Below are 72089 nucleotides of genomic sequence, written 5' to 3'. Positions count from 1 at the left end.
CAGCTCTCTCTGGTACAGAGAGCAGTTCAGCTCCATATAGCCTGGTCCCAGATCTGTTTGTGCTGTTTTTCCAACTCTTAGTGATATGGGACTAGGGTCCATATTCAGGTCTAAGATATGTTTTGGTATTTAGATCATGATGAATAAGATTACATGGACAGGGGGGGGGATCTGATCCTAGATGATGACTCCTACTCGAAGACACTTTGTGAATATGGGTTCAGAGAGCTGAACTGCTAAAGAGCAATGTCTGTATAGGAGAGAGATGTGAAGATATATGGTCTTCATCCCAAATGGCACCCTATTCCCTACATAGTGCACTACTTTTGACTAGGGCCTATAGAGTAGCACTATATAGAAAATTATACAGGGAATATGGTGCCATTTGGGATGCAGCCAGGGTCTGTTCTTTGAAGTTATTATTATGGTCTGTACTCTGTAGGCTACTGTCTGGGGGAGTTTCTTCATATACATTTCATGAACCTTCACCTCAGCTGTTGGTGGGAAGAAAGTCCACTTTATCAGCAGGTTTGCGTTGGCAGAGGTTGCAAACTCTGCAAGTTTATAGCGATTTTAAAAATCACCGCTTGGCAAGAACCTAGTTGAGATAAGTAGTCTTTGTACCAATTGGACAGTGTGTGTGAGAGAGTGCGTGCGTGCATGTGTGCGTGCGTGTATCTGTGCCAGAGAAAACTCTCTCTATCCAAACACTTGATGTCACTCACTATCCGAGCGGGAGCATCTTGTGTTACCAGCTACTCACAAAGCAAATAACGGCCTCACTGTTGTCGGCCCTGTCCATACCTCAACTGGCCCTCGGAGAGACAGAATGGCCCATCGTACAGGATCCCTGCAGCTCTTTTCAAAGCCATTCTGCCCCCCCTCTCCCTCTCTCATTCTCTCCCTCTCTCTCTCTGGCTGTATAGGGTCCCTGTAAAAGCATGTAACTCTAGACTCTGATAAAAGCACTGTGTTATTGGGTTATCGAATGGGGAGGACGGAGAAGTAGGGGAGTCGTTTCAGCTGTCCACCGTGGACGAACTGGGTGCTGCTGGGATTTTGAAAACGAAGGGGATTGGTAGGGGTTGGGGGGGTCATGGGTTGTTTTTGTGTCGATGTGTAATTTGACTCCCTATTCACATTAAAGAAGTCTCCCTCTGTCTGAGCCTCTCTCCATTCCCCCTCCCTCTGGAAGACAGCTTTGAGAATTGGATTACAGAGACTGAATGGGATTTGTTCCCCCTTCGATGTGTTTTTGTTCAGACCCCCCCTCCTGTGTGTGTTTGTGTGTCTGCCTCTCTTCCAGGCAGCCATGCTTTCATTAACAGGGTAAATATATTCATGTTGTCTCCATTGTCTGGGACTGAACATCCCTCTTAGAGGAATAATGACAACACTTGTTGTGTTGTGATCATAGTCAATGAACCCTTGTTCTGCCCTGTTGACCGAATCTGAAAGTGGCCCTATTCTCTACAGGCCCTTCTAGACCATAATGCATATTATTATATAGACCTAATCCTTGAACAGCAGTCAAGAAGGAGGCCTTGTTCTTTTATTTATTTTCTTTAACCTTTATTTAACTAGACAAGTCAGTTAAGAACAAATTCTTATTTACAGTGATGGCCTACCCCGGTCAAACCCTAACCCGGACCACGCTGGGACCGAATCTGGAAGTGGCACGATTCTGTACTGCAGGGCCTGTATTCATAAAGCTTCTCAGGATAGTTGTCCTGATCTAGGATCAGTTTTGCTTTTTAAATCATAATGAATATTATTATATGGACCTGATCGTAGATTGGCAGGATTAGCCGAGAAGGACGGAAATCTGAAAGTGGCTGATTCTCTACTGTGGGTCTGGAGGAAACAAAATCCAGTGATTCGCTCACAGGGCCAACAGAACAGACAGGATTTGACAGCTGAACCCAAAGCAAGCTCTGCGTCCCAAATGGCAACCTATCCATAGGGCTCTGGTCAACAGAAGTGCACTAGGGAATAGGGTGCCATTTGGGACACAATGGAGAATTCAGTAAAGAACCACATTGTACCAGTATATTGTATCATTGTACCAGTTTTGTTCTAAATCCCCACCAAGAATCCTCACTGGAAAAGAAAGTTAATTGAATAAGAATGTTCTATTATTGACAGTATCTACGATGATATCTGTACTATCTGTTGTACCGTCTGTCTCACTCCTATGAGAAAGTGTGTGGTTAATTTGATTAGCATGACTCTTTTCCCTGACAGACTTCCACTGCTCTCTCTCTCTCGTTCACTCTCCCTTTCTCGCTCTCTCTGTCCCTCTCGGTGTGGGTAGGGTGAAATGGATGGAGGAGGGATTATACAGCTGTAACTATCGTGCAAATTTGCGATTGCTTTTTAAATAATATTGCATTACTGTTGTTGAGGCTGTGTTTTATCCAAGCCTACTCTGACAGATTAATTTGGTAGCGGCACAGGGATTACCCCAACATGACTTGTCACAATCATGTTTTTGGTTATATTTCCCATCAGTCGCTTGCCTGACTGGCTGACACACACACACATACACACACATGCACGCACACACACTCTTGCCTGACAGTGTGATGATGTCTCACTTTCAGATCTCCCTCTATCTCATCCAATCATGCTCTTTTACTATCTGTACTGTGTTTTCTCTCTCCCTCCATCTCATCAGATCCCTCCATCTCTCTCTCTCCATCTCATCAGATCCCTTCATCTCTCTCTCTCTCCATCTCTCTCACCCTCCATCTCATCAGATCCCTCCATCTCTCTCTCTCTCTCTCCATCAGATCCCTCATTCTCTCAGATCCCTCCATCTCTCTCTCCCTCTTCATCAGAGGAGTCTTAAAGGTCTAAAAAAATTGGGGGAGAAACCTATTATGAACGTGTGTGGTGTTTAAGTGTGTTTATTATTTGAGGTGGCACAGTGAGATGACTAATGCTGAGTAATACAGACTGTTAATGTGGTTGGAAAGTCTTAAGCAGCCCTTTGGCACATAAGAGATGGGAAAAAGTAATTGAAACATTTATGCACACAGACATGCACACGCGCACCTTGGCCGTGTCCAAAATATGTCTATTACTTACTAAAACAACATGCTGTGTAATAATCCTACTACATACTATTTAGAATGTTCTATTTAGTTCAAACTAATGCAGTAAGCTAAAAATATCAACATACTAGGCTCACCTCACAGTAGGCTGCTGAACAGCTTATAATAACATCCAAGATGACTGGATGTTACATTTCAAGAACCCTCCCCCCACACGCCTGTATAAGGGGTGCAGTGTTTTTTCCTTGTCTCCACTCATAAACATTTTTTTATTTAACTAGGCAAGTCAGTTAAGAACAAATTCTTATTTTACAATGACGGCCTACCCCGGCCAACCCCTCCTCTAACCCAGACGATGCTGTGACAATTGTGCACCTCCCTATGGGACTCCTGATCACGGCCTGTTGTGATACAGTGCCTTAGACCGCTGCGCCACTCGGGAGCCATGGCTGCTCTTTGCTAATGTTACCACCTAAAATATCGAGAAGATTAACCATTATTTTGTTTTTGTAAAGACCCCAAAATACAGAGGAAGTGGGAGAACCTATTTAGTTAAGTAAATACATTTTTTCTATGTAAATAAAACAATGTAGCTAACTACAGTAGGCCACTTTGTAGGCTAACTCAACTGAGCTGCTAGCTAGCCAATTTTAGGCACTGTTTAGCTAAGTGAATTAAATATCAGCTAGCTAACTTCCTATTAGCTAGCTATCTTGGTGTAATCATTGTAAATTAAAGTCAGTCTCCAAATGCATTTGTAGATAACAGCCATGGAAGAGAGTGAAATTGCAGCTCCAACTGTCAGTAAAGGGAGAGTGTAGACTACTGGATAGGGCAGGTCACTTTGTGTGAGGACATTGTGAATAGATTCTCCAGTTCCAGTCCATAGAGGGTTAAACTTTGAGGACAGAGAGATAATAGCAACATAATATTCAGTGCTGTCAAATTGAGGATAATGAAGCCAGTTTCTTTATGTTATTGATAACAGTAGACAATGTATGCTGCAAACATATCAGATTTTGTACATGCCTTTTAAGTGTTGACATCAAATTGTTTAATTCAAATCCACAGTATGAAAGGTACAGTATGAAAATAAGGATATGACAATTAGGCTACGGGTTATGAGCATTACAGGTAACATTTTACGAGGTTTAATTTAATACATTTTCATTTTAGCAATATTGCTTTCAAAATATTTGAAGTTGTTCCCATAAATATAAAGCATGTTTGCTATATGTATCATTGACGCTGGATAAGCTAGCGACTGGGCTAACACAGCTAACCTTTTAGGTCAATAATATGCTGTTTTTATGAAAATTTTGTTGGCTTTATAAATCGTGAGAGAAATGGAACTCGTAGGTTAGTTATACCTATTACCTAGGTAGCTCTGTCTCCCGAGTGACGCAGCTCACTACAAACACGGGTTTGAACCCGGGCTGTATCACAACCACCATGATCGGGAGTTCCATAGGGCGCGCACAATTGGACCAGCATCGTCCGGGTTTGGCCAGGGGGGGCTTTACAAGTAAGCCATCATTGTAAATACGAATTTGTTCTTAACTGACTTGCCTAGATTAAATAACAAATTGAAAGGTTTGCTGATTTTTCTCAACAACAAAAAATAATTGTGGCCGAGCTACTTAATGTTCCTCATGCTAGACTTTACAGTCACATATCAGAAGAGAAACGTCCAAATTAAAAATATCTATATGGCCATTATTGTAGACCATTTCTCCCCCCTTGATGCAGATTTAGCTCATCTCGAAATAACAGAGAAATACTGTGAAAACCAGCGTGCTGCAAACGCTAACAAAAATGTTTTGCACTCACGCACTAATCTGCTGAGCAGGTTTAGAGCTCCGCCCCAAACAGGGCACTTGATTGGGTTGACGTATTGCGAGGCGTCACTGATTTCTGCCGGGATCAAAACAAAAGTCATGACGTCAGTGATTTTCAGGTCGGAAAGTGGGATCTCTAGAAAGAGGCCGGAGTTGGAATTCTAAATTGGATGACCGTTAAAACGATTTTACCCAGTAGGAGCTCGTGGTTTTGAACGCTCGGAAGTCGGATATTTCCGAGTTCCCAGTTGTTTTCAACGCGGCACTACACCGGGTTCCGATCCTCTTCAGCTGATTTCTACCATGGGACTTCCCCAGGCTTCCCGTTATAGGAAAGCCTGGTTCACGACGAGGATCAATGCGCAATTGCGTTGTTTCCTGCCATTAGTTAAACTAGCGCAATCCCCCTATCTAATTATCAACTGTTGTCAAACATGCCGTGCTATATTGATTCCTTGAGACTTCCAACCCTAATGCAGCGTTCAAAACACTGGGAACTCGGAAATCAATTCAAAGGGCTTTATTGGCATGTGAAACATATTGTAATGACCTGGCTAGATTATAAATTAACACGTCCAGACAGATGATTGCGTTTATACATTTACGGTTTATTAACCAAACTCAACACAGGCTACTGTTTGCCGTAGCCCACGCCAAATAAACCAAGGAAAACGGTATCAAACAACAGTGACCCATCTCTTGTTAAGACAAGATGTAAAGAGAGAGAACAATGGCTAAGCATGGTCTTACATTTGCGGTGCTCCCCCCGCTGCTCCACCAACCACAAGGATGTCCGCCACCGGAACACTCCAGGCATTCCCGTGGTTGGCAGATAGCAGGTTGACCGGCATGTCGGAACCCGCAAACACTGGGTACTGGTAAATACAACACAACAAACGAACAGCATAACTCATAACACACAGCTGTCTGTGCGGGTCTCTACAATATGTTTACATTGCCAAAGCAAGTGAAAAAGATAATAAACAAAAGTGAAATAAACAATACAAAAATAACAGTAAATATTACACTCACAAAAGTTCCAAAAGAATAAAGACATTTCAAACGGCATATTATGTACAGTGTTGTAATGATGTGCAAATAGTTAAAGTACAAAAAGGAAAATAAATAAACAAATATAGGTTGTATTTACAATGATGTTTGTTCTTCACTGGTTGCCCTTTTCTTGTGGCAACGGGTCACAAATCTTGCAGCTGACCAATAAACATTACACTCACAAAAGTGTAGGAATAGAGACATTTCAAATTTGAAATCTCTGACTTCAGTGCTTTAAAGACAACTGGGAACTCGGAAAGAATACTAGCTCCGACTGGAATTTCAGCCTGTTCAGGTAGGATGGAGTTTTTGGCCCACAGCGTGAAATCACAATCTGATCTGATTATTCTGACCAATGATCTTTTATATGCCAAATGTATCTTCCTACTTTGAAGGGGTAGGCTCTAGAGCAGGGGTGTCAAACTCATTCCATGGAGGGCCTACTAGTGTGTCTGGTTTCTGGTTTTTCCTTTCAGTTAAGACCTAGACAACCAGGTGAGGAGAGTCCCTTACTAATTAGTGAATTTAATCAATCCAGTACAAAGGAAAACCGAAAACCCGCAGACACTCGGGCCATCCGTGGAACGAGTCTGACATGTGCTCTGGAGTAGAGACGATCCTATCGTTCAATCAGGACTGCGTATGTAAATATATTTACATTTGCATCAACACGCCGCCACACGATCAGACTGAGCATTTCAATGGTAAAAGGAGCCTCAGGGAAATAAATTATTTTAAAAATACATGGAGTTATTTTCATGAATTTAGCACACTGATATATTAGACATACGGTGATTTAAAAATTAAATGTAAAAGACTGCATGGGGGCTTTCAAGCACACCCCAAAGATACCCCAAATACCTACTATTTAGAGCGCAAGTACGGGTATTCCCACACAGCTACACACACATCCATCCCCACGCCTTTGCCTTCGATCACTCTCAAACACTGTAATACATTGTTTACTATAATCTTCTCCAGTCCACCATTATTTGAGCATTAGCTCTCCGAATCGTTATCATGAATGCCACCCTATCCCCCATGGAATGCACTACATAGGGAATAGGGTGCCATTCAGGACGCTCCGAATAGCCAGAACAGCTGCAGTAGCACATCCTCATCCCCCCCCAACCCTTGTATTGAATTTGATGTGAGCCATGTTCATGTCCTTGCTATCAGTCAGTGAGAGACTTCTACCCCAGCGTTCAGACTGAATAACATCCCTTTCCTTTTATTTCATACTTCACACTTGCGACGTGCGTGTGCTCGGGGCTCTCTGTCAGCTCCAGCTGACTAATTAATAACCGGCTAGATGGGTTTGGTTTCCCAGCCGCTGTCTGTGTGTGTGTTTGTTTGTGCGTGCCAAGCACGAAGCATCAAGCTGGTTATTTTTCCACTCAGTGGATATGGAGCCCAGAGTGATCTACTGGCAGTGAAGGGGAAGAGAACGTGTGAGTCCCAACTGCCACCCTATTCCCTAAATAGTGCACTACTTTTGACCGGTGTCCATTTGAGACGCAACAGGGTCTGGTTCTGTCTTGTCATGACACACACCCGGGGAAAGTTCACTGTTGGACACATAACATTGTTATTAACATCTGAGTCTGACTGGAGGTTACTTGGTGGATGAAGAAAAACTTTGATTGTTCTAAAATAAAAAGAGACTGTATACAACGTCATACTTTGTTCCATTCAAATGTCATATCTTATCCATATGCTGTTACATTTTCCCATGGCATCCTTATTGGCTAAGAAAAACATATTCAATACTAATAACTAACTTACAGGTAAAGGTAAGAAATCATTAGGCTGTTGAATGTACATACAGTTGAAGTCGGAAGTTTACATACACCTTAGCCAAATACATTTAAACTCAGTTTTTCACAATTCCTGACATTTAATCCGAGCAAAAATTCCCTGTCTTAGGTCAGTTAGGATCACCACTTCATTTTAAGAATGTGAAATGTCAGAATAATAGTAGAGAGAATTATTTATTCCAGTTTTTATTCTTTCATCACATTCCCAGTAGGTCAGATGTTTACATACACTCAATTAGTATTTGGTAGCATTGCCTTTTAAATTGTTTAACTTGGGTCAAACGTTTCAGGTAGTGTTCCACAAGCTTCCCACAATAAGTTGGGTGAATTTAGTTCTGCCCACAAATTTTCTATGGGATTTCAGTCAGGACTTTGTGATGGCCACTCCAATACCTTGACTTTGTTGTCCTTAAGCCATTTTGCTACAACTTTGGAAGTATGCTTGGAGTCATCGTCCATTTGGAAGACCCATTTGCGACCAAGCTTTAACTTCCTGACTGATGTCTTGAGATGTTGCTTCAATATATCCACATAATTTTCCTCCCTCATGATGCCATCTATTTTGTGAAGTGCACCAGTCCCTCCTGCAGCAAAGCACCCCCACAACATGATGCTGCCACCCCCATGCTTCACGGTTGGGATGGTGTTCTTCAGCTTGCAAGCCTCCCCCTTTTTCCTCCAAACATAACGATGGTCATTATGGCCAAACAGTTCTATTTCATCAGACCAGAGGACATTTCTCCAAAAAGTACAATATTTGTCCCCATGTGCAGTTGCAAACCGTAGTCTGGCATTTTTATGCCGGTTTTGGAGCAGTGGCTTCTTCCTCGCTGAGCGGCCTTTCAGGTTATGTCGCTATAGGACTCATTTTGCTGTGGATGTAGATACTTTTGTACCTGTTTCCTCCAGCATCTTCACAAGGTCCTTTGCTGTTGTTCTGGGATTGATTTGCACTTTTCTCACCAAAGTACGTTCATCTCTAGGAGACAGAAGGCGTCTCCTTCCTCAGCGGTATGACGGCTGCATGGTCCCATGGTATTTATACTTGCGTACTATTGTTTGTACTGATGAACGTGGTACCTTCAGGTGCTTGGAAATTACTCCCAGGGATGAACCAGACTTGTGGAGGTCTACAATTTTTTTCTGAGGTCTTGGCTGATTTCTTTTGATTTTCCCATGATGTCAAGCAAAGAGGCACTGAGTTTGAAGGTAGGCCTTGAAATACATCCACAGGTACCCTTCCGATTGACTCAAATTATGTCAATTAGTCTATCAGAAGCTTCTAAAGCCATGATTTTCTGGAATTTTCCAAGCTGTTTAAAGGCACAGTCAACTTAGTGTATGTAAACGTCTGACCCACTGGAATTGTGATACAGTGAATTATAAGTCAAATAATCTATCTGTAAACAATTGTTGGAAGAATTACTTGTGTCATGCACAAAGTAGATTTCCTAACCGACTTGCCAAAACTAGACATTTGTGGAGTGGTTGAAAAACGAGTTTTAATGACTCCAACCTAAACTTCCGACTTCAACTGTATACTTTACATTTTCTAGCTATAACAATAACATTTATACCATACGTGTCTTAAATGTGGTATATTGCGACCTCCAGCGGATGAATGAGGGATTACAAGGTGTAATCTACCCATTGCGCACCTATCTATGTCTCCAAAATCTCAATGTGCGCCGCGCTGCATCCCTTCTTAGGACACGACCTTTCCCAATCCCCTGCAGTACTACGCATAATCAACTTCAGATGTGTGTACACATTTTTAAAGACATATATGCGTCCAGAAATGAAAACAAACGCATGCATTATTCCAATTTGGATGTCCACCCATCCTTATGTTACCCCACCCTTTCCGAATTAACAACTAGACAACAACTACATATATTTAAAATTAGTAGAGGAAAATACTAATCATCTTTATCTTTATTGAAGTCATCATTATACAAATTGGATGCAAAAGCCGACCACCTACATTTAAAACGAGTACAGGCACATTCTCTAGGTATAGGACACTAAAGACTTGGCTGATATTTTACTAGAGTTCTATAGAATGTGAACGAGGAGGGGAGAGAGAGAGAGAGAGTGGTTTGAGCGGACCTTTGGGGAAACAGTCCGTCCGTGGGGGGATTGGAACACAATCACTACAGAACTCCTCACGCTATGATTCAACGGCGCATTCCTGAAAAGACCATTCACAGCATGGCACTGAAAGAGAGACTTTCGCCAAAGGGCAAATGTTGCGGTTACCTGTATCCCAAAATCCCATGGATTTTTAACTGAACAAGAAAAAACACCCAACGAACATCAAGTTAAGCATCTTAAGAAGAATATAAAAATAAGATAGCAAAGGTAAGTCATTAAATGTAAGTATGTGGGGGCACCTTTGAATTGCTCTTTCGAAATCACCTGAAGAGCGAGCGGAGTGCCATGAAGTGTCAGACCTATCATTAAGAAAGAGAAGTTACGGGGAATTGGTAATTACTCGAACTTACTCAGTCGGAACTGCCACGCGCATCATCATGGGGGTGTAATTATATTGTTCATTCATTTTCTTCCTCGCTCTCAAGAACCGTTCCTTTCCCTATCTTCATGCCAGGAGAGTTAAAGTCGCGTTGGCGGTAATTGTTTTGGTGTAAACAGCGTTTCCGGACACTAGGCTACCTCTCGGCTATTTGCAGTAATTTATGCACACTTTGTGTATAACTTTATCTATTCCAGGCCACCATAATCAACTATGAGTCATGTACAATAATTGTTGGTTGTTTTTTGCTATTATTGTTGTCACATTACGAAAATAGCTGTCTGATGACACACACAGGTATGTAGCTTCAGACCTGTATCCTTGTCTATTTGATAATAAACTATATATACAAAAGTATGTGGACACCCCTTCAAATTAGTGGATTTGGCTATTTCAGCCACACCGTTGCTGACAGGTGTATAAAATCGAGCACACAGCCATGCAATCTCCATAGACAAACATTGGCAGTAGAATGGCCTTACTGAAGAGCCCAGTGACTTTCAACATGTCACCGTCAAAGGATGCCACCTTTCCAACAAGTCAGTTCGTCAAATTTCTGCCCTGCTAGAGCTGCCCCGGTCGACTGTAAGTGCTGTTATTGTGAAGTGGAAATGTCTAGGAACAACAATGGCTCAGCCGCGAAGTGGTCGTCCACACAAGCTCACAGAACGGGACCGCCGAGTGCTGAAGCGCATAGCGTGTAAAAATGGTCTGTCCTCGGTTGCAGCACTCACTACTGAGTTCCAAACTGCCTCTGAAAGCAATGTTAGCACAATAACTGTTGGTTGGGAGCTACATGAAACGGGTTTCCATGGTCGAGCAGCTGCTCACAAGCCTAAGATCACCATGCGGAATGCCAAACGTCGGCTGGAGTGGTGTAAAGCTCGCCACCATTGGACTCTGGAGCAATGGAAACTCGTTCTCTGGAGTGATGAATCATGCTTCACCATTTTGCTGTTCGACTGACAAATCTGGGTTTCCCTGATGCCAGGAAAACGCTACCTGCCCGAATGCATAGTGCCAACTGTAAAGTTTTGGTGGAGGAATAATGGTCTGGGGCTGTTTTTCATGGTTCAGGCTCCTTAGTTCCAGTGAAGGGAAATCTTAACAGTACAGCATACAATGATATTCTAGATGATTCTGTGCTTCCAACTTTGTGGCAACAGTTTGGGGAAGGCACTTTCCTGTTTCAGCATGACAAAGCCCCGGTGCACAAAGCGAGATCCATAGAGAAATGGTTTGTTGAGATTGGTGTGGAAGAACTTGACAGGTCTGCACAGAGCCCTGACCTCAACCCCTTCCCTTCGAACACCTTTGGGATGAATTGGAACGCCGGCTGCGAGCCAGGCCTAATCGCCTCAACATCCATGTCCAAACTCACTAATGCTCTTGGCTTGATGGAAGCAAGTCCCCGCAGCAAGTTCCAACATCTAGTGGAAAGCCTTCCCAGAAGAGTGGAGGCTGTTATAGCAGCAAAGGGGGAGCCAACTCCATATTAATGCCCATGTTTCTGGAATGAGATGTTTGACGAGCAGGTGTCCACATACTTTTGGTCATGTAGAAGTATAAGGAAATGGCCAAATTTAAGCAATCTGTTTTGGATTGGTAACCAAATAAAAGACAGAAAAACAGGACTGTTATGGTATCACTCATCAAAATAGAGGTGTGTTACATTGAAAACAAACAACCAACAGTGATATTTTGGACGTCCGCTGTTCAGGGACAGTCAGCTAGTCTGGCTATTGTCTGCGTCCTTATTGACACCCTAAAGTGCACAACATTGTCTAGGGAATAACTAGCTGCTCTTAGTAATGCAAGTGTATTTGCATACACTTACGTTGCTTTCAATTGTATTTGGTTGCACAAAAACAGTCAGCCGGAAACCAGAAGTTAAATACAATTCCATTTAAACTTACTGTGCCGGTTGGCAGGAAGGTAGATGATTATGACGGGGGGGATTTGAGACAAAATATTAAAAACGATCGTATTATTGAACAGACTTTCCAAACGTGGGTCCTCTGGTTACCTCATGTCAAAATAAGTCCCCCACAAGTTATCCCTTTTTTTCTCCACATATGGTGCACGTGCAGGACTTTTATTTTGACACGAGTTAAACAGAGAGGAAATCGCCGACCTTCCTGCCCATCGGCACAGTAAGTTGAAATTGAATTGTATTTAACTTCTGTCTTCCTGTGGACTGATTTTGTGCAACCCAATACAATTGAAAGCAACATTAGTATATGTAAATACACCCGCGTTGCTAAAAACAGCTCGGGAATAGCGTGTCCATCCCAAATGCCTCTACTTTTGACCAGGACCTATAGGGCTGGTGCTATAGGTGCCTCTACTTTTGACCAGGACCTATGGGTCTGGTGCTATAGGTCCTCTACTTTTGACCAGGACCTATAGGGCTGGTGCTATAGGTCCTCTACTTTTGACCAGGACCTATAGGGCTGGTGCCATAGGTCCTCTACTTTTGACCAGGACCTATAGGGCTGGTGCCATAGGTCCTCTACTTTTGACCAGGACCTATGGGTCTGGTGCTATAGGTGCCTCTACTTTTGACCAGGACCTATGGGTCTGGTGCTATAGGTCCTCTACTTTTGACCTGGACCTATAGGGCTGGTGCTATGGGTGCATCTACTTTTGACCAGGACCATAAGGGCTGGTGCTATAGGTGCCTCTACTTTTGACCAGGACTTATGGGTCTGGTGCTATAGGTCCTCTACTTTTGACCTGGACCTATAGGGCTGGTGCTATGGGTGCCTCTACTTTTGACCAGGACCTATAGGGCTGGTGCTATAGGTGCCTCTACTTTTGACCAGGACCTATGGGTCTGGTGCTATAGGTCCTCTACTTTTGACCAGGACCTATAGGGCTGGTGCTATAGGTGCCTCTACTTTTGACCAGGACCTATGGGTCTGGTGCTATAGGTCCTCTACTTTTGACCAGGACCTATAGGGCTAGTGCTATAGGTGCCTCTACTTTTGACCAGGACCTATAGGGCTGGTGCTATGGGTGCTTCTACTTTTGACCAGGACCTATAGGGCTGGTGCTATAGGTGCCTCTACTTTTGACCAGGACCTATGGGTCTGGTGCTATAGGTCCTCTACTTTTGAACTGGACCTATAGGGCTGGTGCTATAGGTGCCTCTACTTTTGACCAGGACCTATAGGGCTGGTGCTATGGGTGCCTCTACTTTTGACCAGGACCTATAGGGCTGGTGCTATAGGTCCTCTACTTTTGACCAGGACCTATAGGGCTGGTGCTATGGGTGACGTTAAAATGTCTTAAAATGTATGCCAAACAAAGCCATTGTTATGCACAAGGATTACTTTTAACAATTTACACTGAACATTTTACAAAAACACATTTACTGGAAGAACTGTGCATATGCAAAGTTTGGTAACAGAATTTTTTTAAATTTCCCTCCGTTTTTTATGAGTCCACCTTTTCCAAAAACTCTGTTAAATATCTGCTCCGAGTGAAGATTCAACAATGTCTGCAGATAGAATGATATGACGTGACACATTGACTTGAGCATTGAGCCTTTTGTTATTGAACGACAGTAAGTGAAGGGGATATACATCCAGTAATGGAATTGCGGTAACAGAATTTCATCATGGGTCACTGATCTGTACTACACAGAAACACATATTTATGGATATGAATATTATTCTCTTCTGTATCCTAAATATGTACACACAGGTGTAAATATGCAATATCCTCCTTTGCATATTTGAGTATTATTCTACTCACTGGCTATTATTTTAATTAGCTCTGCCCCCAAACAAGACCAAATTTGGTTGGTCCAAATCTGAACCAATCATAGATGTCTATGTTTCACAAGTTTGGACAAAGTACAGCTCAGTAGAGTACAGCACAGAACAGTAGAGTAGAGTTCAGTAAAGTAGAGTATAGTACAGCAGAGTACAGTACATTAGTGTCCTCAACTCTAGTGTGCTCTACTGTGTACTGAACTGTACTGTACAGAACTATACTCTACTTTTCTTTACTGCACTGAACTGTGCTGTACTGAACTATACTCTACTTTTCTTAACAGTGCTGTACTGTCCAAACTTGTAAAGCCATCTGTAGTTTGTGACTACAATGATTTTCCATTGTAGACCATTCAATTGCAGAAATTCAGTTCGATTTTTCCAGTTTTAATCACTTAATAATTCATAAACAAAATTGATATCAGTAAAAACACGAACTAACTGATAGGTCTACCTTTACTTTCATTATCGTTAGAAAAGATCATAAAGATATGTGGGTTTTTGGGAACGGAATTTCAAGGTACAACACAATGTATCTTAAACTTACAGAAGGCAGAACATTTCTCCAAAACTAAATAATAAGTATTGATATTAGTTGGAAGGGGTCTTCAATATTATTTGGTTTTGATGTATTTCTAATGTGTTTTAAGACTTTTTTTGTAAGATGTTTTGTAAGATCCCTTTTCCATCCGTTTGACCAGAAATCAAAGCATTTGCTTTATTTTTATTTATTTTTAAATTGGAAAGTGGTTGAAAAATGTATATGCCTTAATTTCTCAAATATAGACTCTTGCTTTCATTTGACACCCAATTTGATATGCTCCTATAAACTTCACATTGGTGCTCACGGGCCTATTTACATGAAAATGACCAGATATCATGTAGTATGTCCCTATTCTGACGAGCAGTTTCACTTTTCCTTCTCCGTAGTCAACGGATGACTTCGCCATGATCATCCCGCAGACATTAGAAAGCCTGCATTGCTATTCAGAACGTATTCTCGGTCATCATAAATGAACAGTATTCCAGAATCTACTGTTTACACTCCAAATGTCAGAGTTCCAGAATAATACAACAACAACGTACTTCTACCAGGTGCTATCCACTCTATTCCAATAGACTGTAAATAATACTCAAGTGTCTCCCTCATCTTCTTCCTAACTGCCAACTGTATTCTCCATGCCTGACATTCACTGCCAGGTTTTCTTATTCTCTCTTCCTCTTCTCAGCCCCCTCATTTCCTTTTCTCTCTCTCTCTCTCTCTCCTCCGTCGCTGTCACTGCTGCCTGCTGCTCACTTTCTCACTGTGGTGCTGTAGACAGACATGCATCTCTTCTCTGTCTCTCCCGGTCTCCTTTTCACTCTATCGCTCCACTTTTTACATTCCCTTGCTTCCCCAGGGGTCTATGCTATGGGTGCCTCTACTTTTGACCAGGACCTATAGGGCTGGTGCTATAGGTCCTCTACTTTTGACCAGGACCTATAGGGCTGGTGCTATGGGTGCCTCTACTTTTGACCAGGACCTATAGGGCTGGTGCTATAGGTGCCATTCCATTCAGACTGGCTATTGTCTCTGTTCACCGGGTACCTCAGATTGTAATTTCACACGATTGGATTGTTATATAAGTTTAGCAGAGTGCCATCCTCCTCTCATCCATCCTGCCTGTCTGCGTAGGAGTGCCTCTACTGTTCCACCTCTCCTGACTATCGTTGCTGTAAAAATTCATGTACATTTGATGTGCTTGAAAATGTTTTACTCTGCTCTGCATCATGGTGTGAAACATCACTCTGACCAAAAAGTCCTTTTGAAATCAAGTTGATACACTATAATTGATCAATATTGAGCATCTGTCACAACGTATTTTTGTCGTATGGAGAGTGAATGTGCGGGTTGATGTTATGTTAATATATGGAGAGGTATGTCAACCCCTAGAGTCCCAGTGTGTGTGTGTGTGTGTGTGTACTGGGGGAGGATGGGGCTTCATCCCAGCCTGTTTTGTGGGGGTGGAGTGTGAGTGTGATAGCAGTGTGAAAAGGCATAATGCTGATCTCTCTCTCTCTCTCATACACACACACACTAATGTGCAGTCTGCTGTTCTACAAGTGGTGCCTCCATGAACACTCTAGTGTACTGTACTCTAATGTACTCTGACTAACAAACAGTATGTACTCTGACTAACACACAATCATAGCCATGGCTGGTGTCACACCTACCACTGTAGTTGAAGAGCCAATGACTGACAAAACATTTTAAAGGCCCAGTGCAGATGTAGCGTGGTTCGTTCTGCGTTGTGTACTTTTAATTAGGACGCTGCCACAACTGACGGTCTGCTAGTTGAAATCTTTTTATTTGCACTGCACACGAAGAGACAACACACATTATGTTAACCCTTGGCGCAGTCACAGCTCTCAGGCACCTGCGCGAGCACATGGACACTCACTCAAACACTGTCCCAAGTACTCACAAGTTACAATAGATACCCTAGTTAGCGAGCTTTGTGAAACTTGTTAACATAAATCTTTATATTATCCCCATTGTAACAAACTTATGGTTGCAAAACAGTACATTGTGTAACATTATGACGGTTTTATATTAAACAATTTCGGAGCCAAGGACAACATACCTTGCTAGCCAAAGGTCAGGCAAAAGAGAACAATAAGGGGGTACGGAAATACAGATAACCCGCGATGGGCCAAACCAAAATATACAAAACTTTTACAATCACATGTATGTACAATATTGATATGAAAAAGTGTTTGTACACCAAATAAAAACATTAGCCATGCAGCTGTAATTAAATAAAAAAAAGACACTGAATTATTATTATTATTATCAAATTATTAACATCCCCTCTTGACCTGCCCTATTTGAATTGGTCCTTGTGTGCAATTTGGTGCATAATCTAGGGGAACAACATCACACTGCTACACAGATTTTCCACATTATGAGGTTGAAATAATATTGTGAAAACGATAATACCCTTTTAGTGTAAGAGCTGTTTGAAAAGATCACCTGAAATTTCAGCCTGTTTTGGTGGGGTGGAGTTTTGGCCTGTCTTGTGACATCACCAGTCAGTAAATGAGTTAATTAATAGACCAATAAGGAATGGAGTTCCAAAACTCTCTGCTAATAACAGCTAGGTTTCAGTTTTCCCTTCCCCACTCAGACCACTCCCAGACAGTCATAGCAAAATTCTTGCGTGAGAAATGTCTCCGCTAAGAAGCTATTTTTGTTTATTTTTTACCATTTTAATTGAAAACAATCACAGTGAGGTACTTAATTGTTACCCAGAAATGATTTGATATTGAGCTAAAAACGTCTGCATTGGACCTTTGAACCTTTCTTTAACCAGGAAGTCCCATTATCAAGGGAGACCAGGCCAAGAAGTGCAGCTCAATAAAAAAAACACAGATCATTCAACAAGGTGCAGGAGTTTACAACATGTTCATACGTTCTCACTTTCTAGTGCTTTTCCTATCTCTATTCCTCTGTACATTTATTTTCCAAAAAATCATTACTATTTCTGTAAGGGCTGAAACTTTCCTAAGATGTCCTGAAAAGCAATTTAGAAAAATTATTTGTTTCAGATAAATATAATATTCACTCTCACTCCACATTAAGTCAAAATCATCTGATATTATCTAACAATCCATAAAATAAAATTTAAAAAATTGTTCCAAGTGCTTTAGAGCCCATTCCTGTCCATCACAGTATTATTCATTGACCAAGTCATAAGATAGAGGTCTGAACATCCATTAACTGTGAGTTTGGAGATCTTTCCACACATCACTTAGTGACACATCACTTTATCTCAAGAGGCCTGTTGGCTATTTTCTCCCTCTCTTAACACAAGCGTCAGCCAGGCAGCCTGGTCCGTTCTGAGCACTAAGAGGGGGAGGGGGGGTTGTAATGACTGCATATGGGGCTGTCGTCACTGATCCAGGACCAGTTTATAACTACAAGTACCTCAGCCCTGTCCTTAGCCCTTGGATGGAGAAAAAGCAAACCTGATCATAGATCAGTGCACAGGGAAAATGTATAGTCTACACACCATAAGCTGTTATGAGCTTCTCTTGATCAAAAACATTGACACACCTACTCACTCAATTACTCTCACTCGCTCACTCACAGACAAACATAACAAATGTTAGCCAGCCATCAATGAAGATTTAAAACTGTTTATCTGATGAGATAAGCTGAGATGGAGTTGGGTACTTATCATCACAATGCCTGGTTGGTCTGAATCACTGTCCTATCCGTTGGCCATTTCAGGTCTAAAATTATGAAGATTCACAGTTATGCTAGCAGGTCTTCTCCTCGCTACTTCCCCCACAGCCTAAGGGATGGTCTGACTCACTCTGCTACTGCTGCCTGCCTCCCTATCGCTCTCTCTCTCTAAATTACAGAAAAGTCCATGTTCGAAAAAATGGCAAACAAGACAAATAAATGAAATGATCTTCGTAGAGGTATTGCACATGAGCGCCCCCCTCTCCCCCCTTTCTCGCTCTCTCTTCCTTTCTCTCCTGTCACTCTTCCCTTAAACTCCTCAACAACAGCTCTATACTTCAGGCACTCAAACAGACACCTGTTTGACGGACCCCTTTTCCCCCCTACTCTCCTCACATACACACACAGCGGAGTCACACAGCCTACAGTAATTATTCAATTGCATTAGTCATATTGAATGGTTTCACTTCATGTCCACAACCTTACTTGGAGATTATTTATATATGGCTTTGACTTAATTGGCTAGAAAGTGATGACATCCGATCTAAAGATGGGCAATTCCACGGTAACGGAATTGCGCTGAGACTCAGATTTGTCACTTAAAATGTATGCCAAACAAAGCCATTGTTATGCACAAGGATTACTTTTAACAATTTACACTGAACATTTTACAAAAACACATTTACTGGAAGAACTGTGCATATGCAAAGTTTGGTAACAGAATTTTTTTAAATTTCCCTCCGTTTTTTATGAGTCCACCTTTTCCAAAAACTCTGTTAAATATCTGCTCCGAGTGAAGATTCAACAATGTCTGCAGATAGAATGATATGACGTGACACATTGACTTGAGCATTGAGCCTTTTGTTATTGAACGACAGTAAGTGAAGGGGATATACATCCAGTAATGGAATTGCGGTAACAGAATTTCATCATGGGTCACTGATCTGTACTACACAGAAACACATATTTATGGATATGAATATTATTCTCTTCTGTATCCTAAATATGTACACACAGGTGTAAATATGCAATATCCTCCTTTGCATATTTGAGTATTATTCTACTCACTGGCTATTATTTTAATTAGCTCTGCCCCCAAACAAGACCAAATTTGGTTGGTCCAAATCTGAACCAATCATAGATGTCTATGTTTCACAAGTTTGGACAAAGTACAGCTCAGTAGAGTACAGCACAGAACAGTAGAGTAGAGTTCAGTAAAGTAGAGTATAGTACAGCAGAGTACAGTACATTAGTGTCCTCAACTCTAGTGTGCTCTACTGTGTACTGAACTGTACTGTACAGAACTATACTCTACTTTTCTTTACTGCACTGAACTGTGCTGTACTGAACTATACTCTACTTTTCTTAACAGTGCTGTACTGTCCAAACTTGTAAAGCCATCTGTAGTTTGTGACTACAATGATTTTCCATTGTAGACCATTCAATTGCAGAAATTCAGTTCGATTTTTCCAGTTTTAATCACTTAATAATTCATAAACAAAATTGATATCAGTAAAAACACGAACTAACTGATAGGTCTACCTTTACTTTCATTATCGTTAGAAAAGATCATAAAGATATGTGGGTTTTTGGGAACGGAATTTCAAGGTACAACACAATGTATCTTAAACTTACAGAAGGCAGAACATTTCTCCAAAACTAAATAATAAGTATTGATATTAGTTGGAAGGGGTCTTCAATATTATTTGGTTTTGATGTATTTCTAATGTGTTTTAAGACTTTTTTTGTAAGATGTTTTGTAAGATCCCTTTTCCATCCGTTTGACCAGAAATCAAAGCATTTGCTTTATTTTTATTTATTTTTAAATTGGAAAGTGGTTGAAAAATGTATATGCCTTAATTTCTCAAATATAGACTCTTGCTTTCATTTGACACCCAATTTGATATGCTCCTATAAACTTCACATTGGTGCTCACGGGCCTATTTACATGAAAATGACCAGATATCATGTAGTATGTCCCTATTCTGACGAGCAGTTTCACTTTTCCTTCTCCGTAGTCAACGGATGACTTCGCCATGATCATCCCGCAGACATTAGAAAGCCTGCATTGCTATTCAGAACGTATTCTCGGTCATCATAAATGAACAGTATTCCAGAATCTACTGTTTACACTCCAAATGTCAGAGTTCCAGAATAATACAACAACAACGTACTTCTACCAGGTGCTATCCACTCTATTCCAATAGACTGTAAATAATACTCAAGTGTCTCCCTCATCTTCTTCCTAACTGCCAACTGTATTCTCCATGCCTGACATTCACTGCCAGGTTTTCTTATTCTCTCTTCCTCTTCTCAGCCCCCTCATTTCCTTTTCTCTCTCTCTCTCTCTCTCCTCCGTCGCTGTCACTGCTGCCTGCTGCTCACTTTCTCACTGTGGTGCTGTAGACAGACATGCATCTCTTCTCTGTCTCTCCCGGTCTCCTTTTCACTCTATCGCTCCACTTTTTACATTCCCTTGCTTCCCCAGGGGTCTCCCCTACCAGGCCTGCCGCTCTTTCATCCACGCATTCTCTCCTTTCCTCCTCCCTCTATCCCCCTCGCCTCTTCTCCCTCGTTAGCAAGCTAGATCTCTGCATACGGTACCAAACTGCTCTACTACATCATCGTGTCGACCTCTGTTGAAGAGTGGAAACCACTTTAAGTAGATTATATGCTTGTCATTGTTCTCTGTCGATTACATTTCATATAGACCAGTTGGCTACCCCCTCCCAAATCAAAATGTAATATGGATGCCAATGTTTTGTTCTGGCTTTGTGCACACACATTTGCTCTACTTCCCGTCTGGGGCAGCATGGTGCCCATATTGCAAGGCTGATTAGATACACAAACAGGTGTGAAACACAGACTGGTGTGCGCGCGACGTGAGAACACAACATGAAATCCATGTTTGGTTTTGATTTGGAGAGGGGGGTGTATCATCTAAAAACTGGATTTAATAGCATAGTCTTGTGACGGTGAGGCGTTCTTGTGCGCTTTTGAGTGAATTGTGTCATACCAACTTTTTAAAACAGTTTTTAAACATTCTTAGTCTGGTTTTAAATATGCCTAAAAGTGCAACATGTTCCCAGAACTGTTTGTGCTTTTGCCTACTCCATTGTCATTGTTTTTACACTAACATTCCATTAGGAGTTGAAAGCAGAAACAGACTGGCACCCAGGCTAAACAAGTGCCCAATTAGCTGTGTAATTAGAGGGAAATACTTTTTCTTCAGTTTGTGCATTTATTTTCGACTGCCTACTTTGTGTTTGTCATGTGACTGATGCTCCACTCTTGCTGGTCCTTGTTCTACTATGAGGAGCGTCCGCTAACATGGGCGTTTATATCCGCGGTTGCTCCCCTTTTTCCCGCGGGTTTTATAATTTTGGTTATGTGCACCCCTGCTTGTTGAGGCAATGGTTTTGCCCACCGAATCTCAAGGTATTTCTACCTGGTTTTGCCGCTGTTCTGTAAACTCGGAAGAGGATTTTGTCTTAATTGTAACCTAGTTTCCTAGGCCGAATCCTGATTGTTGGATGGAATTAATTTGGAATTTTATTTGACCCTTTCTGCCTAAAGGATTATTTATCCTAACCACTGCTACCATCACAACCATTAGTTTGTGAATGAAACCACCGTTTTTGCACTGTCATTATTCTTTCCCTTCCTGCCTGGACTCGTTCTTTAAAAATGTATTTTAATTTTACTAAGCAAGTCAGTTAAAGAACAAATTCTTATTTACACTGACGGCCTGCCCCGGCCAAATCCTAACCCAGACGACGCTGGGCCAATTGTGCGCCGCCCTATGGGACTCCCAATCCCGGCCGGTGTTGTAATACAGCCTGGAATCGAACAAGGTTCTGTAGTGATAACTCTAGCACTGATATGCAGTGCCTTAGACCGCTGCGCTAGTTTTCATTATAAAATGCTAGCGGCCATGACTGAAGCCAGGCAAACAAGAGTTGTCATAGGGGTGTGGTTTTATGTGGATGTGTCGTTCAATCACAACAAACAAGTGCAGTTGTACAGCGAGGTAAAATAGCGTTTGCTTTGGGAGAGAACAAAGTTTTGAAGTTGAGGACTTCTCCCCTCCTGACTGACACTAATTCGATAAAAGTTGTTTTTGACAAAAATATAAACGTGTCAGTTTGTTGCTTTCACAAGGTTGGAGTAATAACATGTTCAACTACTTAAGACATTGGCTCTAATTTATACTTGCCTTTAGATTTCAAGAAAATGAACAACTAAGGAATATTTTTTTCCCCTCAAACCTCAGCCTGGTCTGTTTCGCAAGCTTTCCTGGAAGTATGGGTTTAGGAACTCTGGTTTCATCACGCCATGTAAATACATATGACCGTGGAAACGATACAAACTACTGGGTGTTGAATGCACGTGGTCTTCAATCAGCTCAAATGTCCAACAGCATAATATTCTATAATCTTGTGAAAAAAAATAGATTTTTAATTTGTTTTTTATTCTATCAGAAAAAATACATACTTGACTTTCAGAAAAACATATTGGTCAAGCTCAGGCACTTAAATCCTAATAAATATAGGCAGGAGGGCGATTTCACACCTGTTAGGGACATACACATAACTATCTGAAAGTGTGTTAACAATGCATGTATATATCTAGATTTAGATTTTCTAAGACATCAAATGTCCCTTACTCTATTACGTTCATTTATTGTCTTCAAATAATTATAAATCAATGATTATTGAGCGAAACATGTTATTTTCAGAACCTGGGCTTGCTTCATGTGCATCACAATTTTTTGTAATAAGAGTGAATAACAACAGAATTTGGTCAATATTTTTGCATATGTAGTTGACCCCTTCTATCTCTACAAATACCACAAAAGATATGCATAACATTTGATGGTATTGTATTCAATTATGATTTTAAATAACTGACCTAACAGCGTGGAATAAAGCATAACAGGGTGGACAGCCATAACAGGGTGGAACGTAACACCAAGATATTTTATGAACTTTGAAATCTGTGAAATGGTTAAAAAAAACATTACATTTATAATTAGAACCACTTTCTATTTATTTAATTTCAGTAAATCTTTTGTCTTTTTAAAAACATTGTCAACCTAAGTTTGTAAAACAACATAAAAACAGTTTATTAAAACACGTGTATTAGAACAGCATAGCTAGATGTAAAACAATTGGATTCTATTTGAAAATCACTGTTAGTTCAAGTTTAATGACACTACTCATTTTGCTCAACAATTCCAATTCCACGGTTCAAGCTTAATAAAATGGTTATTCAAAAAGTTTCCAACAGAATTTATAAAATATGTCATACATAAAAGGATACTTTAACCTTAAAAAGGTTCCCAAATTCTTCCCCCTCACCTCCTCGCCACTTCACTCCCTTCCGAAACCCTTCCCACTTCACCCCTCTCTCGCCTTTTCTCCACTCCACCCCCCCTCCACATACTGCAAGTCCCTTTGCTCCAGTTGTAGCTCAATTGTTTCCGAAGTGGTCTTTTATTTACCTCCAAGTAGACTTTTCCATTTGTACAGACCTTTTATTAAGTGCCTGTGGCGCTGGGATCAGGCATACTACCTGGTGGTCAGCGAACCAGCTGATGTCGTTGCGTGGGCTTGGCCAGAATATTATTTTTATGCATGCACTTGACCTGGATGTTATCCTCCTCCACATCTGTTATGATTCCTGGGTATGGATAATTGTCGTAGGACACCACACACCACTGACCAATATGCTGAGAGTGAATGGCCTCTGGTCACCTGGGCAGCTTCTGGAGTTGATATTGGAGCCTCGGCAGCTTCTAGAGTGGATATTGGGGCCTCGGCAGCTTCTAGAGTTGATATTGGAGCCTCGGCAGCTTCTAGAGTTGATATTGGAGCCTCGGCAGCTTCTAGAGTTGATATTGGAGCCTCGGCAGCTTCTAGAGTTGATATTGGAGCCTCGGCAGCTTCTAGAGTTGATATTGGAGCCTCGGCAGCTTCTAGAGTTGATATTGGGGCCTCGGCAGCTTCTAGAGTTGATATTGGAGCCTCGGCAGCTTCTAGAGTTGATATTGGGGCCTCGGCAGCTTCTAGAGTGGATATTGGAGCCTCGGCAGCTTCTAGAGTTGATATTGGAGCCTCGGCAGCTTCTAGAGTTGATATTGGAGCCTCGGCAGCTTCTAGAGTTGATATTGGGGCCTCGGCAGCTTCTAGAGTTGATATTGGAGCCTCGGCAGCTTCTAGAGTTGATATTGGAGCCTCGGCAGCTTCTAGAGTTGATATTGGAGCCTCGGCAGCTTCTAGAGTTGATATTGGGGCCTCGGCAGCTTCTAGAGTTGATATTGGAGCCTCGGCAGCTTCTAGAGTTGATATTGGAGCCTCGGCAGCTTCTAGAGTTGATATTGGGGCCTCGGCAGCTTCTAGAGTTGATATTGGAGCCTCGGCAGCTTCTAGAGTGGATATTGGAGCCTCGGCAGCTTCTAGAGTGGATATTGGGGCCTCGGCAGCTTCAAGCGTTGATATTGGAGATCGGCAGCTTCTAGCGTTGATATTGGAGATCGGCAGCTTCTAGCGTTGATATTGGAGTCTCGGCAGCTTCTTGAGTGGATATTGGGGCCTCAGCAGCTTCTAGATTTGTTTATTGTAACTCAAAGCAGGGACAGGCCATGACCCCTCATCTCTTTGGCAGAGACAGGTTATGTCTCTGTACTTGATGTGACCTGGCAACACACTTATCACTTGATGCATCTTCATTGTGCCTTTCACTGCAGTTTTTGGACGATAAAAGCCCACGGCTGTAAAGGCTTCCGTTGGTGACGCAACCCAAAATGGCCTGAAGGTGCAAAAGAAAGAGTAGGAGATCGAGCCTTCTCCTGTTTAGATTCTTCCTTGTTTTTTTTGCATTTTCTGTTTGTTTCGCGTGACCATTTGTTTCTTCTCTGTAGTCATGCGACTCACATCATCCCTTCTTGGATTCAGCAGTTGCACGGTTTCTCTTCGTCCACACAAAGGTACAAAGATCTCCATCCAATCCAGCCCTCTTCTTTTAAAAACCTAGAGTAGTCTGGGCGAGCCTTTGCAATCGGTATTTCTTCACTATGTTCCCAATAGTTACTCTTGCAATCATCTGCCTCTCCTTTTCTTTTATGGTGTTGCGACATTTAGTTCTAATGTTTCGACCAATGATGAGTGCAACAGAAGGATTATTCTAATGGTTGGATGGAAAGGATGATGTCTCAGCATGGCATTCACTTTTGAGTCTTTCTGGCCTTTTCTTCTCTCCATTTTTTTCCCCTTAACACACTTCTCTCTCTCACTGAAATCTGCTATCCTCCTTTTCCCTGTTTCTCTGACATCTGTCTCTCTTTCTCAAAGTACTTTAGTCTTTTCTCTGGGTCTGCATCACGGTGTGCTCGGTAACACCGCTGCATTTCAGGAGCCCTGAGTGATGATGCCATTCCCTAACAAATGCATGTAACCGTTTTAATATCTTATAACACACACACACAGGAGGCTGCTGAGGGGAGGGCGGCTCACAATAATGGTTGGAATAGAGTAAATGGAATGGTATCAACCACATCGAAAACATGTTTGATGTGTTCAATACCATTCCATTTATTTAGTTCTAGCTATTTGTCACGATCGTCTTGATGAGGAAGAGTGGACCAAGGCGCAGCGTGATACAAATACATCTTCTTTTATTTAAAATGAAGACGAAACACAAAACGAACACTTTTACAAAAAAAACTAAACAACCGTGAAGCTACAAACGAAAGTGCATACACAAGCTACTAACGTTAGACATAGACAATTACCCACAACAGCCTAATGCCTTTGGCTGCCTTAAATATGGCTCCCAATCAGAGACAACAATAGACAGCTGTCTCTGATTGAGAACCAAACCAGGCAACCATAGACTTTCCTAAACACCTACACTGAACACAACCCCATACACTCTACAAAACCCCCTATACAATACAACCACCCAAGACGAGACAAATACACACAAACATCCCCCATGTCACACCCTGACCTAACTAAAATAATACAGAAAACAAAGATAACTAAGGCCAGGGCGTGACACTATTACTATGAACCTGTCCTCCCCAATTAAGGTGCCACCAGCCGGCTGTTATACACACATATATAGTTGCTAATTACATTGCAATTTAATGATTAGAATTTCATATACATTGCAATACAATGACATATCACAGTTACGTAAATGTAAATAGGCCTAGTCATTGTAATGTAATTAGAAACAAATGTATCTAAATATACATGTATTATATAAATGGTAAAAAATATTGACATAAGCTTTTCTGCCAAAATTTCCACCCTGTTAGATGCATGTTCCACCCATATGCCTAATATGGAACCTAACAGGGTTGAAATTTGGAGGCTAAGTGTCACGCCCTGACCTTAGTTATCTCCACCATAGACCTACATAGTCTAGGCATTATGTAGGTCTATGGTGGCCTAGATTGGTTCCCAATCAGAGGCAGCTGTTTATCGTTGTCTCTGATTGGGGATCCTATTTAGGTTGCCATTTTCCAGTTTGGTTTGTGGGTGATTGTGTGATGTGATGTTGCATGTCTGCAATCGTTATATTTAGCGTCACGCTATTTTGTATTAGTTTGGTTATTATTCTTTGTTATAATTAAAGAAGATGTATTCACATCATGCTGCGCTTTGGTCTCCTCACTACGATGTTCGTGACACTAAGTTAGCCATAGCACTGTGAGTGATCAAGATCCAGCTAGCATAATTGTTAACACTTGAAGATAATTTGTACTTTTCTGTCAAACATTTAGAAATTCTAAAATTGAATAACATGTTCATCTAATGTAGCCTGACAGGGCGGAAATGTAAGAGTGTGTCACGATCCTCTTCTGGTGAAAGAGTGGACCAAGTTTACATACACTAAGTTGACTGTGCCTTGGAAAATTCCAGAAAATAATGTCATGGCTTTAGAAGCTTCTGATAGGCTAATTGACATAATTTGAGTCAATTGGAGGTGTATCTGTGGATGTATTTCAAGGCCTACATTCAAACTCAGTGCCTCTCTGCTTGACATCATGGGAAAATCAAAAGAAATCAGCCAAAACCTCAGAAAAAAATTGTAGACCTCCACAAGTCTGGTTCATCCTTGGGAGCAATTTCCAAAAGCCTCAAGGTACCACGTTCATCTGTACAAACAATAGTACTCAAGTATTAACACCATGGGACCACGCAGTTCAGGAAGGAGACGCGTTCTGTCTCCTAGAGATGAACGTACTTTGGTGCGAAAAGTGCAAATCAATCCCAGAACAACAGCAAAGGACCTTGTGAAGATGCTGGAGGAAACAGGTACAAAAGTATCTATATCCAGAGTAAAACGAGTCCTATATCGACATAACCTGAAAGGCCGCTCAGCAAGGAAGAAGCCACTGCTCCAAAACCGCCATAAAAAAAGACAGACTACGGTTTGCAACTGCACATGGGGACAGAGATTGTACTTTTTGGAGAAATGTCCTCCGGTCTGATGAAACAAAAATAGATCTGTCTGGCCATAATGACCATTGTTATGTTTGGAGGGAAAAGGGGTGGTTTGCAAGCCGAAGAACACGGGGGTGGCATCATCATGTTGTGGGGGTGCTTTGCTGCAGGAGGGACTGGTGCACTTCCCAAATAGATGGCATCATGAGGGAGGAAAATTATGTGGATATATTGAAGCAACATCTCAAGACATCAGTCAGGAAGTTAAAGCTTGGTCGCAAATGGATCTTCCAAATGGACAATGACCCCAAGCATACTTCCAAAGTTGTGGCAAAATGGCTTAAGGACAACAAAGTCAAGGTATTGGAGTGGCCATCACAAAGCCCTGACCTCAATCCTATAGAAAATGTATGGGCAGAACTGAAAAAGCGTGTCCGAGCAAGGAGGCCTACAAACCTGACTCAGTTACACCAGCTCTGTCAGGAGGAATGGGCCAAAATTCACCCAACTTATTGTGGGAAGCTTGTGGAAGGCTACCTGAAACGTTTGACCCAAGTTAAACAATTTAAAGGCAATGCTACCAAATACTAATTGAGTGTATGTTAACTTCTGACCCACAGGGAATGTGATGAAAGAAATAGAAGCTGAAATAAATCATTCTCTTTACTATTATCCTGACATTTCACATTCTTAAAATAAAGTGGTGATCCTAACTGACCTAAGACAGGGAATTTTTACTTTGATTAAATGTCAGGAATTGTGAAAAAACTGAGTTTAAATGTATTTGGCTAAGGTGTATGTATATGCATTATCCATTTGTTAGAGTGGCCAATGATTTCATGTCTGAATGTAGGCAGCAGCCTCTCTGTGTTAGTGATGGCTGTTTAACAGTCTGATGGCCTTGAGATAGAAGCATTATAGATAGAAGCCCCCGGTGATGTGTTGTGCAGACCGCACCACCCTCTGGAGAGCCCTGCGGTTGTTGGCGGTGCAGTTGCAGTACCAAGCGGTGATACAGCCCGACAGGATGCTCTCAATTGTGCATTTGTAAAGGTTTGTGAGGGTTTTAGGTGACAAGCCAAATTTCTTCAGCCTCCTGAGGTTGAAAAGGCGGTATGCAAATTGCAGTGGATCTAGGGTGACTGGTAAGGTGGAGGTGATATGATCCTTGACTAGTCTCTCAAAGGACTTCATGATGACAGAGGTGAGTGCTACGGGGCGATAGTCATTCACTTCAATTACCTTTGCCTACTTGGGTACAGGAACAATGATGGCCATCTTGAAGCATTTTGGGACAGCAGACTGGGATAGGGAGAGATTGAATTTGTCCGTAAACACACCAGCCAGCTGGTCTGCGCATGCTCTGAGGACGCGGCTAGGGATGCCGTCTGGGCCGGCAGCCTTGCGAGGGTTAACACATTTAAATGTCTTACTCACGTTGGCCACGGAGAAGGAGAGCCCATGTTCCTTTGGAGTGGGCCATGTCGGTGGCACTGTGTTATCCTCAAAGCGGGCAAAGAAGGTGTTTAGTTTGTCTGGAAGCAAGACGTCGGTGTCCGTGATGTGGCTGATTTTCTTTTTGTAGTCCGTGATTGCCTGTAGACCCTGCCACATACGTCTCGTGTCTGAGCCGTTGTATTGCGACTCCACTTAGTCCCTGTACTGACATTTCACTTGTTTGATTGCCTTGCGGAGTGAATAACTACACTGTTTGTATTAGGCCATATTCCCAGTCATCTTTCCATGGTTAAATGCGGTGGTTCGCGCTTTGAGTTTTGTGCGAATGCCGCCATCTACTCAAGGTTTCTGGGTAGGGTAGGTTTTAATAGTCACAGTGGGTACAACATCTTCTATGCACTTCCTTATAAACTCACTCACTGAATCAGCGTATAAATCTATATTGTTCTCTGAGGCTACCTGGAACATGTCCCAGTCCACATCAAATGCATTGAAACTATGTGTTTGATTTATTTGATACCATTCCGCTCTAGCCATTACCACAAGCCAGTCCTCCCCAATTAATGTGCCACCAACCTCCTGTGAACTACAGTAACAATCGATACAATATGAGAAAACATAGTATTGATGACAGATATTTTAAGTAGGACTATAAAATAATGAATAAATATTTTATTATTTAATGGTTTATATTTCTCTTGGAAGTCGATGAATAGCGCCCAGGGACATGGCAAAAATGCCTACATCCACTGAAAACACAATGGTCAAAATGCATAAAATTCCCTTTGAGATTCATATCTTTGTGTTTTTATGGTAAAGGACATCTAATTTTATATTTCAAGCCCTTTGGAATCCACATTTTACACTAAATAATAGGTGTTATTTCCTGGGGAAAGTAAAAGCACCTCATAACAGGAATGACCCAACAGGCTAGTTTTTGCCTCGTCTCTCCTTATGTCCGTTGTTAGATATTTCCCGGGAGACAAATCCCAGAACTAATATCCCAACAGGTGTAGGCTACATCTGAACATTGCACAAACATTGCCCAGCTTGAGTGTAGATATTGATGTGTTCGTGTTAAAGACAACACATTTTTCTGCTGTAAATATCATATTGATGTGCTTATAAATAAAGTATGCCTACACTTTACCTAACAAATCAAAATCAGTTGTGTGTAGAGTACAACTTCAGCTGTCTAAACAAAACTAGAATGGCATTTCTATGGTCTATTTTCCCAAATCTAAGGATCTAGCTGTCTAACACACTGACATGCACAGCTCTCTGGGTGAGGTTCTGTCTCAAAGTCCCCCGTGGGTGATGAAGTCTCTTCCATCTATGTAATGTATTACAGGTTATGGACATGTACAGTCATGAGAGGTGGAGTGCATGACATGCCTCATGGGTCCAGCAGGAAGAGTTAAATAACTACAGGCAGATGTGAAATGCAGGAGGATGGCACTCTTCTCATACTGAGAGTAGCCTACATAGTAATATGAGAAGAATGCAATTTCTGAACATATAGATATGTGTTTTGATAACTTTCAAGTGTAACAGTTCCATGTAGAATAAACCATCCTTCACCTAATACTGTAGAAGCAGTGTTGTGCTAATATAACAATGTGCAAATATTACACTTGTCTTATCACAGCTGATACTGATACTGTACCTATCAACATTGTGTCTGGTGGTGCTGGGGATACCTTGCCATGTCTTTCCCAATTCAGACATCAGTATCAACCTGTCTTTAAGTCAGAGGACTCCATGACCAAAGCCTCACTCCTCTCCTCTATCTCTAGAAAAACTATGGAGAGTTGATAAGTGACACGTATTGAAAGGGCGGTGTTATCTTGATCGTAAGTTCTGTTTATTGTGGCAGCACTATTTCAGAGTCAAATTCCTGTACATGCAAATGTATTTGGCGAATACTAAACACTTGTGATGTCATGTCTTATTAGTAATCCCCTTTTGTCCCTTCTGATGTGTTTGACAGCACCAGTAGATCAGCTCCAGGACCCTCTCGTCACAGATACTGGTCATGAGGGAGCAATGACTTACAGATCCGACCCAGCTCCTATCGCAGAGAAAGGGAGGGAGGGAGGGAGAGAGACTGTCACCATACAGTCATGGAAGCCAACAGTTCTGTAAATACACAGTTGAACATAGCCAATCAGAGATTATGATTCACAGCTAATTCACAAGGGACGTACGTGCCAGCCCAAGAAAATACAAAATGTTGTTGCTTGTTGGCATCTTTTTGGGGGTTAGCTGACGCCCTCAAATGCTAGCCAGTTTGCTTGATTATTTAGCAGGGATCTTACATTAGCTAGCCAGTTCGAATTGAAACATTATTCAAAACAAGTTGACTACGTGTATTAAATGTATTCAGGTTTGCTTGATTATGTGCTAGCTTGCTAACGTTAGCTAGCAGGGATCAAACATGTCTTCAGGAACAACGTTGGCAATGCAAATCTTCCTCTCACATTACACTTTAGGGAGAGGCTATGTACAGTGCCTTCGGGAAAGTATTCCCACCCCTTGACTTTTTCCACATCTTGTTACGCTACAGCCTTGTTCTAAAATGTATTAAATAGTTTTTTCCCCCTCATCAATCTACACACAATACCCCATACTGACGAAGCAAAAACAGTTTATTAAATATAAAAAACTGAAATATCACATTTACATAAGTATTCAGACCCTTTACTCAGTACCTTTGGCAGCGATTACAGCATTGAGTCTTCTTGGGTATGACGCTACAAGCTTGGCACATCTGTATTTGGGGAGTTTCGCCCATTCTTCTTTGCAGATCCTCTCAAGCTCTGTCAGGTTGGATGTGGAGCGATGCTGCACAGCTATTTTCAGGTCTCTTCAGAGATGTTTGATCGGGTTCAAGTCCAGGCTCTGGCTGCGCCACTCAAGGACATTGTGACTTGTCCCGAAGCCACTCCTGCGTTGTCTTGGCTGTATGCTTAGGATCGTTGTCCTATTGGAAGGTGAACCAGTCTGAGGTCCTGAGCGCTCTGGAGCAGGTTTTCATCAAGGATCTCTCTGTACTTTGCTCCGTTCATCTTTGCCTCGATCCTGACTAGTCGTCCAGTCCCTGCCGCTGAAAAACATCTCTACAGCATGATGCTGCCACCACCATTTCACTGTATAGATGGTGCTAGGTTTCCTCCAGATGTGAGGCTTGGCATTCAGGCCAAAGAGTTCAGTCTTGGTTTCATCAGACCAGAGAATCTTGTTTCTCATGGTCTGAGCGTCTTTAGGTGCCCTTTGGCAAACTCCAAGCGGGCTGTCATGTGCCTTTTACTGAGGAGTGGCTTCCGTTTGGCCACTCTACCATAAAGGCGTGACTGGTGGAGTGCTGCAGAGATGGTTGTCCTTTTGGAAGGTTATCCCATCTCCACAGACGAACTCTAGAGCTCTGTCAGAGTGACCATCGGGTTCTTGTTCACCTCCCTGACCAAGGCCCTTCCTGTCCGTTTGCTCAGTTTGACTGGGCGGCCAGCTCTAGGAAGGCTGGGCGGCCAGCTCTTGGTGGTTCCAAACTTCTTCCATTTAAGAATGATGGAGGCCAATGTTCTTGGCGACCTTCAATGCTGCAGACATTTTTTGGTACCCTTCCCCAGATCTGTGTCTCAACACAATACTGTCTCGGAGCTCTACGGACAGTTCCTTAGCATGGCTTTGTTTTTGCTCTGACATGCACTGTCAACTGTGGGACATTATATAGACAGTTGTGTGCCTGTCCAATCAATTGAATTTACCACAGGTGGACTCCAAGTTGTAGAAACATCTCAAGGATGATCAATGGAAACAGGATGCACCTGAGCTCAACTTCGAGTCTCATGGCAAATGGGTCTGAATACTTATGTAAAAAAGTTTAAAAAATAAATAATTTAAATCTGTTTTCGCTTTGTCTTTATGGAGTATTGTGTGTAGATTTCTGTAGATTTAATTTTATTTAATTCATTTTAAAATAAGGCTGTAACGGAACAAAGTGGAAAAAGTCAAGGGGTCTGAATATTTTCAGAAGGCACTGTATTTACCTAGTTACATCACAGTATCATATCCTAGTGTCATAGTGGCATAGCCTATCCAAATAATGACATAGCTAGCTATAAAAAAACAACTTACCAACAACACACCAGTCTCAGGTTTGACGTTGACAGCCCAAGTAGAAGCTACCCATACCATTCAAATATATTTATGTAATATATGTACTAATATTTTTAAAGAAGTACTGTATATCTAAATACATGTGTTACTCATATGTCCATAAACAGAATGTCAAATATATTTCAGACATTTACATATTCGATTTTGGCAGGTTTTATTTTTATGTGGTAGTATGCATTTTACATACATGTGCTATCCATTACATGTATTCGTTTAAAATATATTTAACAGTATGCATGATTATTTATGGTCAATATATTTATATATGAATAATACATATTTTATATATGAGTAATGCATAGTTCATAATATCTTGTGATATATGTGCAAGAAATGTAAGTTATTAATTATTAAAGGCACACAACACAAAACAAGTAAGAATGGGAAAAGCATTTCCCCTTTGTGAGCTCATAAAGTCACTGAAAGGTTGCATCTGAAAAATAAAATATGATGTACAAATTACCTCTGTGCACTTATCATCGGTATTTGAAAATAGGCTCTTTTAAACAAGTTGACAGTAATCCTGAGGATAATGTGACAAGAGTCACTGAAAATAAAATCCACACAAGATGAAGAATTAGGGGTTAATGTGTGGTCGGGACAAAATGAGGTTGTGCTACCTGATTTGGTTGGGCTCCACTGTTAGCAAAGGTTCCGTATGCCCCAGTGGCAGGTTAGGTGAATTACAGGTTAGGATAACCAAATTGTCAGGTTATGGATAATTAACATAGTAGGTTGGGTGAATTAGCGTGCCAGATTAGGTGAATTTACGTGGCAGGTTAGGAGAATTAGGTTAAGGTTAGGAAAAGGGTTAGGGTTGGTAAGGCTTAACTACAATGCACCCCGGATAAATCAGGTAGCCCGACCTAATCAGGTCGTGACAAATGTTCATGAACATCAAATTCATACTTACAATGCAAATTCCTTAAACCTCCAATGTCAATTTTCAGACTCACAAGTTGATAGTTGCCCTGTGGATAATGCAGAGACAGAGTCAGTGAAACAATTCCGCACAAGATGGATTACTGTTCTTGCCTGACGACTCAAACGGATTTCTTCCACTGCTCTATGGTTCGCATACTTCAGTCAGAAGCTGATATATTTTAAGTCGTTTGTGGTTACGTCAAAATGAGGGGTTTTGTACAAAACAAAGTCATCAGCGATTGGATCATCTCTAACCAATCAAAGTATCAAAGCCAATGCCAAATTTTCTAACCATTGCTGTGTTCTTGCTTTAGTCCAACAGATCAGTTTCTGGGCCCAATCAGATGGTCTAGAATGAATTTCCAATCCAGAAATCATCAAGGATGTACTCAGATCCAGACTCATTGAGGAAAAGAAACTAACGTCTGTGGGCATGGTATAACGTTTGGCCAGAGCAAGGAGTTTGGGTAGCTAGGCAATTAATGTTCAGAAACGAGCTAGCTAAATTATACAAAAGACTAACTTACATTGGCTGGGGTCTGTCCATAGGCAGTTGAGGTTCCAACACATTCCTTGGTAAGCAACATTTAACATTAACTAGCTAGATTTGGCAATTCAATTACAGTTGAAGTCGGAAGTTTACATACAACTTAGCCAAATACGTTTAAACTCAGTTTTTCACAATTCCTGACATTTAATCCTAGTAATAATTCCCTGTCTTAGGTCAGTTAGGATCACCACTTTATTTTAAGAATGTGAAATGTCAGAATAATAGTAGAGAGAATGATTTATTTCAGCTTCTATTTCTTTCATCACATTCCCAGTGCGTCAGAAGTTTACATACACTCAATTGGTATTTGGTAGCATTGCCTTTAAATTGTTTAATTTTGGTCAAACGTTTCGGGTAGCCTTCCACAAGCTTCCCACAATAAGTTGGGTGAATTTTGGCCCATTCCTCCTGACAGAGCTGGTGTAACTGAGTCAGGTTTGTAGGCCATCTTTCTCACGCATGATTTTTCAGTTCTACCCACAAATTTTCTATAGGATTGAGGTCAGGGCTTTGTGATGGCCTCTCCAATACCTTTACTTTGTTGTCCTTAAGCCATTTTGCCACAACTTTGGAAGTATGCTTGGGGTCATTGTCCATTTGGAAGATCCATTTGCGACCAAACTTTAACTTCCTGACTGATGTCTTGAGATGTTGCTTTAATATATCCACATAATTTTCCTCCCTCATGTTGCCATCTATTTTGTGAAGGGCACCAGTCCCTCCTGCAGCAAAGCACCCCCACAACATGATGCTGCCACCCCCGTGCTTCACAGTTGGGATGGTGTTCTTCGGCTTGCAAGCCACCCACTTTTTCCTCCAAACATAACGATGGTCATTATGGCCAAACAGTTCTATTTTTGTTTCATCAGACCAGAGGACATTTCTCCAAAAAGTACGTTTTTTTGTCCCCATGTGCAGTTGCAAACCGTAGTCTGGCTTTTTTATGGCGGTTTTGGAGCAGTGGCTTCTTCCTTGCTGTGCGGCCTATCAGGTTATGTTGATATAGGACTAATTTTACTGTGGATATAGATACTTTTGTACCTGTTTCCTCTAGCATCTTCACAAGATCCTTTGCTGTTCTGGGATTGATTTGCACTTCTCGCACCAAAGTACGTTCATCTCTAGGAGATAGAACGCGTCTCCTTCCTGAGCGGTATGACGGCTGCGTGGTCCCATGGTGTTTATACTTGCGTACTATTGTTTGTACAGATGAACATGGTACCTTGAGGCTTTTGGAAATTGCTCCCAAGGATGAACCAGACTTGTGGAGGTCTTGGCTGATTTCTTTTGATTTTCCCATGATGTCAAGCAAAGAGGCACTGAGTTTGAAGGTAGGCCTTGAAATACATCGACAGGTACACCTTCAATTGACTCATTATGTCAATTAGCCTATCAGAAGCTTCTAAAGCCATGACATAATTTTCTGCAATTTTCCAAGCTGTTAAAAGGCACAGTCAACTTAGTGTATGTAAACTTCTGACCCACTGGAATTGTGATACAGTGAAATAATCTGTGATCTGTGAGCAATTGTTGGAAAAATTACTTGTGTCATGCACAAAATAGATGTCCTAACCGACTTGCCAAAACTATAGTTTGTTGACAAGAAATTTGTGGAGTGGTTGAAAAACAAGTTTTAATGACTCCAACCTAAGTGTATGTAAACTTCCGGCTTCAACTGTATATCTAACACATACATGACATTAAGTCAGAGCTTTAATTTCCAAAATAATTCTTACCTTGGTCAGTCACTCTGCATATTGTGGTGGCAAGCTAAAGGAGCTAGCTAGCTAACTAGCTGTGTTAGCTAGCTCGGTGAAAACTCTTGCTTGTAGGCAGTTGAGGAAAATATCTTCCTCCTCTGTCACCCGTCAGGGGAAAAACATATTTAAAATAAATGTTATGATTATATAATGAAATAAAATGCTGTTATCCATGAGAAAGATTTTGGGCGCTGACAGCTGTTCTTCTCCTTCATCTGAAAAATGTTTTAAATTGCTGCTCTGTCAGTTGGAGGTGGAGTTAGGGAACATTTAAAATTGTGATTAACAGCACTGGATAAATATATTATGGGTTTATGTGTCTCTTTTCTAAATACATTTAGCTAACTTACTTTGTTTAATAAGTAGCAGGTAGCCTCAATAGCTACCACAGTTTTGGACAAAATTATCCTATTTACACTTTGTAGTAAATTTTGACACTAGAATAAATGTATCATATCGATCCGAAAATTTGTTTTTCAAGGGCAGTTTCCTTATTTATATTTTTGTATGTTATTTATTATTATTTATTTATTTGACCCCTTTTTCGGGATATCCAATTGGTAGTTAGTCTTGTCCCATCGCTCCCATATGGACTCAGGAGAGGCGAAGGTCGAGAGCCATGCGTCCTCCAAAACACAACCCAGCCAAGCCGCACTGCTTCTTGACACACTGCTCACTTAACCCGGAAGCCAGCCGCACTAATGTGTCAGAGGAAACACCATACAACTGGTGACCGTGTCAGCGTGCATGCGCCTGGCCCGCCAGGAGTCGCTAGAGCGCGATGGGACAAGGACATCCCTCCCCTAACCCGGACTACACTGGGCCAATTATGCGCCACCTCATGGGTCTCCCGGTCACGACACAGCCCAGGATCAAACCCGGGTCTGTAATGACGCCTCAAACACTGCGATGCAGTGCCTTAGACCGCTGCACCGCTCGAGAGGCGGTAGTTGACCTATTAAAGGAAAAATATTAAAAATATTTTTTTATACAGTCCCAAAATGTTTTGCATGTCAGCAGTCAAGTTTTCAAGATATAGGATTTTCAAGGAGCAAAGTGTCACTTGCCACATCATCATGATGATGTACTTTGCATCATATGATGGGCCAATTGTGTGCCACCTCACTTGACTGCTGACATGCAAAAGATTTTGAGAATATATTATGTGGATTAATGAAAAGAAAATACAAAAATATATTTTTTTGAGTGGATTTTTCTTTTAAGACCATAATACATGTTTACCTTTTCAAGTCTGTAAGAATACATGACAAACAACACAAATCAATTACATCCTACTAGTAGATTTAGGATATTGCATATGAGCCTCTCCTTCTTTCTCTCTTTCTCTCTTCCCTTGCTCCCTCTCTGGGCATTACGTGTGTGTGTGTGTGTGTGTGTGTGTGGAGGGGCGGGGGGCCGTGTTGTGTTTTATGTAAGTGGGACCTGGAAGTAACCAGCATGGTTTATCTCTCGCCTTTGGCGTTGTGTGTGTGTGTGTGTGTGTGTGTGTGTGTGTGTGTGTGTGTGTGTCGGCCTTGCTTTGGGTGGTATGGTTGACCCCTACACTGCCCTGCACACTCACTTGAGGTGGGAGGTTGTTTATGTTAGTCATAGAGGACACAGGATGTGTGTCACTTGTGTTACTATATTACCATGTTAAATCAGTTTGTAAAGACCAGGGAATTGAGCCCTTCAGATTGAATGATAATATAGAGACTGAGAGTTTTCTCAATTATGCCTCCGGCTGATAATGGCGTTTAATGCATTATGAGACTTACACTCGTACTGGAAAATATTGTATCTCTCACAGAAAAGGACGAGAAGGCTTTTGAAGTGTTAAATCTGCTGTGATGTAGTAATTAGACAACATGAACGTGTTATCCTCCTTGTTTCTAAGTGATTTCCCCTACGTGGCTGACTCCTATAATGACTAATGTTATCATCATCAAGTCGTAAAAGAAAACAATAACAAAAGGCTCCTTCCTGTTCAGAATTACATCTCACCTTTCTCTACGATACGAGGGATGAGGATGCTGTGTTTACCAGTAGAGAGGAATTGCCAATAAAACAAAGGGTATAAATACACTTGCAACAGTGGAAAGTCATGGTACTTTCTAGAAATATACCGAAGACTCTTCACCTTGTCAGTAGTTTCCATGCACTCCTGGAGGGGTATGTGTTGGAAGTGTTTTGTGTGTTTGTGTGCGCTTGCGTGTGTTGTGTGTGTCTCCGCGTGTTGGAAGAGAGGGGTGCTGTTACTGAGCGGGAATGCCTGGTAGGATGTGTAGGCCTCGGTAACCAAGGCAACCATCTGCTGCTACGCTCGCAATGCTCTTCGGCAGCCCACACAATGTCACCACTGTGACATCCACCCTGCAGTTTTGAGAGGGAGAGGGGGAAACAAGAGAGATACATAAAACCCTTCCTGTGTTCTATTTAGATGCAGGGGGACCTGGGCTCCCAGAGGAGTTTCAGTGTGTTGGACCGCCTCCTCCACACACACCCTATCTGGCTGCAGCTGTCAATCAACGCTGACTCCGCCCTCTACATCTTGCTCAGAGAACCTGTCGGGGTGAGGAGAGCCAATCAGATCATTCCATCAATTAATGAACTAACCCTCACTCTCAGGTGAACAGCATCTGTTCAATTTAGTATAGCTTTCCAATGGAGTAGTATACAAGATATTCAGGAACTTACTGTAACGTTCACAAAGCACCCTCATAAAATCCAACTTCAGCCATGACTTACTGTTACTTACTTACTATTGACAGCACTTATCGAACATTTACAACAGTACTTGTTTAACGGTCATTATTGGTAGTAAAAAGGGAGGAAGGGAAGCGCTGCTAATGTACACAATAGTAGGTCTTTGGAAACAGAAGGTTCTCATTGGTAAAAAAGTGTCAATTGGTCACCAAAAAGAAAGGAGGTCCAAGGCACTCTTCATATAATTAATTAAAATGCCTTTATTTGTATGGCATGTTCAATGGGAACAAAATGTAACGCCATGCAGCCGAAACGCCTTGTGAGTTTTCAAATCTTTGTTTCCATTGAACATGCCATTCAAATAAAGGCATTTTGATTAGGTACATAATTATTGTTCTCTTTGCCAATGTTTATGGATGGCCCCTGTAGACGTTCCTGGTGCGTAAATGCAGCTCCAGCCAGAGGAAGATGTTGTGTGTCCGAGTGACACCTGACAGGGCAGCGTCCTCCATCAAGGAGTGTCTCATATGTGAGGAGGACTCAAGTGAGTACCATGTGTACATCAAAGTCAACACACACACTAAACTCCGGTCCTGAAGTACTTCCAACAGTACACGTTTTGATTTTAGCCCAGGATAAACGCACCTGATTCAACTCAAGGGCTTGATGATTAGTTGAATCAGGTGTGCTTGTCCGGGGCTACAGTAAACATGTGTACTGTTGAGGGTACTCGAGGACTGGAGTTAAGAAACACTCCTCCTAAACTAACAATGAAACACATGAACAATGAAGAATGCTGCCAAATGTTACAACGCTGTGATTCGTTTTAAACTCTCTGTCCTATCACCAGCCTTCGCCCTGGAGAACTCCTCCCTCAGCTTCCCAGACCTCTGCCGATTGGTGGCCTTCTACTGCATCAGCAGGTGATTAGCACTACCTTTACACCTGTGTACCTGTCAATAACACTGCCACTGCTTTGGTCTGTTTTGTCGACTGACTAAAATACTCTGTAATGACACTCCCATTACAAAACAGGGCACCCACATGCTGTTCCAGCCCACTATGTCTTGGGAACCACCATATCATTTGATCCTAAATAACTATGTGTGTGTGTTGTCTCCAGAGATGTGCTGCCTTTCCCTTTGGAGCTCCCAGAAGCCATTGCTCAGGCCTCTTCCCACAGAAAGCTGGAGGCCATCTCTCATATGGGATTAGGTAGGGATTCATTCGACGGATCTATAGTGTAGCATTACATTAGACTGTGGATGAAAGTGTCTAGGGCTGGTTTTCTGGACTAGGTCTAAATGTCCACCACAGTAGGATATGGTCTTCAAAGCACTTCAATATCTATCTCTTTATGGCGTTAATCACTGACATATCCTCTGAACACTAAACTATGGAAACGTTCAGTACCAGAATCGGAACCAGACTGCATTGTCTTTCTACTTCTTGTTTTCCCCACATCCCAACAGAGTTCTGGTGTCCCCTGTCTGACACCCAGAATGGACCAGGGTGGCAGGCTCCACCCACCATCATTAAGGCCCCACCCAGCACCACCAAGGCTCCACCCATCAGTGCCACCCAGGTCAAGGCAGGTCTGTCCCAGGACCTGTGTTACTTGCTGTCCTGCGGCAGACAGGAGTCTCTCTGCTTCATCAACCCACTCTTCCTACAGGTGGAGGTAATTCCTAACCATAACTATTGGGGGGGGGGGGGAATTATTTCTGACCCTGAATCAGTTTACTTGCCTTCCTCCAGCTTGAAGTTCAAACTCATAGACAACAAAATGGCTGTAAGTGGCAAGTCAGCCAGCCCATTGTTTAGGATGGTGTCATCTTGCAGAGTCTACCTTTAACCACAGATCTAGGATCAGTGTACCCCTACCACCAATCCTAACCATAACCATTAGGTGAGTGAACAAAGATATGATCCTGAATCAGTTGTTATGTCTAACTTTGATCCCCCCCCCTCCCCAGCAGCAGCAGCAACAGCAGCCAACCCAGGTGGCGTCACACAAACGCCACCGCTTCAAACGCAGTATGAGGGTCCGTGTCTCCACCGAGAGCTCCATGACTCTGTCTGGTGGTGGGGGGGCTGGGTCGTTCCCTTCCTCAGTCCCAGAAGACCCCCAGGACCAGGAGAGGCTCCAGCCCAGTCCCAACCCACACAGGAAGATCCATCCTGGGGCTGGCGTCCTGAGGAGGACCCCTGCACTGTCCCCGACGTCGGCAGAGGATGAGGATCTCGTGCCAATAAATGTACCGCCACCGGTAAAGGTAACTTGATGAGATATATCTCTCTCTGTCTCTTCTCTTTCCATATTCCTCTGTCTTCCTTTATCTCTTTTCTTTCGTCTCACTCTCTTTTTCTCCTTTATTGACACAAACTTACATTCACACACTCATCACACTGACAAATTGATGCATCGAATGATGATATGACCTTGACGCCATCTCTCCCCAGGCTCCAACAGAACCTCCGGTGGTGGAGGTAGAGGAGGACCTTCCTGCTCCAGAGGAGCCCAGCATCGAGGTGGCGTGCCTGGCCTTGGAGGGCCGCCCGGCCCCCTCTCTGGCCGAACTGGACAGCAGCAGCTCATTCAGCAGCCTGGAGGAAGAGGAACCAGAACCAGAGGACCAGTTCTTTAAACAACCAAACCACAACCCCCAGCACCGCCCGCCCATGGTGCGCTCACGGGGGGGCCACGGAGGCCTGCACAGGATGAGTGCGGCGTTTGTGTGTTTCTTCGCTCCAGAGAAGAGGCTCGCCAGGCTGGTGGAGGAGCTGTCCAGGGATCGGAGGTTGGCCCCCCTCTTTTACATTGTCTGGATGCCATATTAGCGCATTTGAGCATTCAAATTGTCTATTTATTTACATAAATTTACGTCGCATTGTAAACATTTCAGAAAATTCAGTGATATTGGTCGATAGAACTGCTGTGGAATTGTGTACCCTTGTGTAAATGCATCGTAACGTTTTTGGTATAAACTCTCTCTCTCTGGAGGTCTGCGTTTGGTTCCCTGGTCCAGGAGTTCATCCAGAGACAGAGAGAGGAGCTGAGAGAGGTCCTGGCGCAGGCTGCATCCTCATCATCGTCTTTCTCATCGACGACCTCCGTGGGGGTGCTCCGGGGACTGCGGCGCTTCCTGTCCCAGGCCAATTGCTTCCTGCTGGACAGCGGAGAGCTGTCACCCCCCCTAGAGACCCTGGTGCCTGACAATGAGAAAGGTACCTTTTTCAACTTCAGCTGTCTTAAGTTCCAACCACTACTTTGGTCATCATGAGATTGAGAGCGGTACAGAGGTGTCACATAATAGATGACAAGAACACAAATGTTATTAGATGTAAGCAGATTGTCAATCAGATACTGTCCATTGGATTTACAGGATACATAATAATGCACAGTAAACCCACCATTACACAGAGGAGACGGTGACAGAGAGATAATTCTGTCTATGGAAACAACAGACTAGCTTTCGATGAGACGTGGAGTAGACTGTCCGCAGAGGATTTTAGTGAAAAGGCATTATCACCACAATGCTAGTGCGTAGGGGTAGCTCTTCATCCAGTGGAGTTCATATTGTCACTAGGATTTTAAAAGCTTTGCTAGCCACGCCAGAGAAACCCATCTACATTGAGCCAGCCAAAAAGTATGTTGCTGGATAGGAGATATAGGGCATACGTTCATTGAGATTTCAGGGGGGGGGACTATGGTTGGTGTATGTGTGTGATACACTGTTGCCTGGTTGAGCAGTGAGTGTTGAGGCTTTTGGAGAGAGTGGAGCAGACTCTGCTGATTTTAGTCCACCGTTGCTACGATTTGCGCAGACACACACACACACACATTGCGTCGGTGGAGGCATTTGCATTTTTTTCCCTCACTCATCGTTTATCATAAAAAGATATCGCAGTCCCACGCGCACTTGAAGAGCAGCACGATTCTCAGTGGCTCGGGAGGGAGCGAGAGGGAGAGGAACAGAAAGGTAGAAAGAGAGAAAGGGAGGGAGACAGAGGAATAGAGGAAGAGATCGAGGGAAGACGGGGGCTGGGTATTGATGTAGAGCTGAAGTTAGCTTTATGTGTGTTGGACAATGTCAGCCTAGTCAGGCAAGCCTGTATACCGCCACTTCCCCCAGTCCCTCAGTAATGAAGAATAATTTCCTCTGTAAAGTGGTTGGTGTGTGTAGGGGTATGTGTATATATAACTGGTACTTTGAGATGTTTGAGATAAGAGTTTGTGCTCAGAAATAAAGTGTAACTTTATACAATGTGTTTCCTCAATCTTTAACTGCTAGTGTGTGTGTGTGTGCGTCTATGTGCACTTGCGTTTGTTTGTGTTTGCTCATGCATGCATCTGTGTGTGCGTGCCTACCGACGTATGTGTGTGTTTTCCCCCATGCAGACTTAGCCCTGGAGAAGGCCATGTTTGGCTGTGTGCTGAAGCCTCTGAGGGTGCTGCTTGGCCAGGCCCTCCTCTCCCTCCACAGACAGGACGGCTCCACCAAGCGCCTGGCCTGCAGTCTCCTGGACTGCCAAGAGGGGGCGATGGAGCACCTTGGGGTGCTTGTGGGCGTGCCCGACACCCGTGGCGTGGAGAGGGTGAGGCAGAAGCTGGCTCTCATGCAGCGCACCCACTCGCCCATAGACAAGATGCTGCTGCTTCTGCAGATGTGCAAGGCGGTCCAGAAAGCCATGGGGGCCCTCCACGACGGTGGTGAGTGGGCCTTCACTTTGCTTGATTTAATATAAAGTAGCTAAAGCCAGTCATTATCTATTATAAATATAAACATTTTAATAACACAATTGATGTGACTGTTATAAACTAGGAGCTGTTATCCACTGTCATAATCAATCAATTAACTGTTAAAGCTGTCTTGCCATCCTCTTCATGCTCCCAGGACAGGAAGTGAGCTCGGCGGACTTCCTGCCGGCGCTGTCCTATGTGATAGTGATGTGTAACACACCTCAGATCCTACTGGAGGTGGAGTACATGATGGAGCTGCTGGAGCCCTCCTGGCTCACTGGGGAGGGTACGCACTACACCCCTACTACACCCTTTATAGCCTACACCCTGTCCACCTTCAATCCACCTATATCTCTAACTACACCCCTAGGGGAGATGATACAGACCACACACTTACTCCACCCTTTTATGCACTACACCCCACAATACACACCTGGTTACACTTTATTTTAACGCTTCATTATAAACCATTCATAAGGCATTAACAAAAAGATTGCACACCATTTAGGTTTAAGGTTAGGGAAGGGTTAAGGTTAAATAGCACTCACTTTAGATTAGGGACTGTAAAAATGCTTTACTTTGATTAGTAAATGGTTTATAAATGTGGGAGTAATAATTAATATATGTTTTTTACAGACCATTAAAATAAAGTGTTGCCACACACATTACTTCTACCCCAAAGGAGAGGGTACCATTATGAACTACACCCACTATGAACTACACCCACTACAACCCTTTCCCTCATACACCCCTCCACCTTTAAAATAACATGGGGGATAATGAAGACATATGTGGGTGAATGGATATTTAGATGGCATTCAAAGTCACTGTATTGACATTTCGCTGTGCTCTGTGCTCTGTGCCCCCACCCCGTCTCCTAGGTGGGTACTACCTGACCAGCGTCTATGCCAGCCTGTGTCTGATCCAGAGCCCAGAGGCGGAGGGGGACCAAGTCCCCCCAGGAGGTCTGACTCGTGAGGCACAGGATGGGCTGAGGGAGTGGGGCCGCAGACGCAGCCTGGAAGCCAAGAGCCACCAGGAGAGACAACAGAACCAGGTAAGACACTATTTCAATCAATCAATGTTATTTTACAAATCCCTTTTCACATCAGCAGTTGTCACAAAGCAATTTACAGTTATATTTCAAATACGATATCTCACAATGTGATTGGCTCAGTGGATCACATCTCTTGGATGTCTGCCCGCTAGTCATTCTCGCCTCTCTTCCTTGCGGAAGAGACCACTACCCTCAGCACGACTAGATCCCTGTCTTCCTACTGAACTGTTCTCAGGCAAATTGCGAGGTTAACGCTGCCGAACATAGGACGATCAGCTTCCGTCAATAGTGTTGAGTACTGACTGTAAGGAAAGTTTTGCTTCGAGTAGAATACATTTTCTACTCCTCAGTCTCCGGTGGTAGCTAACGTTACACAGCTAGCTACGCCGCAAGACATTAGCTAACCTGGCTAGCTAGCTGGAAAGCTAGCTAACCACACTAACAAAGGGCGAGCTCACTCCACAAGGCTTAAGCTAACCTGGTTAGCTCGCTGGAAAGCAAGCTAACCACACCAGCATCACTACCTGCAACACGGTAATATTGCTAGCTCCCTTCTCTCGTCTAGTTTAACCTTGGTTTACATGTTTGTGTTAACTAGACCGACTGGTTAGCCTCGCGGCTCTACGGTCGTGGGAGAATACCTACCCGAAGTCGAACTGCCACCACGTGGTTCCCTCCGGCTAGCACTGTGCTAGCTACAGCGTGCCTTAGCCATGAGGTAGCTGCTAGCTAGCTAACGCATTATTGCCTCTAGGCTTGGGCGGTATACCGTATACAGGGGTATTTGGAAAAAGCCACAAGATATTTTTTCAAAGCCGTCTAAATTATTTCTTGAATTTTTTTAAATATAAGAATATTTGCAGCTAACTTTAAATTAATACTTGCAGTCAACTTTTGCAATACATTAGGAGATAATGGAGATTGCGTTTTTCATTTCATCTGTCACATTATTTTACATTATGAAGCTTACAGTAGTTCCCCAGAACAAATAAAATTGTATGTGTCACATGCGCCGAATACAACAGGTGTAGACCTTACAGTGAAATGCTTACTTACAAGCCCTTAACCAACAATGCAGTTTTAAGAAAAACGCCTAAAAAAATTATAATTAAAGAGCAACAGTAAAATAACAATAGTGCGGCTATATACAGGGGGTACCGGTACATAATCAATGTGCGGTGGCACCGGTTAGTCAAGGTAATTTAGTGGCCGCTGCCAACATACTGACTCAACTCCAGCCACTTTAATAATGGGAATTGATGGAAATTTATGTAAAAATGTATCACTAGCCACTTTAAACAATGCCACTTAATATAATGTTTACATACCCTACATTACTCATCTCATATGTATATACTGTACTCTATATCATCTACTGCATCTTGCCATCTTTATGTAATACATGTATCACTAGCCACTTTGAACTATGCCACTTTATGTTTATATACCCTACATTACTCATCTCATATGTATATACTGTACTCTATACCATCTACTGCATCTTTCCTATGCCGTTCTGTACCATCACTCATTCATATATCTTTATGTACATATTCTTTATCGCTTTACACTTGTGTGTATAAGGTAGTAGTTGTGGAATTGTTAGGTTAGATTACTCGTTGGTTATTACTGCATTGTCGGAACTAGAAGAACAAGCATTTCGCTACACTTGCATTAACATCTGCTAACCATGTGTATGTGACAAATAAAATTTGATTTGATTGATTTGATTTAATTGAGGTAATATGTACATGTAGGTATAGTTATTAAAGTGACTATTCATAGATAATAACAGAGAGTATCAGCAGCGTAAAAGAGGGGGCAATGCAAATAGTCAGGGTAGCCATTTGATTAGATGTTCAGGAGTCTTATGGCTTGGGGGTAGAAGCTGTTTAGAAGCCTCTTGGACCTAGACAGCTTGCCGTGCGGTAGCAGAGAGAACAGTCTATGACTAGGGTGGCTGGGGTCTTTGACAATTTTTAGGGCCTTCCTCTGACACTGTCTAGTATAGAGGTCCTGGATGGCAGGAAGCTTGGCCCCTGTGATGTACTGGGCCGTACGCACTACCCTCTGTAGTACCTTGCAGTCGGAGGCCAAGCAGTTACAATACTAGGCAGTGATGCAACCCGTCAGGATGCTCTCGATGGTGCAGCTGTAGAACCTTTTGAGGATCTGAGAACCCACACCAAATCTTTTCAGTCTCCTGAGGGGGAATAGGTTTTGTCGTGCCCTCTTCACGATTATCTTGGTGTGCTTGGACAATGTTAGTTTGTTGGTGATTTGGACGCCAAGGAACTTGAAGCTTTCAACTTGCTCCACTACAGCCCCGTAGATGAGAATGGTGGCATGCTCGGTCCTCCTTTTCCTGTAGTCCACAATCATCTCCTTAGTCTTGATCGTGTTGAGGGAGAGGTTGTTGTCCTTGCACCACATGGTCACGTCTCTGACCTCCCCCTTCAGGCTGTCTCATCGTTGTCGGTGATCAGGAGGACTGTTGTGTCATCGGCAAACTGAATGATGGTGTTGGAGTCATGCCTGGCCGTGCAGTCATGAGTGAACGGAGTACAGGGGGGGACTGAGCACGCACCCTGAGAGGTCCCCGTGTTGAGGATCAGCTTGGAGAATGTGTTGTTAACCAACCCTAACCACCTGGGGGCGGCCCGTCAGGAAGTCCAGGATCCAGTTGCAGAGGGAGGTGTTTAGTCCCAGGGTCCTTAGCTTAGTGATGAGCTTTGAGGGCACTATGGTGTTAAACGCTGAGCTGTAGTCATTGAATAGCATTCTCACATAGGTGTTCCTTTTGTTCAAGTGTGAAAGGGCAGTATGGAGTGCAATAGAGATTGCATCATCTGTGGATCTGTTGGGGCAGTGTGCAAATTGGAGTGGGCCTAGGGTTTCAGCCTTTCAAAGCAATTCATGGCTAGAGATGTGAGTGCTACGGGTCGGTAGTCGTTTAGGCAGGTTACCTTAGTGTTCTTGAGCACAGAGACTATGGTGGTCTGCTTGAAACATGTTGATATTACAGACTCAGACAGGGAGAGGGCAGTTGGTCAGGGCATGCTCGGAGTACATGTCCTGGTAATCCGTCTGGCCCTGCGGCCTTGTGAATGTTGACCTGTCTAAAGGTCTTACTCACATCGGTTGCGGAGAGCCTGATCACACAGTCGCCCGGAACAGCTGGTGCTCTCATGCATGTTTCAGTGTTACTTGCCTCGAAGCGAGCATAGAAGTAATTTAGCTTGTCTGGTAAGGTCGTGACACTGGGCAGCTCTCGGATGTGCTTCCCTTTGTAGTCTGTTATAGTTTGCAAGACCTGCCACGTCTGACGAGTGTCGGAGCCGGTGTAGTACGATTCAATCTTAGTCCTGTATTGAGACTCTTTGCCTGTTTGATGGTTCGTCGGAGGGCATAGAGGGATTTCTTATAAGCTTCCAGGTTAGAGTCCCGCTCCTTGAAAGTGGCAGCTCTACCCTTTAGCTCAGTGTGGATTTTGCCTGTAATCCATGGCTTCTGGTTGGGGTATGTACGTACAGTCACTGTGAGGATGACGTCATCGATGCACTTATTTATGAAGCCAGTGACTGATGTGGTGTACTCCTCAATGCCATCGGAAGAATCCCGGGAAATATATTCCAGTCTATGCTAGCAAAACTGTCCTGTAGCATCTGCTTCATCTCATCACTTTTTTATTGATCTAGTTACTGGTGCTTCCTGCTTTAATATTTGCTTGTAAGCAGGAATCCGGAGGATAAAAGTATGGTCAGAGTTGCCAAATGGAGGGCAGGGGAGAGCTTTGTACGCGTCTCTGTGTGTGGAGTAAAGGTGGTCTAGAGTTTTTCCACCTCTTGTTGCACATTTAACATGTAGGTAGAAATGAGGTAAAACGGATTTAAGTTCCCCTGCATTAAAGTCCAGTTGAGCCAGTCACTTGTTTGTTTGTAAACAGCACAACAGGAGACAGAGGGAGCCGATGAGCCCATAGTGTTATATATCTAGAGCGTTCTATAGAATTCACTACTAAATGTTTGCCATCAGATATTTTATAATATCTTTCTGCCAGAAGTCACAGATATCTGGATGAGTTATCTGTACAGTTGCCATTTTTTCCCCTGTACTTCCTATTAGCGTTTTTTCTCCTCCGTTCTTCTCACATCTGCTCCGTGTACACAAGCTGTTCTTCTTTCAGAAAAGCATGCATCACAACTTTGTTAATTTGCACAATTTCTCTCATTCACTTTCGCTTGTAAGTGTCCACACTCACTGAAAATCACATTTGGTAGCTACTAAGCTATGCTTGCATAACTTTATGAGTTGGATTTACTTGTCGTTGCAATTAGTTTATGTTCGTTATCGCTTGTTGGCATTTAGTTATTTCGCTATTAGTTTGTGCTAATTTTTTTAGCATTCTGATAATAGAGAACCAATGGGCTTTTCTTGTGTTTTTAGCGCCCCCTTGTGTGATATGCCGGTAATACCTTAAATCCCAGGATGAGAGAGAGACTGCATGACATAAGCTAGCTTCTACTAGCTAGCTTATACCTATCAAAAGCCCAGGGCTTACATGTTTTTACAAAAGGTGTCTTGTCATCAGCTATCCCTGTTCTATACAATGGCTACTGCTGCCCCATCCCAAGGCTAGCTGGGCCAAGCACTCAAACCCCCACGTTCTTGCGCTTGCGGCTCCATGATTGCAGAAAATGATTTTCACCTTCTATGTATCAATTTCCTCGGAAGGGAACATGCTCAGGAAGCATTCGACAACCCCAAGTCCTGTTATCATTGTAAATTGCTGACTAGAGCGGGTATCAGGAGGCTAAAATGCTCCGCTATCTCTACCCCCTCCCTCACCTCGCAGCCACCAACCGAGGTTGAGGCTCAACCCCCAACAACCGAGATAAGCTGGGGCGAGCCCCTCACTGTCTGACGATATGGTGTCGTGAAAGCGAGCTAGGGGATGACAACGGGGATACATCTTGTGGGTGTCCTCAACTTTAAGACTGAGATTGAGGTTGAAGACACTGTTGTTGTTCCCCTCTCAAGTCCATAGGTCTCCCTGCCCCCAGGACGGAAGAGCCGCAAATCTCCCTCGCTTGGAGTTTAGGCTCCTCAGCAATTGCAAGTGAGCCACGGCCAGACTTGGCATCGAGTGGCCGGCTCCCTTAGGGGGCCAGGACCCCAGAAGGGACCTGTACGATGGGAAAAGACTCCCATCCTGCATGGCCCCCGTTAAGCAACTGCTTCCTGCGGTCCCAGTTTGCCTCAGGGAGGCTAGGAGCTTATGGGACGAGTCCCTTAACAGCAAGATCCTGGCTAGGGACTCCCCTAGCATGCACAATATGTCAGGACCCGGTGCGAGAAACAGTCACTAATAATCGTCAGAACCCAGAAGATGAGGCAGACACAGCAGTACTAGAGATGGTGGTTTAATTAAAGAACAAAATCTTCAGGCAAAGAAACTAAATCCACAATGTCCAAAAATAAAGCCAAGAGGCACAAAGTGGAAATCCTCCAAAATACAAAAGAAACTCCACAAAGTGGTAAAAAACAGCAGGGAAAAACAAACCTCAAAAGACTACTCAAATAATACACAAGAACTAAACCAGAGAACCTCTGGAAAATCCAACAAGAGAAATATCTATATAAAACAAGGCTTGGGCTGGGGCTGGGTGCTAACTTACAAACACTGAGCAAGGAACTGAGGAACACACAGGGTTTAAATACTAACAAGGGAATGACCTACAGGTGCAAACAATAATTAGAGCAAGAAAAACAAAAGGTACAAAAAAGGTGCAATGGGGACATCTAGTGACCAAAACCCGAACAGTCTTGGCCAAAACCTGACAGAATCCCCCTCCTAGGAACGGCTCCTGACGTTCCTACCAGCCTTCTCAGGGTGGAGGGTCCTGAACTGACGAATGAGGTCAGGGTCCAGTATGTCCTTGGCAGGAACCCAGGAGCGCTCCTCGGGACCGTAGCCTTCCCAGTCCACCAGATACTGCCAGGACCGCTGCACCCGGCGGGAATCCAGTATCCGGTGGACGGTATAAGCCGACTGGCCACCGATGACACGGGGCGGAGGGGGAGGTCTGCCTGCCGGGATAAGGGGAGAAAAAACAACAGGTTTTAATAAAGAAATGTGAAATGTTGGATTGATCTTAAGGGATCTGGGTAAGTGCAGGCGAAAAGTAACGGGATTGACTCTCCTGGCAATCTTAAAGGGACCGATGAATCTCTGGGACAGCTTGCGAGACTCCACCCGTAGCGGTAAGTTCTTTGTTGAGAGCCATACTCTCTGGCCGGGGTACAGGGTAGGACCGGGACGGCGACGTCTGTTGGCTTGTCGTTGGTACTGCTGTGAGGAACGCAGAAGATTAAGACGTGCCTTCTTCCACGTAAGCCGACAGCGTCTGATGAACCTCGAGGCTGAAGGCACTCTGACTTCTGCCTCCTGGTCCGGGAACAATAGAGGCGCATAGCCAAACTGACACTCATGCGGGGATATACCAGTGGAGGAGGAGCACAAGGTGTTGTGCGCGTACTCGGCCCAAACAATGAAGGATGACCATGTGGACGGGTTGTTGGAAACCATGCATCTGAGGGTGGTTTCCAGCTCCTGATTCATCCTCTCCGTTTGGCCATTGGACTCCGGATGGTACCCTGAAGATAAACTGGCCGTGGCCCCTATGAGTTGGCAGAAGGCCTTCCAAAACCTTGAGGCGAACTGGGGACCTCTGTCGGAAACCATATCTTGCGGAATCCCAAAGACTCGGAACACATGGTTAATCACCAACTCAGCTGTTTCCTTGGCAGAAGGTAATTTGGTCAAGGGAACAAACCTGGCCGCCTTAGAAAACCTGTCGATGATGACTAGGATCGTAGTATTACCATGGGACGGAGGAAGGCCAGTAATAAAGTCCAACGAGATATGGGACCAGGGTCGGTGGGGAATAGATAGAGGGTGAAGGAGTCCTTGAGGGCGGAGGTGAGAAGATTTGCCCTGGCAGCACACGGAACAGGCCTTGACGAAAGTGGCAACGTCTTCTTTTATGGTGGGCCACCAGAACTTACGCTGGATGAACTCCAAGGTGCGACCTACGCCCGGGTGACAGGTGAGGCGAGAGGAGTGCCCCCACAGAAGGACTTGGGACCTTGCTGCCTTGGGAACAAACAACCGATTGGCAGGACCTCCTCCAGGGCCCGGTTCGATGGCTTGAGCTTGTTTCACGGTATCCTCCACTTGCCACGAGATCGGAGCCACGATCTTAGCGGCAGGAAGGACAGTCATGTCAGTATCTTCTCGAATGGCAGGAGAGTAGATTCGTGACAAGGCGTCCGGTTTGAGATTCTTCGACCCGGGTCTATAGGTGAGGATAAACTGAAATCGGCTGAAGAAAAGAGACCATCGAGCTTGTCTGGAGTTCAACCGCTTCGCCTGCTGGATATACTCCAGATTTTTGTGGTCCGTAAGCACTTGAAACGGTTGAGAAGCCCCCTCGAGCCAGTGTCTCCATTCCTTCAATGCCATCTTAACCGCTAGGAGTTCACGATCCCCCACATCGTAATTCCTCTCGGCCGGGGTAAGCCGGTGAGAGAAGAAGGCGCAAGGATGAAGCTTCTTGTCTTCACCCCTCTGAGACAGGACAGCTCCAACCCCAACCTCTGATGCGTCTAACTCCACCACAAAAGGTTCATCCGCCGTTGGTAGTGTCAGGATGGGAGCAGAGAGGATGCGCTGCTTGAGTCCTTGGAAGGCCGTCTCAGCTTCTCTTCCCCACAGAAACCTTGTGTTGCCACCCTTGGTTACAGCTGAGAGAGGGGCTGCCACCGAGCTGAAGTTCTTGATGAACTTGCGGTAAAAGTTGGTGAAGCCCAGGAAACGCTGAACTTCCTTAACGGACTTGGGGGTGGGCCAATCCGCTACCGCCTCTACCTTCTTGGGGTCCATCTGGACTCGTCCGGGTTCCACTATAAATCCCAGGAATTGTACTCGAGAGGAATGGAATTCACACTTTTCCGGCTTAACGTACAAATGGCTGTCTAGGAGGCGTTTGAGCACTTGTCTGACATGCTTAGTGTGTTCTTGAAGGGAGCTCGAAAAGATGAGGATGTCATCCAAGTAAACAAACACAAAGATGTTAAGCATATCCCTAAGCACATCATTTATGAGCGCTTGGAACACAGCCGGAGCGTTGGTCAGGCCGAAGGGCATCACCGAGTATTCGTAGTGACCAGTAGGCGTGTTGAAAGCGGTCTTCCACTCGTCCCCGGGTTTGATCCGCACAAGATGGTATGCGTTCCGCAGGTCAAGCTTAGTGAAGACAACTGCTTCCTGGAGCAGCTCAAAGGCTGTGGCCATAAGGGGTAGCGGGTAGCGGTTACGGACGGTTATGGCATTGAGTCCCCGGTAGTCGATGCAAGGTCGTAATCCACCGTCTTTCTTGGCCACAAAGAAAAACCCTGCTCCCGCCGGCGAGGTAGATGGACGCATGAGGCCTGCTGCCAGAGCGTCCTTGATGTAGGTATCCATAGCAGCTCGTTCGGGAGGAGAAAGGGAAAAGATCCGACCCCTGGGAGGGCAGGTCCCCGGCAACAGGTCGATGGTGCAATCGTAAGGTCTATGGGGTGGTAGTTTGGTGGCCCTCTGTTTGCTAAATACCAGTTTGAGGTCATGGTAACACTCGGGAACTCGGGACAGGTCGATGGATTCTAGAGACTCGGAAGGGGAACTCTGGGAACTCGGGAAGATACAAGTGGCTTGGCACGTAGGACCCCACTGCTTGATAGTGCCCACAGACCAGTCGATGTGAGGGTTATGGCTGTGAAGCCAGGGATAACCAAGGACGAGAGGGAACTCGGAACAGGAGATCAGATGAAAGTTCATCACTTCCTGGTGTTGGGAAACTGAAAGTCGCAAGGGGGTAGTGGCACGAGTGACAAGTCCAGATCCCAAAGGGCTTCTATCCAACGTAGTAACCCTTATGGGGTCACTTAGAGGTTCAGAAGGAACGCCATTCTCCTTCGCCCAGACCCCATCCATGAAGTTACCTGCGGCTCCAGAGTCTACCAAGGCTTGAAGAGAAAACTCGTGGTCGTCCCAGGAAAGGGTAACTGGAATGAGCAGGCGGGAGTTGGATGGATGGGAGGAGGTTATGTTTCCCGTTACAGTCCTCCCAGGCCTGCACGGGAGAGTGCGTTTCCCTGGAGCCCGGGACACGTGGAGCGGAAATGGCCCGGTTTGCCGCAATATAGACAGCATCGCTCCCTCATCCGGCGGTCTCTCTCAGCCTGGGAGATGCGTCCAACCTGCATGGGTTCTGGTGGAGCCAGCGAGGATAAAGGTGGAGACTCGGAGCTGGAACCGATAGGAGCTAGGGTGAGCGGTCTATGGTTTTGTTCTCTCTCTCTCAGACGCTGGTCTATGCGTGAAGCCAACTTGATAAGGGACTCGAGGTTGTCCGGTGGTTCCCGAGTGGCCAGTTCATCTTGGATGGTGTCAGAAAGACCCTTCAAAAAACACACTGTGAGCGCCTCGTCGTTCCAGCCACTTGCTGCTGCCACAGTGCGGAACTGGATGGCATAGTCCGTCACGCTGCGCCGACCTTGGCGGAGAGTCAGGAGCTGTTTGGCTGAGTCAGGGCCGTTGGTAGGACCTTGAAACACTCGCTTGAATTCTTCAGCAAAGGTAGAGTAGCTGGCACAGCAGGGACTTTGGGCATCCCACACAGCAGTAGCCCAGGCTAGGGCTTTTTCCGACAGCAGGGTGATGATATATGCTATCTTGGACCGGTCGGTGGGAAACGACGATGGTTGCAGCTCAAAGGAGAGAGAACATTGGGTGAAAAACCCCTTACAAACACTCGGATCCCCTGAGAACCGTTGGGGAGGCGGCAGACGAGGTTCAGCCAGGGGATTAACTGCCAGGGGCACTTGAATCGGATGAACTGGAGCAGAAGCGGTTGCCGGGGAAAGTCGATCCGAAATCTGCTTTATGGAAGTCAGCATCTCTGACAGAAGTTGAGAATGTCTAGCCATTAAGGCCTCTTGCTGAACCAGAGCAGCTTCGTGGCGTTGGACAGTCCCCTCGTGGTGGGACAGCATGGAAAAAAGATCCTGGGTACTGGCTGCCTCTGGGTTCATTATAATGGCTCAGTGTTTCTGTCAGGACCCGGTGCGAGAAACAGTCACTAATAATCGTCAGAACCCAGAAGATGAGGCAGACACAGCAGTACTAGAGATGGTGGTTTAATTAAAGAACAAAATCTTCAGGCAAAGAAACTAAATCCACAATGTCCAAAAATAAAGCCAAGAGGCACAAAGTGGAAATCCTCCAAAATACAAAAGAAACTCCACAAAGTGGTAAAAAACAGCAGGGAAAAACAAACCTCAAAAGACTACTCAAATAATACACAAGAACTAAACCAGAGAACCTCTGGAAAATCCAACAAGAGAAATATCTATATAAAACAAGGCTTGGGCTGGGGCTGGGTGCTAACTTACAAACACTGAGCAAGGAACTGAGGAACACACAGGGTTTAAATACTAACAAGGGAATGACCTACAGGTGCAAACAATAATTAGAGCAAGAAAAACAAAAGGTACAAAAAAGGTGCAATGGGGACATCTAGTGACCAAAACCCGAACAGTCTTGGCCAAAACCTGACACAATATGGAGGAATCCGGGTTTTGCAACACTCCCATGGTGGAGCCGTCACTGGCTGATTACCTCCACCACACATGGCGTGCTATTGACACTATACTAGTACTTCCCTCTTTGTAAAGACGGAGCACTTTTCTGTCTGTATTTTCCATAAGACGTACAAAACCTCAGCCCTATCAATCAGAGCACTCAACGTGACCTCTTTATTGATGGCCTACCAGGCAAAGTTACTGGAGGAGGTGGGGAAGCAACTGGATTTGGATCCTGGGGATGAGATCTGTATGGTTACAGATCTCAACCTACGCACCTCCCGTACGCCATCCAAGGCTGTGGATGGCATACGGGGAGAAAGGGGCACTTTGATTAAGCTTGTCCAGCTTAACAGACAAAGATAAAGTGGACCTCCTGTGACACCAAGACATTTTTCGATGCACAGAAGTGATGTGAATAATAGACTCTCCCATCGGGCGAGTCAGCATGTCCGCTCTCCCTCTGGTCACCCAGACCTGGGTTCAAATAGCATTCATTTTCCTTCAAATACTTTAGCCGTGCTGGATTGTGATGCCTGGTGCAATGGAACCAATGGAATAGTCCCAAAAGAACAAACCCCGCCCATCTAGCACTCCAGACAGGCGCACCCTCCTCGTGCTTGTTATTCCCCAAATTCTGACCACCATTCACCAGTTAACATAGTACAGTGGATAACTGATTAGTGACGTGTAGTATATTCACTCCCTTCAAATAGCTGCTAGTTCTAACACACACACACACCATTCTCCTAGTATTTGAAGCGTCCACAAATGATGACCACCATTCACCATATGAAATGGTACAAATACTGTGGTTAGCTATTCAGTCACGTGGGCTGCTCACTCTATTCAAATAGCTATAACACACACGCACACCCGCCAACAGATTTGCAGTACTGGCACTGAGGGAGATCAGTGAGCTAGCTAAGTGCTATGAAGAAGTGGGCGGTCAGATAACATGAAATTTACTGAGCAGCAGAAACCCACTGAAGAGAGCAAACACAATATGCACACGGACAGCGAGGAGCTCAGTGACTCTGTAAGTTGCTGCTTTTTAATGTTGTTTAATGACATGGTTATAATAGTGGGTAATGGGAAACTTGTTGCTGGGGCTGTATCGTGTGTGTGTGTGTGTGCGTGTGTGTGTGTTATATGGCGCTGGTAGTGTAGGTGGTTCTCCAATTATGTAATACATTGAACAGTACTGAACATTCAGACAGTGTTATGTGTATTATGGTACGCTGTATTCACATTTAGTGGAGATGTATATTATTGTACTTTCATGTATACTAGTTATGTGCAAGTGTATGGATTATTTTTGTCAAGATGAAGGGACTGTATGACTTAATGGAGCTGGTTAAATGTATGTTTACAGTGTGTGCGTTTTAAAGTGGGTGTGTTTTAACGTAAAGATATAAAAGTAGAGAATTTGTTAGAATATGAAGACTATACATGTCTATGAATACTGTTGAATAAACAGTGAAGACTGTATGCACTGTAGGCTATTTGAGAGTGGTTGGTATAGATTTATTTTGAGGAATGAGAATTTATGGTATAGAGCCTACAGTATGTAAAGCTGTGTTAATGAACAGTAGCCTATTGAGCCTGTGTGTATTCTGTACTGTGTTCAGTATTGAATTAGTTAGCTTGGTTCAAATGAATGGGAAATGATCTGTTATTTTGAACCTCTCTGAGCTTTGTGTGGTCTCGGAGGGCTGTGTTATAAAGGCTGCTTATGTGAGTTAATAAGATTATACATTTTGTAACTTATTTTGTGTGTGTGCATGTTTTTGGGTGTGTGTGGGGGGGTGCTCATATGTATGTGTGTGTCTGCTTATACGTGTGTGTGTTTATGCCTGTGTGTGTTTCTCTCTGTGTGTGTGTGTGTGTGTGTGTCTGCAGAGGTGCGTTCGGGTACTGTTCCAGGACGGCGGGCGCAGTGCTGTGCGGACGCTGCAGTGGAGAGCCGGCGAGAGCAGCGAGGCCCTGGCCCAGCTCTGTGCCTCCACCTTCGCCGTCTCCGAGCCCCAGGACTACACCCTCTACTGGAGGTCCGGGGGGGAGATGAGGACCCTTCCCACCCAGGCACAGCCTAAGGACCTGGCCAGCCACAGCGAGGGAGGCCCCTCTCTCTCCTACCTCCGCACGGACCACGACTTCAGCAAGATGCGGCGGCTGACCAGGGGGGGAGCTGTGGACCTGGGGGAGTCTATGTGTGAGGAGTGATTGAGGGAAGGAGAGAGGAAGAGAGGGAAGGGTAATTCTCGGATCTCAGCGTTTTTCGATTGGTTGATTGATTAAAAAAAGCTGTGTTGTGTCTTGGACGTGTTGTCATAACTACAGCCCACACTGAAGACTAAGGGACAAGTCTCAAATGGCACCCTATTCCATAGTGGAGGTTTAAAGGTAGTGCACTGCACTACATGTTGGTTGAAAGTAGTGCACTATATGGGGAATATGGTGCCAAATGTAGTGCACTATATGGAGAATAGGGTGTCACTTGATACAGCCTTAGATAAAGGGGAGGTTGGTAGTCTATTATTCACATCACTTCTGTGCATCAGTCTGCTGCTCCCTGGTTGGAACCATAGAATTAGAATGAATTCTATGTCTATGTTCGGAACCCTGTTATTGAGGGTTGGGGTGGGGGGCTAAACCACTAGCTACCAGTATGTCCTTTGGAAGTATTGCTACTGTACAAGCAACATAAATATTTTTTACAAGACCAAACCTCAATACCAAAGTTAAGAAAGTACACATAGGAATGTGTGAAGCTTAAAGGATAATCTTTACTTTAACGTAAGATGGACGTGGTTCTTTTGACTTATTTACAGTGTTACGGATATAGGAGTAAATAAGAGCCAATACAAGCAAACGCCATGAAGCCATTTTGTGATTCTGGGTCTGAGGTACTGTTGATGTTGATGCTGCCATCTCTCGTCACATATTGTCGACAGTTGACAGGGTGGGGGAAAATATTCTAAACTTTACAAATAGACAACATGTATGAGGACTTTTGTTAAATGGCACAATATTTCCTTGTTTTACCAACTGAATTTCACTTTACGATAAGAAAGGGACATATATCAGAATAATACCTTTTTTTATGTTTTACTTTCAATTATTGTTTCTATGGAACTGCTATAACATTCCATGAAAAAAGGAGCTTCTCAGAGAAAAGACAATCTGTGACAACGGCCAATAAAAATGGGACCACGCTATACCTCATGGTGATTGGTTGAATGTAAAGTCACCATGGTGACTCCTGCTGCTGCAGGTCATCTTTGTCAACTGACTGTTCAACTCAATGTTATTATTTTCAAAAAAACACTTATGATGTATTATTACAATAATTGTTTAAAATGTGGAATAGTTATATTTAATATGAATCACAAGTTTGTTTATGAAAGTGAAATATTTTACTTAGTGAAAGTTTTCATTGGACGACGGTTAATTTAAAGACGAACAATGGCACGTTCTCTGAAGACTATTGCATGCTGATTTAATTTTATGTAAAGAACCTGCAGGTTTCGTATGTGATGCATGTGTTGATTGTGTTGAAAAATGCAACATTATGGCATTCACTATTTCTTTTAATGTATAACACATTGCTGTATTTTGTCCAGAATTACAAAATCGCAATAAAATTGCAATATCTGTTCATAGTGCTGTTACATGATGTATTCTTTGTTTATCAGTGTTTGCTGCCTAAAATATGTACAGTAATATCATGATGAAGTTATAATGCAGAGGAAATGTTACAAGTCAGAACTGGGAGACAGCTAATTACTATTCTTATATATCAGACAGATTCTGGCAACCTCAAACCACAACGGTCACAAAATCTTTGACTAATCATATTCTCTACACTGTCGGAATAAACAAATATGGCTATTTTTCCAAGTGATAACTAACATTCTTTAAAGACACAAAGATATAGTCCAATACTGAAGGGCAATTCAGTCATGAAAGACCATAACATTCACTTTATTCAATTTGGCATTTAGATTAAAGTTCTTTTCATATGCATTTGAAACAACATGACGAGCTACATCAAAACGGTTCAATTTGACACAGTGAGAATTAAAATGATAAAAATGTGAAATATTACAATTGCACAATTCTATTGTGGAATTGTACTGTGTAATTGTTGTATTGTATACAATACAATATGTCAATTTGACAATGAAAACATCTTGGAAAGTTGATCGTTACGAAGAGGAAAATGCTATTCCATGTCATGCTTCTTATAACAGACTTATAACAGAGATTTCTAATCCGAGCTAATGGCTGGCCCCTATGCATCCAGGAAAGCATTATCATTTCTCAATTACAGAATCACAGTTTTTAACACAGTATCATATACTCTTTGTTTTGTATTAAGTCTAGCTGACCCCGGCCCCCATTTTATCCAGTGTCGTGTTCATTAGAGCACAGCGTTTTCTTCCATTTGTGCCAAGTCAATACGACGAGGACTTCTATCTATTGCCGCGCCCCAGTTTGTCCGGCACCCCCAGACCTTGTGTGTGTGAGACCCTACCTAACCCCTATTTCCCCTTTATCTCACGCCTCCTCCCAGTTTGTCCAGAACCCTTAGGCCTTTCTCCAGGTACTCAGCCCGGCTCAGCCAGAAGGACTCCTTATCCTTCATGATGTTGGCCAGCACTGCTCCACCCATGAACACCATGTGTTTACGCCGTGGAGGGTCCTCAATGCGGATCTTAAACTTCTGTACAGAGGGAGGAAAGTAACGGGAAAGGGGAGTGGGTCGAAAGATATATGGTAAACTAAAATGAAGGAACACAACATTTACACAGGTTTACTTATTGTAGTGTGTGTCTGTGTGTGTGTGTGTGTGTGCAAGCGTTCGTGCATGTATGTGTGTGTGCTTACAGAGAGCTTCTCAGTGTCCCCCTGCAGCACCCTCTCCAGGTAGAGCTGTTTGATCTCTCTCTCCAGTCTGGAGGGAAGGCCGGGGTACATGGTGGTGCCTCCAGACAGCACAATGTGCTTGTAGAAGTCAGACCTTCCGGAGGGAGAGGCACATACAACATGGAATCAGACATAAACCATAACATGTGCGAACAGTTCTCATTCATTTGACGGGTGGGTGAGGGAGATTGAGGTCATCCAGCTATAGATGTATAATATTATGGCTTATATTATACATTTAATACAGCTACCAAACAACTACAATAACCTACACGTATGTAACGACAATATATAATGTGTGTAAACATATGTACACATATATATTACAACTATGTAACGACTATTGTGCAGATCTCGCTCCCCTGACAACTCCATTGTGTCCTCCTCCCAGAGTGCTAAGAACCTTGGCGTGATCCTGGACAACACCCTGTCGTTCTCAACCAACATCAAGGCGGTGACCCGTTCCTGTAGGTTCATGCTCTACAACATTCGCAGAGTACGACCCTGCCTCACACAGGAAGCGGCGCAGGTCCTAATCCAGGCACTTGTCATCTCCCGTCTGGATTACTGCAACTCGCTGTTGGCTGGGCTCCCTGCCTGTGCCATTAAACCGCTACAACTCATCCAGAACGCCGCAGCCCGTCTGGTGTTCAACCTTCCCAAGTTCTCTCACGTCACCCCGCTCCTCCGCTCTCTCCACTGGCTTCCAGTTGAAGCTCGCATCCGCTACAAGACCATGGTGCTTGCCTACGGAGCTGTGAGGGGAACGGCACCTCCGTACCTTCAGGCTCTGATCAGGCCCTACACCCAAACAAGGGCACTGCGTTCATCCACCTCTGGCCTGCTTGCCTCCCTACCTCTGAGGAAGTACAGCTCCCGCTCAGCCCAGTCAAAACTGTTCGCTGCTCTGGCACCCCAATGGTGGAACAAACTCCCTCACGACGCCAGGTCAGCGGAGTCAATCACCACCTTCCGGAGACACCTGAAACCCCACCTCTTCAAGGAATACCTAGGATAGGATAAAGTAATCCTTCTAACCCCCCCCCCCCCCCCCCCCCCCCCCTTAAAGAGTTAGATGCACTATTGTAAAGTGGTTGTTCCACTGGATATCATAAGGTGAATGCACCAATTTGTAAGTCGCTCTGGATAAGAGCGTCTGCTAAATGACTTAAATGTAAATATCTCTAACTTTAACACGGGCCAACAGTGTATTGTACTGTATAGCTGACCTGATGCTATAGCCTAGCCTCCTCCCATACTTGTGCGACATTAAAACACACAATAGAAAGGTTTACTACAACACATACAGTATGAGACAAAGCTAGCTAGTGGCGTTATGTCCAGCCATTAAACCATATGGAGACCAGCAGCAGGGTGGTGTATCGCTGACCTGAGATCTATGTCAGCAGCCTGGATGGTGTTGAACAGCAGCTCAGCCACACCGGCTCCCTCTACGTTGATGAGGTGGGGCTGGAAGAGGGCCTCAGGGGCCCCAAACCGCTCCCCTCCCACCATCACCTGACGACCATCAGGGAGCTAGAACAGAGAGAGAGTTAGTGAATAATTACAAATTCATTCCTCTTTATTTTCTGAAGTATTTTATGTCACTGATTTACAGTAGCTATGGGCACGGGGTAGAGAGATTTATATGAGGTTATCCTGGGTGTCAGATTGTTTCTGAGTTTTGCAACTTTGCTACATCGTTGCCTTGCCACAGTCCATTTGTTAACAGAGAAACAGATTGCTACCCAAGCTAAAAGAGCATTGATCACATTCATAAGCATTCGGCTCTAATTGACATGTGAGGATAGGGTTAGCTACGGTACTATGTATGACTCCACTAGCACGGTGGTCTCTGTGGCCAGTCTCTGCTCCTGATCTATGTTGTATCCCACGTAGCATAGTTCCTCCTTTATCATGCGGACCGTCTCAAAGTCCGCCGACTGGTTGAAGACATAGCCGCGCAGCAACAGCAGCTGAGAGATGGGTCAGAGGTGGGGAAAAAACAAAGGAGTCTTTTATATTCATCCCCAGAAAGTAATTTTCATTACAAAATAGTTCATGAGGAATGTTTAGTCCTATAGGCTATATATTTGCAAAGATTTTGCATGATGATTGACACGAGGGAGAGAATTAACGTTGCCATATATCCGCTAAAGTTCATTTGGATGCGTCCCAGGTGGTAGCCCAAGTAGTGTACTGCATAGGGAATAGGGTGCCATTTGGGTCGCGGCCCTTGTACACACCTTGATGAGGTAGCGTGTGATGTCACGTCCTGCGATGTCCAGCCTGCGCGTGAGATGGGGGAGAGAGAAGCCCTCGTATACGGGACAGATGTGGGTCACACCGTCACCCGAATCCACAACCACACCCGTTAGCAACCCTGGAGACAGGACAGGGCAGGACACACAGGGTCACGTAACAGACGGTATGATGGTGACCGACTGGGTTCGAACCTGCGCCCCCACAAGAATGTGTTCTCCTGTTGAGCTAAAGTCTAGGCATTACACTATAGTATGTTCTTATTTACAGTATATATAACAGGGAGAGCCATGTCTTTGGGTCTCCCCTTACCCTGGGCATAGAGTGTGAGCACGGCCTGGATGGCCACATAGATGCCGTGGAACTGGTAGGTCTCGAACATGACCTCAGCAATCTTCTCCCGGTTCTTAGTGGGGTTCATGGGCGGTTCCGTCAGCAGCACCTTGAATCAAATTCAACTGTATTGATCCCCACACAGCATCACAACATACACAGAGGGCAGAGGAATGTAAAAACTGTTTTTTTAACTTAAAGACGCAATCCTAACGTTTTATAGAATGTCTAAAACGTAATAGTCTAAAAAAAAACATTGGAAGTTTAACAGACTAAATGCACTTCATACCTAGGTCTCTCTTGCAATTTATTTGTATTGTACCTCAATTAAACTAACATATATACAATAACTGACCTTGCAGTCTGGGGGGCTGATATTGAGGCGCCCAGGGCCAAAGGTGTAGTCCCACAGGTGAAGCATGTCTTCCCAGGAGCGCACGATGCCGTTGTCCATGGGGTAGGACACCTCCAGCATGGAGCGACACTCACTGGCCTCATCACCCACCATCAAGTCCTAGGTTTAGGTTTGGGGGGTCACCAGGGGAGTTGGTTTGGATTTCTTTGATTTTTCCGAAATATACAGAGGCTCCAGACATTGCACTTCGAGATATTACCTCTATATTGTGATTGTCAGAGAGGGAGTTTACAGTCATGTACAATCAAAGGAGAATATGCTCAGCTGAAGAGCAATCATGTTTGGAGAATAACTATTCCCTTGACACATAAGAGTCAGTGTTTATCTTTAGGCTGGAAGTCAACTGTCTCTTTAATTAACCTCACCTTAATCTCGATGTTTCCGACCTTGGTGTTTGAACGAATGACGGGCCGACCCACCAACGCAGGGAAGATGTGCTCGGGGAAGTTGGAGCCAGCGAAGCCACACTTGACAAACTGCATGGAAACCAATATGAAAGAAACATGGTGTTGGTAGCTTACACGTTCAATACACTTTCAACATGAGAGGTTAAGGAAATACCAGTCTGCTGAAAAAGTCATACATTTTTGTGCATTGAGTGGAAACCAAAATGTGACCAGAGAATGTCACTCATGCTAAACTTCTGCAAAATATTTTCAGTTCAACTTTAAAGGCTGATGTGTCAAACAACTGTATCAAGTCAGCAATAACAACACTGTAAAATGCATCTTGAAATAGTAAATTATACATTCTATTGCTGTCTATTTACCTGTGTGCTTACACACACAAAAAAATCCTGTTGTTTTTACGGTAACTTATTGGTAGCCAGTTACCTGTAAATGACTGTAAAAAAAAAGGTACAAAAGGTACCAAAGAAACTCTTTGGAATTTACGGTAACATACAGTACCTTTTTTACAGTAACTTACTGGTAACTGGCTGCCAGTAAGTTACTGTAAGAACAACAGGATGTTTTGTGTGTGTTGTAAGCACACATGTAAATAGACAGCAATATAATGTATAATTTACTATTTCAATATGCATTTTACACTGTTGTTATTGCTGTCTTGATACAGTTGTTCGACACGTCCGCCTTTAAAGTTGAACTGAAAATATTTTGCAGAAGTTTAGCATGAGTGACATTCTCTGTGGTCACATTTTGATTTCCACTCAATGCACAAATGTATGACTTTTTCAGCAGACTGGTCTTTTTGTACAGTGTTTTATACAGTGTATTTCTTTAAATGTCCTAACTTGTCTTTTTGGCCAAGACACATTCCATAACCTGAAGATGTGCAATACATTCCAATCATTCCCGCGGGATGCCCCAACAGAGTTCATTGTGGCGCGGTCTGCATTTTTCATGCTGCAGGCGATCAGAAATATTGTATTAGAAACACCTCTATCGCATTATTCACAAACTCTCAGCATTCGCAGCTTCAAGTTCAGTAGCCTACCTCTCTTCTCCTAGTTGGACATACGAGATCAAGTGTGCCTATACGTGTGGTCTCAATTAAATAGAGTAGCCTGCCTACCCTGTAAAGCCCAAGGCCTTTTTTACTCAAATACTTCTAGTACGTTGAACTCAAAGTCAATGAAAAGTCATTATTACTTAAAATATTTGTGCTACTGACTCAAAACTAAATGAGAAGTCACATGAACAATTTTTTTTTAAAGAAGCACTATGCAGAAATTGCTCTGCCATTTCCTTGTTGCTAAAATGTTTATAGTTCGCCTAATTTCAGTGTATGTGACTAAACAAGCAAGTGTAGTGTAGAGAATCATTGTACCATCTAAACCACTGTGAAATATAATTTCCATAACCAAAAATATTGTATTTTCAGCTGTTTGAAGCTGATGTTCAAAACCGAAAGTAACATTGGGTGATTGATTGATTAATCTTATGCTACACAAAGATAAATAACTAGACTTTTTCTAAACCAATCCAATCATTTGGTTAGATTTGGTTGTTCCAGTTTAAATGGCATAGGTAGTCTCCTCACACTGTTCCTAAATCTGGAACTCATTATGGTTGCAGGTGAATAAAAATGTCTGTTGAATTTCCTAACTATGGCTAGATTCCAATAGGAATCACACATCACTTTGCAAGCCAGTCTAATCTGACTTGTAGGTAGGGTTGCAAAATTCTGTTACATTTCTCAGGTTATCTAGTAATCCTGGTTTGAAGATTCCTGGAAATCCTTCAACCAGGATTTTTTTTTAAATCTGGAAATTTTGGGAAAGTTACTGGAATTTTGCAACCATACTTGCAAACCTGATGTGGCCTGTAAACCATCAGTTTCAGGCCATTGTATTAAGGTAACGCTAGGCCTAAAAATAAGGCCTTATGAGATATCAAATCAAATCAAATGTATTTATATAGCCCTTCTTACATCAGCTGATATATCAAAGTGCTGTACAGAAACCCAGCCTAAAACCCCAAACAGCAAGCAATGCAGGTGTAGAAGCACGGTGGCTAGGAAAAACTCCCTAGAAAGGCCTAGAGAGGAACCTAGAGAGGAACCAGGCTATGAGGGGTGGCCAGTCCTCTTCTGGCTGTGCCGGGTGGAGATTATGACAGAACATGGCCAAGATGTTCAAATGTTCATAAATGACCAGCATGGTCAAATAATAATAATCACAGTAGTTGTCGAGGGTGCAACAAGTCAGCACCTCAGGAGTAAATGTCAGTTGGCTTTTCATAGCCGAACATTAAGAGTATCTCTACCGCTCCTGCTGTCTCTAGAGAGTTGAAAACAGCAGGTCTGGGACAGGTAGCACGTCCGGTGAACAGGTCAGGGTTCCAGATATGTAATGTATTGTCATAAAGAGTTTAATTATAATGACAACACTTGACTAGGAACTCACTTGGTCAAGGCCACAGGACTGAAAATTAACGAATTCAACAACCATGTCTCTAACCAGGTTTCCATTCAACCTTTTTATGTGAGTAAAATGGAAACCGCTAATTTGTCAGTAAACTTTTCAAATGTCGACAAAACAAAATATGCTATAAATTATGGGAACTTTTTGTGTCAGTAAAATTAATTATGCAATAAATGACGGAGGAAACGCTTTTATGCGCAAATATTGATATAATAAACATCATAGCGACGTAAACTTGGAGTCACGCGATGACATGTTGTGAGGTCCTCCCACTGCGACTAGGGAAAGCATGCCGTTTATTAGGCTACAGATGTAAATTATCATGAACTTCAGATAAACTCATCGTCTTGCACTCTGTTGATATAATGATCGATGCTTGGCTGCCGTTTGACAAATAAAAAGTATCGGTCTTTTGTCTATAATAATATCATCATGTAGCCTATACCTGCACTGTAGGCTATATGCAAATTGTTGGCTCGTGCCAATACCAAAATGTAGTTAAAACGCAACATTTTGGGAAAATATGATAGAAACTCATTTAGTTTTGAATTTTTAATCAGTAAATGTGAATTTAACGGCAAAAGAAATGTTTTATGTGCACTACATCATCACTCACAGCCTTTTATATGCAACACGTTAATTTGATGAAAACACATCCCAGGTGTGAAAATGGGCATATTGTTTCTATGCAGATTTTAGAATATTCGCATGAAAATCTGTAGCCAATTGGATGGAAACCTAGTTTATGTCATTACCAAATACAGTCATTGGTGGTAACTACAATTCACTCGAAAAGGCAAGGCACACTGGGAAAGTATATTGGAGCTGTGGTTCAGTGGGGGCTTCACCCCCCCCCCAAAAATAAACTGATACCACTCAAATCTGGACCCCTTACAGTGTCATAGTGATTCTATCGGTTTGAGTAATGACTACAAAATCACTTTAAGTAACTGTATTCACTTAAGTGCAACTGGTTTCCTCCCCCCAACATTGTAATGACAGCACATTGAGGTTTACAGTGTATGCATGGGCAGAGAATCACGTGGCTGTTATCTTTCCAAGGAAATTGACTTAAATAGTATTATGCTATAGTTTACTACAGTGTCTGTAAATAAATATTGATAATGGAAAGAAGTGGAAGGCGGACAACGAACGTGATTCGAGGTGCAATCCAAAAATATGACCATCACTGAAAAGGAAAAGCCGCAACCTGCGCATACCATGGTGAGCGAGCGTCGCGCCTTTTCCTTTTCAATAGGCTAAATATTAATTGCCCATGTATTTGTCTCTACCTACAAATAGTCCCACTCCTAAAAGGTAGGCTATATCGTATATGCAAAACGTACTGTAGCTCAAGAGAAAGTGCAAGTGTCCGCTGTCATCATTCTTGCTGCTTCAAGTTCAGTAGCCTTACATATCCTCTTGGACATGCGAGATACAGGTGCCGTATTGTCTCAATTAAATAGAGTAGGCTATATGCATGGGCGGAGAAGCACGGGGCAGATAAATACAAATAAACTACATTTCTAAATATGATTTGGCTATAGTTTACTACATTGCCATGGAATAAAAAGGCCTACTGATCACCAATATCTGTCTCTGTCTGAAAATCGTATCTCAAAAGAAAGTGCAAGTGTCCACTCTCTCTCCAACTATGCTCTCGTCAAACTACTGTACGTCTAGCCTACTGGTTTATATAGCCCAGTAAAACCGACCGATAGCCTAATATAATGGGCCACGTGATAATCTCTGGTAATTTAATCTAACCTATTTCTTAGATTATTTCTGCGCATTTGTTTATTGCCTATAGGGCGCAAAATTGCTGGGACAATAGCTGCCAAACGAGCTGCGTCACACACCTAAAATAACATTGCGCGACTTAGGTTGGGTTCGGGGCCAGTTCTTGCGGGAGCAGGTGGGAGTCGGACATAAAGCCAGAGAGAGTGGGCGGGTGCAGCATTAAAAACTGCGGTTGCGGGCGGGAGCGGGATTAAGAAATCAGTCCCGCCTAGACCTCTATTCCAATCACTAGCACCAGCCGCAAGTGTGGAGGCTGGGCAAGTAAACTCTTGTAGCTCATAAATCTATGTTTTACTTCTGCAGGACATGAAGTTTAAAGGGTCTTTCAATATCCATTTGTTTCGTGCAGATGAACTCAAGAAGCAAGAAGCATGAGGAATTGAGAATTATCTCAGAAATGATTGGGTTGTGTTCCTTTCCTGCTTCCCCTCCAATAACAGCTCACTCCAACACATCACCACCATGTATGGCAGTTTGTGTGAATAAGAGGAGTCGGCTGTGACAAGTCCAGACAGATGTGCACTCATAACAGACCCACACCCCAACCTACTACCTGCGCAGAGAGCAGCATTCTACATAGGCTTCTACATTATACTGTTTTAAGTGACTCTCTGTTACCACATTTATGAATTAAATGTTGCAACTTTGTAGCAGGATATTAGAAAATAACTTAACTGTGCTGTTATCAATACACAACACAGCATTTTAGGGGCCCTAAGTGAGATATGGTTGCAACTGTATAACAGACTTCATGCAATTCTACTTATTTTACCGTGGGGCAGAGATACATTGTTGCTGTTTTAAAGTAGGTTTTCTGCAGTGCTACACATATTGCCATGGAGCGGAGGGAGATAATTGATTTCAATGTCATAACACATTTCCTGCAATCCTACCAAGATACTTCATTTTTAAAGAGAATTTCCAGCCATTCTACCCAATTTGCCATGGTGTGGAGAGAAATGTTTGCAGTTTTACAGCACATTTCCTGCAATTCTACACATTTTTCCATGACTTATTCCATATGAATGATATCTGAGTGAGAGTGACTAACAAAATCAGTCTGGGCCCCTGGGCACGTCCCCTGAGTGCCCGGTCAGGATTCGGCCATGATTACTACAAGTTAAGATAACTGGCTAGATTAATTTACCAATCTGAAAATTTTTAGCTGACATTTTTTTTTGGGGGGGGGGGGGGGGGGGGTCAGTGCCAACTAGCCAAAGGGACAAATACAATTGATTAAGATATAGCGTCACACACCTACATTACTTCTTGCAGGTTGTTAAATTCCAATTATGCATACACTCCTAATTCATTCCCAAATCCTAAATGAACATTCAATATTATAATTGTTTTACTCGGTGGGGTAGTGATAAAACAATTAAAGTAATTAAAACAACGTTCTGTCGACATATTCACTCACCCCTGTGCCATTGTCACAGACGACAACCTTTCTGCCCTCGCTGTCCATGTTCCACTGATGCTGAGTGAAGGTACCTCTATATATTCCCTCCCGTTGGGGCTCTCAACGCAGGCGGGCTAGTCCAATTAAGCAACACTTAATTTCTTTCTAAGCACACGGGGAAAGATTCTTGCAAAATGCAAAATACGAGGGACTGCAGCAAACTCTTCTTCCTTCAATAACGTGAAGTGTGGGCGGGGCCGAGACTAGTGGGGGCAGGAGAAAAGACAAGGGGGGGGGGGGGGGGGGAATTGGCGTAGGGCTACAGGTAGGCTATGTGTCAATCTCACTGTCTAAATGTTGGTCACAAATCGACTCTAATTGTTCAATTATTAAAAAGTGAAGTCAGAGGATGATGCCGTCAAACCCAGCGCATATGAATCCTCCTCCCAAACAAACAAACAACCTATGGCTTCATCCTCTTGATCACTGTCCAATATTCGCTCATTTTCACTTTTAAACGCCTCGTTCGTGCAGACTTCGACATCAGGTTTGGATCAACATTGTTTCATTGATTCCAAATTCATACACAACCAGACACATTTCTACAAAATACTTATTTTCCAATGAATACATCGCACAACAATGTATTGTTTGGCGATATTAATATGGGTATACATACAAAGATGCAACAGTCATATATATGAACCAGGTCGTTATGCTGTCCTCAAAGGTTTATAGGCACATCAAGGAGTTGTGCTTCACGTTCACCCTTAGGCTAATCAATCTTGCTTTTATATTTCGTAGTTTCATTTCATTCCTCTCCCATTCACTCACTTACTGTTTTGCTCTGAAAGGCCATGCAGGTATGAAGTACATCTATAGAGAGAGCAGTGCAGAGGATTCCACACACTGAATGATGCCTCATTCAACAGTCTAAAGAATATACCAGGTTTGAATAATATTATAATGGGGACGTTATGGACACATCATACAAAGCAGCATAGTTATACAGTTGTTACATTGTCATAACAGAAGAAGAATGTTAAACTATCTAATCTAAATGCAAATGTGTGGTGATGACGTGGGATCTATTTTCCATACATAACAACATTGTCTGGAGCCGAAGTCTATTTGTTGTTCTGTTAGCTTTCGGAACAGTAATGGTTTACAACGGTGGCTAAATGGAAGTGGAACTTACAAGAGTTCCGTGTGGCTGTGATGCCCACAGAACTATGATACCCACGGAATGAAAGTAGAATGGGAATCTGTAGTTCCTTTTTAAGGCAGTGACGTGTAGGCCTATGAGGAGAAATGCAGACCTGTCTGTTCCAATCACTGATCATAAGCAGTTCTGAGTTGACTAACGACTGCTCATGTAAGAAACCAACAGCCTACCGAAGGCATTGTTCATTGTAAGGGGCAAATTAAGAAACGGGATTAAAGCTAGTACTCAATGATAGACTACTAAAAAATAGACCCTCTATGAGTTGAAACCGGTCAAAACATATGATATTATAATTCAGGTTTGGTATTTACTCTAACTCTAAGACTGTGACTATGTATAATATTTCTATAAATAATGTGCCTGAGAATAGTTATTGCTGTTATAGAATATGTTATTGCTCCTGACTGACTGACTGACTGACTGACTGACTGACTGACTACCCACGTTCCAGCCCAAATCTACAGGACAGAGAATTGTAGTTGATAGTTCTTTGTACAAGTCAGCAGCACAGTCATAAAGTACTACAGTGGCTTGCGAAAGTATTCAACCCCCTTTGCATTTTTCCTATTTTGTTGCCTTACAACCTGTAATTAAAATAGATTTTGGGGGGGCCTCCCGGGTGGCGCAGTGGTCTAGGGCACTGCATCGCAGTGCTAACTGCGCCACCAGAGTCTCTGGGTTCGCGCCCAGGCTCTGTCGCAGCCGGCCGCGACCGGGAGGTCCGTGGGGCGACGCACAATTGGCATAGAGTCGTCCGGGTTAGGGAGGGTTTGGCCGGTAGGGATATCCTTGTCTCATCGCGCTCCAGCGACTCCTGTGGCGGGCCGGGCGCAGTGCGCGCTAACCAAGGGGGCCAGGTACACGGTGTTTCCTCCGACACATTGGTGCGGCTGGCTTCCGGGTTGGAGGCGCGCTGTGTTAAGAAGCAGTGCGGCTTGGTTGGGTTGTGCTTCGGAGGACGCATGGCTTTCGACCTTCGTCTCTCCCGAGCCCGTACGGGAGTTGTAGCGATG

The 72089-nt window shown here is 43.4% G+C and overlaps 2 protein-coding genes across 2 annotated transcripts; one reads left to right on the top strand and one right to left on the bottom strand.

Annotated features, from left to right (window-relative positions):
• Positions 1 to 39070: 39070 nt before the first annotated feature.
• On the top strand, positions 39071 to 58049 carry si:ch211-168d1.3 (ras and Rab interactor 3). Its single transcript, XM_038995260.1, has 12 exons — positions 39071 to 39202; positions 39766 to 39880; positions 40187 to 40259; positions 40460 to 40551; positions 40809 to 41017; positions 41313 to 41612; positions 41800 to 42137; positions 42341 to 42564; positions 43739 to 44050; positions 44235 to 44366; positions 44962 to 45137; positions 57726 to 58049. The coding sequence occupies exons 1-12, from the start codon at positions 39071 to 39073 to the stop codon at positions 58047 to 58049; spliced, it is 2427 nt and encodes an 808-aa protein (XP_038851188.1).
• Positions 58050 to 59704: 1655 nt separating this feature from the next.
• Positions 59705 to 70023, bottom strand: LOC120049266 (actin-related protein 2-like). The gene is made up of 9 exons (XM_038995515.1): positions 69870 to 70023; positions 64131 to 64241; positions 63706 to 63864; positions 63330 to 63459; positions 63002 to 63138; positions 62582 to 62731; positions 62146 to 62291; positions 60717 to 60849; positions 59705 to 60552 (listed from the first exon to the last, which is right to left on the bottom strand). The coding sequence occupies exons 1-9, from the start codon at positions 69915 to 69917 to the stop codon at positions 60382 to 60384; spliced, it is 1185 nt and encodes a 394-aa protein (XP_038851443.1). The 5' UTR covers positions 69918 to 70023; the 3' UTR covers positions 59705 to 60381.
• Positions 70024 to 72089: the final 2066 nt, after the last annotated feature.

This window comes from Salvelinus namaycush, chromosome 6, assembly GCF_016432855.1.
Source record: "Salvelinus namaycush isolate Seneca chromosome 6, SaNama_1.0, whole genome shotgun sequence".
In the NCBI taxonomy this organism is placed as follows: Eukaryota; Metazoa; Chordata; class Actinopteri; order Salmoniformes; family Salmonidae; genus Salvelinus; species Salvelinus namaycush.
This window is presented reverse-complemented; position numbering and strand designations above follow the sequence as displayed.

Excerpts from the sequence above, each read along its gene's own strand:
- si:ch211-168d1.3 (XM_038995260.1), top strand. The coding sequence starts at position 39,071 with ATGCAGGGGGACCTGGGCTCCCAGAGGAGTTTCAGTGTGTTGGACCGC. Across the intron at positions 39,203-39,765 it reads TGCTCAGAGAACCTGTCGGG|ACGTTCCTGGTGCGTAAATG; the intron begins GTGAGGAGAGCC and ends TGGCCCCTGTAG. Across the intron at positions 42,138-42,340 it reads GAGCTGTCCAGGGATCGGAG|GTCTGCGTTTGGTTCCCTGG; the intron begins GTTGGCCCCCCT and ends CTCTCTCTGGAG.
- LOC120049266 (XM_038995515.1), bottom strand. The coding sequence starts at position 69,917 with ATGGACAGCGAGGGCAGAAAGGTTGTCGTCTGTGACAATGGCACAGGG. Across the intron at positions 64,242-69,869 it reads TCTGTGACAATGGCACAGGG|TTTGTCAAGTGTGGCTTCGC; the intron begins GTGAGTGAATAT and ends GTTTCCATGCAG. Across the intron at positions 63,865-64,130 it reads TCGGAAACATCGAGATTAAG|GACTTGATGGTGGGTGATGA; the intron begins GTGAGGTTAATT and ends ACCTAAACCTAG.